At 37.9% G+C, this 72089-nt stretch overlaps 6 protein-coding genes and 1 pseudogene across 7 annotated transcripts; 6 read left to right on the top strand and 1 right to left on the bottom strand.

The window, feature by feature from the left end:
* Positions 1-1760: 1760 nt before the first annotated feature.
* LOC139197762 (uncharacterized) lies at positions 1761-4940 on the bottom strand. The gene is made up of 3 exons (XM_070825721.1): positions 4729-4940; positions 2395-2753; positions 1761-2297 (listed from the first exon to the last, which is right to left on the bottom strand). Exons 2-3 carry the CDS (start codon positions 2749-2751, stop codon positions 1761-1763), a joined length of 894 nt encoding a protein of 297 aa, XP_070681822.1. The 5' UTR covers positions 2752-2753; positions 4729-4940.
* An 8449-nt stretch (positions 4941-13389) lies between these two features.
* On the top strand, positions 13390-16342 carry LOC103439337 (abscisic acid receptor PYL3). The gene is made up of 3 exons (XM_008377890.4): positions 13390-13764; positions 14482-14697; positions 15615-16342. The coding sequence occupies exons 1-3, from the start codon at positions 13642-13644 to the stop codon at positions 15828-15830; spliced, it is 555 nt and encodes a 184-aa protein (XP_008376112.1). The 5' UTR covers positions 13390-13641; the 3' UTR covers positions 15831-16342.
* A 14873-nt stretch (positions 16343-31215) lies between these two features.
* On the top strand, positions 31216-32251 carry LOC139197761 (uncharacterized). Its single transcript, XM_070825720.1, has 3 exons — positions 31216-31418; positions 31597-31841; positions 32175-32251. The coding sequence occupies exons 1-3, from the start codon at positions 31216-31218 to the stop codon at positions 32249-32251; spliced, it is 525 nt and encodes a 174-aa protein (XP_070681821.1).
* An 11411-nt stretch (positions 32252-43662) lies between these two features.
* LOC114826070 (uncharacterized) lies at positions 43663-47738 on the top strand. The gene is made up of 8 exons (XM_029105741.2): positions 43663-44065; positions 44316-44389; positions 44844-44924; positions 45271-45355; positions 45628-45725; positions 45941-46028; positions 46518-46866; positions 47304-47738. Exons 1-8 carry the CDS (start codon positions 43814-43816, stop codon positions 47555-47557), a joined length of 1281 nt encoding a protein of 426 aa, XP_028961574.2. The 5' UTR covers positions 43663-43813; the 3' UTR covers positions 47558-47738.
* Positions 47739-48393: 655 nt separating this feature from the next.
* LOC114826069 (rhodanese-like domain-containing protein 4, chloroplastic) lies at positions 48394-52102 on the top strand. Its single transcript, XM_029105740.2, has 8 exons — positions 48394-49297; positions 49905-50007; positions 50097-50183; positions 50618-50692; positions 50793-50867; positions 51195-51275; positions 51389-51622; positions 51742-52102. The coding sequence occupies exons 1-8, from the start codon at positions 48678-48680 to the stop codon at positions 51787-51789; spliced, it is 1323 nt and encodes a 440-aa protein (XP_028961573.2). The 5' UTR covers positions 48394-48677; the 3' UTR covers positions 51790-52102.
* A 1073-nt stretch (positions 52103-53175) lies between these two features.
* LOC103439340 (histone H3-like centromeric protein CENH3) lies at positions 53176-56034 on the top strand. Of its 2 annotated transcripts, none has more exons than XM_008377891.4 (7): positions 53176-53549; positions 53658-53695; positions 54059-54101; positions 54192-54310; positions 54751-54825; positions 55426-55501; positions 55749-56034. In XM_008377891.4, the coding sequence occupies exons 1-7, from the start codon at positions 53516-53518 to the stop codon at positions 55802-55804; spliced, it is 441 nt and encodes a 146-aa protein (XP_008376113.1). In that variant the 5' UTR covers positions 53176-53515; the 3' UTR covers positions 55805-56034. The 2 variants fall into 2 exon arrangements, with proteins under 2 accessions (XP_008376113.1, XP_008376114.1); XM_008377892.4 differs by having other exon boundaries at positions 53248-53549; positions 53664-53695.
* Positions 56035-56713: 679 nt separating this feature from the next.
* LOC103439338 (polyubiquitin 4-like) lies at positions 56714-58027 on the top strand (annotated as a pseudogene).
* The last annotated feature ends 14062 nt before the right edge of the window (positions 58028-72089 follow it).

Genomic DNA, 72089 nt, shown 5'->3' with positions numbered 1-72089 from the left:
GGATTGGACTAATACTTTAATCATTATCCCTTATCTTTATTCCAACTAATTGATAATTATCCTTTGATGTTGGATGTCGGTGGAATCACTATTCAGTTTAGACGTTAATATTCAAACTTTCATTCGGACATTGATGTTGGATCGTACAATTTTCCTCTCGGCCAGTGAATTGACAATGTTTAGTGTTTGGGATTATCAATAACGACACAAGTTTTTGCCTTAGGTTTAGAGTTCGGATTTTAAATGTTGAATTTATATAAGGTTTTAAGTTTATTCTATATACCAAAAAAAAAAGGTAAAGCTAGAGCAAGAATTGGGGTCACACCATAATTTATCAAAAGCAAGTTGTGATCGACACTCTAGTATACAATTAGCCAGCTCACCAGTCTATAAAGTGTTGAAATGAAATTCATAAATTAAAGTCCTACAAAAAGATTTTTTTTTCCATTTGTTTATATATCGATGTATCAAAACTTATTGTGTTGTAAAAGAGAATAAAAAATGGAACTTTAACAAAAAGCACCTGGTACTGTTCACTTTAACGAAAAACCACATTTTTACACCAAAAAGTCAATCCTGGTACTATTCATTTTACCCTTTATTTTGTCCTTATCATTAAAACTCAAAGTTTTCAAATTGTTTATGAAATAACTGAAAGTATTTTAAGACAACTAAAAGATTATAATAGTGTTTGATAGAAAAATATAAAAATAAGACATAAAAGTACTTTTTGAATGCTGAGTAAAAGTACTTACTAGTTGTTTTCTAGACAATTTCTATTTTAAATTTTATTTTAAATTAAAATAGAAATAAAAAATATTTTATTATATACTAATAAAATGATCATGTGTCAGGTACCTACTTTTTTCCATTTTGTTCCAATATTCAAATAACGCAACAGATAAGCTTCTTTTTATCAAAATGATTTTATAGCATTTTAATTTTTTTTAATCAAATTTTTTGTATGCGTCTAATAAAAGTGTTTCATAAAAAGTAATTACTACGTAAGTAATCCCTACTAGGCTCTCTTGAGATTTAGAAATAGAGAATAAAAAGTTCATGGGTTAATGTTTATGGGCGATGAGACTTACTACTACAAAAAAACAAATTTGAGAATAGTCACTTACATTATGGGTGCGTTTGTTGCGCCGGACTGTCTTGGACTGGACTAGCTGCCGGGACTAAGCTGGACTGGCTTAGACTGGACTAAGCTGGACTAACTTAGTGAAGCGTTTGGTGCAGTCTCGGACTAAGAAGCAGGATAAGAAAAACAGTACTGTTCACCAGATTTGTGTTTGCTTAGACTAGGACTACAAATTTTTGCCATTGTGTAATAGAGTAATGCTACAAATCTCATGATATGGGTTAATTGGAGCATATTTTTACCATGTATATTATGAATCTTAAAAAAAAATTGACAATTGTTTTGTTTCTATTACCTGCTAATAGAATTGGGTTTAATTTACAAATGTAGCTTGATTTAAACTCTATCACCCAACAGAAGAAAAATAATAGTGGCCAATACATGCAACTTCAACAAATACAAGTACATAAGATCTCCATAATTTAGAAAATTCTAGTTAACATTAGTTAACAATAGCCAAAATAGATCTCCATAATTTACAAAATGGCTAGTTAACATAAGCCAAAATACTAGTGCAAAGCTAAGTTATAAGTCATAACATAAGATTGTATGATTAATAAAATACATCCATGTTAACGTTAATAAAATACATCCATGTTAACATTAGCAAAAATCCTCATCCCCTTGCGTTGTCGCTTAGAAGCATTTGGACGAACACTTTCTTGAGTTCCGGTTTGATTGCCCTGAACACTCCCACATTTTTTGGTTTATCCAAAATAAGAGACAATGCATCAATTTGATCCATAGGAGAGAGACCCATTGCTTCAAGTTCATTAGCTATGTCAGTATGATCTGCAATACCTTGAACTAAAGCTTCAGTTACCATTTGCATCCTCTTCCCACTTTCAACATAAAAATCTTTCAGTCCACTGATAATTGCCTCGGTTCCATCACTTGAACTTCCCACAGCTCTTTTCCTCTTTCTTTGGCTATTTTCAGATGGGGTGCTTTGTTGGCTTTGTTGGTTCATTGAAGAAACAAAATTATCACCTCCAATATCACTTTCACCAACATGATCATGACTTTGTTCCTCCACCATTTGAGCAGGGGTTTCGGCTACATTACCCGTAGCCCGATCTTTTCCAAATATATATGCAAATCTATCAAACAGTGGAAAAGGCTTGCTTCTCCATCCATCGGCTTCTTTATTTCTCTAAGATTATATCAACATAGCAAAACTAAAATTTAGCATTCGTAACAAATATAAGAGCAAGAATATAACTAATGCATAAATAAAATAGGATATGAACCTGCACATAAGTTTGCCATGCGTCATCACTGTCAACTTCAACGCACTTTTTGACATCATTCCATGCAAATCCACTTGTGTTTATCATGTCAACGACCATACTATATGTTTTTTTCCATTTCTTCAACTTGGACTCAATATGTGGATTTGCCTTTATATTTGAATGAGGACATAAAACATTGACAGCTTTTGCTATTTCAACCAAAGTACCTTGTTTGAAAGCACCTGTGTCACACCGTTGCTTTCGAGCAACAAAATCCTCAAGAACTCCTAGTAATACTTCTTCCTCAAATGCTTCCCATTTACGCCTTCTTCCTTTTGGCTCTTGAGTAGCATTCAAAATATTTTCGTTATCCATACCTAAACAAAAAATATTTTAATGAAGGAAAATACCATACAAATAATCAATTTGCATAATATCCAATCAACTTGCATAATATCCAATCAACTTGCATAATATCCAATTAATTTGCATATCATCCAATCATTGTGCTAATATCTAACAAATGCATGATAAAAAGGAATACTAAAATAAAATGTTATCATTAAAACATATAGCTAGTTCGGTTGCTGGTTCCTAATTGCTCTCCACTCATTATACATTTCCTGAGCCATATCATTCCTCATTGCAGTCCACTGGTCCGATGATTGAACACTACCAACATATTCACCTTCTTCTGTATTTTGTCCATCTTCTATTATTGGCAAATTCTCCATTGGATCTACTGACATCTCTTGCCTAATAAGTTTGTGTAGTAGGCAACAAGCGGTAATTATTCGACCTTGTGTCCTTATCGGATAGAAAGATGGACTCCTTAGTATCGACCACCTTCCTTTTAGCAAGCCAAAACAGCGTTCAATTACATTCCTTGCCTTAGAATGCTTCATGTTAAAATATTCTTCCTTATTAGAAGGTGTTCGTCCCTCCCATTCAGATAAATGATAAGGTATTCCTCTATAGGGTGCAAGGAATCCTTCACCATTTGTATAACCACCATCTACAAGGTAATAACAACCTAATGAAAAAAAAAACAGACCTTATTAGTGTTTTGTAGTTGACAAACAGAACCAAACCTAACTTAGAAAGTTGAGACTAAGTAATAGTCTTACCCGCTGGTACCTTAAAACCATTAGGCCTACTAATTGCATCATGTAGCACTCTAGAGTCTGATGCGGAACCCTCCCACCCCGGAAACACATATATGAACTGCATATCTCCTGAACACACACCTAACACATTAGTTGCGACTCGACCCTTTCTTGTTCGGTATCTTGGTTTGTCAATTTCAGGTACATGCACATCAATGTGTGTTCCATCCAATGCTCCCAAGCAATTCTTAAAAATAAAAAATAAAAAACTTTTTGTTAATTTATACAAAGGGAATGAAGAGTTAAAGCTTAGGGAAAATGAAAAATATTTCTCATCATACCTTAAAACATCGCCACCTAGCATCTGTAGAATCAATAGGCACAGGCTGGGGGACTTTTAGTAGGATACCTTGTAATCGCAAAATTCCTTGCAATACGCTATTGAAATACCTACTTATAGTCTCTCCCGACCTATAAAATTTACCGCCAACACTACGATTCTTAGTATGATGTGCTAATATTTGTAAAGTCATACACACCTGTTCCTCTACAGACACCAAACCATCAGTTTTTACCCTCCCATCTTGACGAAGTAAGTCGCATAATATGCCAAAAGTCCTTCTATCCATTCTCAATTCGTTAACACATTCAGTATCAGTATTCCCTATTATACCATTCAGATAACACAAACTAATCTCTCGTCTAATAAGTGAACGGTTAGTCAATGTGGGTCGTTCAACATGTCTCTGTTTGCCACGTAGCATCATCACCACAAGAATCGTACAAATACAAATTGTCTCCAAATAAGACATCTCTAACAATAAGATCAATAAAAGCTTCCTTCGATCCATATCTATCCAAACAAAAAAAAACAAAAAACAAATTAACTAAATCATTAACCCGAGGCAGCAAATATACATATGACGTTGAAAAAAAAAAGTTATCATTAACCCGAGGCAACAAATATATAGGTGGCGTTGAAAAAAAAAAAGTTTCATTAACCCGAGGCAACAAATATACAGGTGGCGTTGAAAAAAAAAAAATTTCGTTGAAAAAAAAAAAATTTCATTAACCCGAGGCAACAAATATACAGGTGGCGTTGAAAAAAAAAAAATTTCATTAACCCGAGGCATCATATTCAAAATGTTCTACTCTTATACATCTATAAACATGTGTCTAAGAACACTAGTATGAGGATTGCTATCATTGCTAGGCATTGCATGTGAAAAGGGAAATTAAAGGACACCTGTAATGCAGTAGCCTTAGCCTTAGCCTTCCGTTTATGCTCCTCTTCTCTGCAACCAACAACCACAACAAATTGCAATTCAGCATCAACCCCACACAATACAAAACATTCACATTGTATACACAGTACATACATACACACTGCAAACACAGTACATACATACACACACTACATACACTGCATACACTACACACACACTACATACACTACACACACACACTGCATACACTACACACACACCCTGCAAGTACACACACAGTGCATACATACATACACACACTGCATACACCCTGCATACATACACACTGCATACACAGTACACAAACACACACACTGCATACACCTTGCACACACAGTACACACACACTACACACACACACACTGCATACACACTCATTCACACACACACACTGCACACACACACACTGCACACACACTCACACTCACACTCACTCACACTCACACACAAACACAGTCACACACACACACACACGGGGACAGAGTGCAACACACTCTTACCCTCACACACACACACACACACACACACTGCACACACACACTACATACACACTCATTCACACACACACTGCACACACACACTGCTTACACACTCACACACACACTGCACACACTCACACTCACACACACTCACACTCACACTCACACACACTCACACTCACACTCACACACACACACACTGCACACTGCACACACTCATTCACACACACACTGCACACACACACTGCTTACACACTCACACACACACTGCACACACACACACTGCACACACACTCACACTCACACACATTCACACTCACACTCACTCACACTCACACACAAACACAGTCACACACACACACACGGGGACAGAGTGCAACACACTCTTACCCTCACACACACACACACACTGCACACACACACTGCACACACACACACTGCACACACACTCACACTCACACTGCACACACACACACCGCACACACACTCACACTCACACACACTCACATTCACACTCACTCACACTCACTCACACTCACACACAAACACAGTCACACACACACACACACGGGGACAGAGTGCAACACACTCTTACCCTCACACACACACACACACACTGCATACACACTCATTCACACACACACTGCACACACACACTGCTTACACACTCACACACACACTGCACACACACACTGCACACACACTCACACTCACACTCACACACACACGGGGACAGAGTGCAACACACTCTTACCCTCACACACACACACTGCACACACACACTGCATACACACACACACACTGCATACACAGTCATTCACACACACATTGCATACACACTCATTCACACACACACTGCACACACACACACACACTGCATACACACTCACACACACACACACACTGCACACACATACTGCACACACACACACACACACACACACACACTGCATACACACTCTTTCACACACACACTGCATACAGCTTGATTCACACACACACTGCATACACACACACACTGCACACACACTCACACTCACACTCACACTTACACTCACACTCACCCACAAACACAGTCACACACACACACACACGGGGACAGAATGCAACACACTAACACACACACACTGCATACACACACACACACTGCACACACACTCACACTCACACTCACTCACACTCACACTCACTCACACTCACACTTACACTCACACTCACTCACACTCACACTCACTCACACTCACACTTACACTCACACTCACACACACACACTGTCACACACACACACACACGGGGACAGAGTGCAACAAACACACACACTGCATACACCTTGCACTCACTCACACTCACTCACACTCACACTCACTCACACTCACACTTACACTCACACTCACACACACACACTGTCACACACACACACACACGGGGACAGAGTGCAACACACTCTTACCCTCACACACACACACACACACACTGCACACACACACTGCACACACACACTGCACACACACACTGCATACACACACACTGCATACACACTCATTCACACACACACTGCATACACACTCATTCACACACACACTGCACACACACACACACTACATACACACTCATTCACACACACACTGCACACACACCTAAATCAAATAACTCAACAATGTTTTGTAATAACTCACACTGCACAATCGAAATCAACAATTGACTGGTTAAGAAATTAAAATCTAAAAGCTACAGACCCTAGAAAACCAGAATCAAAAGATATACAAACTTATCCCACAGAATCAACCATTAATCGAAGGCCAGAGCAACAGCAAGCTATGTTTTGTAATAACACACACACACACTGCTTTATGAAAACCCCAAATTCCAAATTTCAAACCCCAAATTCCAAATTTCTAATGTCAATTTCAAACCCCAAAGTCCAAGCTTTATGAAAACCCCAATTTCTAATCTCAATTTCACCTAAATATCAAAACCCTAAAATTTGTTCAACTGCAGAATCAAATAAAGCTCAAACCCAAAACAAATACGCCCAAATCGACGAAAAAAATCCGCCCAAATCGACCCAAATCGACGAAAAAATTCGAACAATCGAAGCTTACCAAACAACTGGAGGCAGATGAGGGCGAGCAGATCTGTTACGTGAAGACGAGGGAGCGGACGACGAGAGGAACAGATGAGGAGCAGGATGCAGATGAGGGCGACCAGGATGCAGCTGACGGCGAGCAGGACGCAGAGATGAGGATGAGGAGGACGACGTGAGGGAGGAGGTCTTACGAATCCGGACGTTTTTGGGGTGGTTCGCTAAGAACTGCTAGCGAAGGGTTTAATCCGTGCGAGTCGGATCTAATCCCATTAAACCTAATCCTTGCCCCTACCAAACATCAGACTACAATACCAATTAGTGTAGTCTAGTCCAGTCCCCCCTAAGAAGGTCAAACAAACACGCCCTATATGTGTACATAATGAAGCGGGTAAACAGCTTAATGGTGACTAATGGGACCAATTAGTCACTAATATGTCTTTTACCCACCCAGTTAACCACTAATCGACATTTTATTCATCTCATTTTGTACAACTAATTTTAGTATTTCATCAATCATATCACTTGGTTTGAAGTTTATGTCAAATAAGAAACTCTTTAATAGGGATTCGAAAACCAATTGGTAGTCATTAAGGGCTTGTTTTGTAGGTTGGATGGGATTATGCATTAGAGATAGGATTGAATTGGTAGAGACATGTAAGACATGACTTGTAATCCATATATAACGATATATTAAATAACCCAATTTATTTTGTATTCAACACCAAACATATGAGTAAGACACCCTAAATTCCTACTGCATAAGGTCCAACTTGAAAACTTGAGAATATTCGTAAAAGCAATATTATCATATGGTGTTAACAATTCAATGTTTTATATCATAAATAAGTGAATGAGTTTATACTTTGTAATATATTATGAATAATTTTTCACATGTTATAATATGTGTGAATTAATAAATCTTGCCACAAAAAGGTTCAAAATGAGGAAATGGAAAACAATTTATCCAAATGTCCAAATCTCTCCCAATTTGCTATTGAGAGGTGACAAATCATAGACTGTATTCTAGAATATTTTAAAGAAAATTTTAACGAAAAGCTTTCGGTACTGTTCATTTTAACGAAAAACCACATTTTTACACTAAAAAGTTAATCCTGATACTATTCACTTTACCCTTTATTTTGTCCTTATTGTTAAAACTCAAAGTTTTCAAGCCCTTTTCATTAGTTTTCCTATAAATATGCTCAAATTTAATGAATTTTATACGTTAGAGTATACTAAAATTTTAACTATCTTATTTATAAGGTATTTTAATCAAAATAGTTCTTGAAATTGATATCTCCTCACTTTGATCCCTGAGATTTGAAATTGATAGAAATGATTCTTGAGTTTGTTCACCACCAATCATTTTGTGAAAAACTTCGGTTAAATAAGAACCAAAATAACAAAAATATCCTCAATTTAATAAACAATGAACCAAAATGATTTGATAAAATTTGAAAGTAATTTTGTCATTGGGTAGGGTAAAGAACAAAAAACTCCCTCAACTATTGGTGTCATGACACTTTCATACCTCATCTTTTAAAATTGCCAATGTCATAACTCATCTTTAGAATTTGGTCCAATGTTATACCTTCCGTTACTTGGCGTTTACTTTTCAGTTAAATGCTGACGTGGCTTGATTCAGGGCCCATTTTCTATTAAAAAATTATTAAAAACTAAAAAAAATTATTTAATATTTTTTAAAATAATAAAGAAAAGTAAAAAAAAAAAATTTAAAAATCCCTTTATTCGTCCCTTCCCCCCTCTCTCTCCCCATCTTCATCTTCTTCCCTGCTTAATCTTCAACAAAAAAAAAAACAAAAAAACAAAAAATTGAAAACCCATCAACCCCCCAACCCCCCCCCCGGGGAAGAAAAAAAAAAATTAAATGCAACCCAACCCAATTCGCGCCCCCCTCAACCCCCTGCAACCGAGAAAAAAGAAGAAGAAAAAAAAAACCCAACCCAACCCAGTTCGTCCCCCACCCACAACCTAGAAAGAAGAAGAAGGAGAAGAAAAAGAACCCCCCCGGTGAACCCAGAAAGAAGAAGAAGGAGAACTGGGTTGGGTTGCATTTAATTTTTATTTATTTTTTCTTCTTCTTCTTCTTCCCCGGGGGGGTTGGGGGGTTGATGGGTTTTCAAATTTATTTTTTTTTGTTTTTTTTTTTTGTTGAAGATTAAGCAAGGAAGAAGATGAAGATGGGGAGAGAGAGAGGGGGGGAAGGGACGAACATAGGGATTTTTTTTTTACTTTTCTTTATTATTTTAAAAAATATTAAATATTTTTTATAATAATATTTTATTAATATTTTTAATAGAAAATGGACCCCGAATCAAGCCACGTCAGCATTTAACTGAAAAGTAAATGACCAAGTAACGGAAGGTATAACATTGGATCAAATTCTAAACATGAGGTATGACACTATCAATTTTAAAAGATGAGGTATGAAAGTGTCGTGACACTCACCAATAGTTGAGGTAGTTTTTTGTACTTTACCCATTGTCAGTTTAGTCTTATTAAACGAAGATTTTTCACGAAATGACCAAAATGATTGATGATGGACAAATTCAAGAACCACTCTTATCTATTTTAAATCTCAGAGATCAAAGTGAAGAGTTATTTTGTGACGACCCGTCCCTAATTTTCGATGTAATTTTCTCCCCGAGTGTGTAAATTGATGTTTATGCCCTTTTGGCAAAGTGGAACCTGACGTACGTCATTCGACTTTTAAATTATTTTTCTCGATATTGTAATTAATTAGTATTCGTTGTTACGAATGCATGAATGTGAGTTAGACCTGAATCAGACTTGTAACGAAAAAGTTACGATTAGTTAAAATGCATTAACAATGGGTAGATTTGTACACGTGTGTGCTAATTATTCATTGTTGGAAACAGTGTTTCGGTGAGTTAGATTTTACAGATTTTATGTACATTTTATATTGTACAAAACCTTATCCCTTCCCTCTTTAAACATCTCTCCCGTCACTTGCTCTACCTCACCCACCAATCAACTTTATTCCCACATTTTCTCCCCCAATCAGACACACATACTCTCTCTCTTTTGTCCAATCAGAAAAGCATTCTCTCTCTCTCTCTTCTTCTTCTCTCCCTCACCCATCACTCTCTCTTCTCTGCAACAACCTTGCACCATAAAACAACTTCATATATCGAACCTTAAACCACCACCATTAAACTCCACTCATCCCCACGAGTCCATTCATATAAACCGATCTTAAAATGGACGAGTTTTGAGCTTCCAACTCGGAGCTCCTACTCGGGTGGAGCTTCCCCGTTGTTTTCTAGCTCGTGTTACAAGGTTTTGGGAGATTTGGAGGCCACTACACAACTCCTCGTGACCACTAACGAAACCCATATTTTCAAGGAGTTGAAAATAGGTCCGATACTTTCGAGCTAATTTCAGTCCATTTATGTCCACTTTTTTGCCTTTTAAAAGGTATAGACTTGTTCTACTCTTAATAAGCTTCATTTCCATATAAAGTACGTAAAAAATGGTTGAGAAATGAAAAAGATATGAAGTTTGAACATTTTTCAAGAATTCGATGAAAATTCCCCAGTTTCCGGCGAACCAGACGGCGGCGGAGGAGGACAACCGGAGAAGAAGGAGAATATTTCGTTAAAGTTAATAGAATATGCTAACGTCGTTAATATTTAATAGAATATTCTGTCAAATCTGACGGAATATTCCTTTGTCATCTGTCAGCGGGTCAGGCGCGTGGCATGTGTATGGGTGCACGTGTGGCCTCGACCTGGCGGCTCGTGAGGGCGCATCTGGCCTCTGGGCGGCTCGTGCTTGACATGTACAAGTCTGTGATGTCGAGTAGAATGTTTTCATATATTTAAACCCTTCGTTTGAGAAAACTATGGAGGATTTTCCTAGCCTTTTAGTGTATGTCCTAATTAATTTATTAGTAAAGTTATTTCACATATTGGTGAGACTTACCCCGAGGAGGTACGAGGACAAACAAGGCTAGGAGGCTACGATTCATCGACGTATTAGTGAGTGGGCATTTGTTTTTATATATTATATATGAAGTTTATAGTTTCCACATGTGCTTTTGGATTGATTTTACACCTATCATGCCATGTTCTATTTAATTTTAAAAATGCCATATTATTGTTGAGATTTTTATATATTGTCATGGCATGTTCACATACATTATACTTGCTTATCATGCATGCTTGCACCGGTGTTGTACTCGCCCGAGCTAGGGCCAGACTTTACGTGTATGTTCACATTGCACCGCACGCTCACCTTGGATTCATTGTAGGTGCCAGTCCGATCGTACATGTTGCAATAGGCAACTTCGACTCATATGTGATGCGCCTAGCGCCAGTCTTCACGTGATTGTAGTATTAGAGCGTATATTTTGTTTACACCCAGTCCTGTTCGTGTTAGATTCCCTCTGCATGAACTCGTGTGTTAGCATAGATTGATAAGCACCTGATTTTATTATGCTACTATTAAGATATTATGATTGGCGTATTCCTGAATTTATTGTTGATTTACATTTGATTTCATACTTATACGTAGTATGATTTTCTGGAAACTATACATGTTTTACGGCGAGGGGTTAGTATGTTCAGAAAATAAATGTGTTTTATAAACCTTTGTTTTGCCCACTCACCCTTTTGTTTTTCATCCCTCCAGGACCTAGTTAGCTGAATACCCTGTGGTGTACAAGGAATCCCCGGCTTATTTTGACATTTCCATAGATAAATGTAGGGGCTTTTTCCTGATTGTGTATTAAGTACCTTAATTAGTTTCGACTGCACTACTCATGTCGTACCGCCATCTATGTTCTGTACAGTTGTGTTTTATGAGTTTTTCCTACTACTGCGCACTCTTTACTTTAGATTAAATAAATGTTAATTTTGTTTTAAATTTATTCATATTTTCTTGTGCATCTTTTCCTTTTTGGTTACGTTATCCTTGAGTGTCGGCCAACATGCCTCGACTCCGATCGGGATGTGTGATATTCCAATCATAATATTCAACTACATTAAAATAATGTGAAAAATGATGAATGATATGTAACAGCCATGGTAGCAACTAAGCAAAGGACGCAAGTGGGCATCATCCCCAACCCCACTCCACCAAATCTCGACTTTAAAAATCATCCACTTACTCAGCGGCTAATAAAACAAAAGCCAGCAGAACCCATCCACTCAACCCAAAAAGCTAGCTACCCAATAAAAAGCATCCCCACTTGACCACCCACCAAACCAACCCAATTCCAAGCCAGAGAGTGGACTGTCACTACACAATCCTTCACCACCATGTAACCGTAGACAAAATTTTGGGGACAATTTCCAACATTTTCCTATTATTTTACTAATTAAAAAAACTGACAAAGGCTTAAAGCACTTTTTTAATAGAAGCCCAGGTTCAAGGAAAACTCGTTCTTCCTTAAGTTGGCTAGGGTTATATACTCCAGTTTAAACCTTATTTTTATAGTCCATAAGAGTAACTTATATGTTACCGTTAGGCCATCTTCAATCCAGGGTTATAAATCGTATTTAGTCCTAATATTGACAAAATCAGTGTAGAAACAAAGGATTGAAGGGAATTGAGCTAATAGAATTAGACTAACTTTGGCTTCAAAACAGACAACATTTAGCCCCAAGACAAGTTATGTTTGGTAAAAACTAAAAGTAAAAAAATATTTAGGAGAACAAAATATAGCCCAGGTTAGAGATGAAAAGTTTAACCATAAAGTAGTCTTTAAAATATTTTGAATGTCTAAAATATAATTAAGGATTACGTTTAGCCTCTATGATTGAAAATGATCTTACATTGTTATTGTAGTATCTAATATTAATGATATGACAGGACATTTATGTTTACATTCACGCAAAACGTTACTTGGACGTATACACGTGTTCTGTAAATCTACATGTAATTTAATTAAACTAATTGTAATTACCATATTATTTGTAATTTTTTATTTACATGTAAATGAGTATAAACAGACCCAAAGGGAAAAAAAAAAAAAAAAAGGCCTTGGGCTTAATTTTCGGGACTAAAAAATTGTCTTGTCGGTGGGACAGAGTGGACTCTCCTCCTAGTTTTTTTTGATAACCCGCCAAGCGAAGCTACTTTTTTTCACACCAAAAGCCTCTCTCTCTCTCAAGAAATAAAGAAAAGCATATTTTCTCTCTCTCTGGAAGCGTCTGTTCTTGTATTGCCTTCTTCTCCCGTTGTCCTCGTTTGTTTGTAGAGAAAAAAGAGAGAAAGAAACGGTTCGAGGGGTTCGAGGGATTGAGGGATTGAGAGATTGAAGGGAAACAATACTTTATTGAAAAATGAGCAGCGGCGGCGGTGATTCGATGGAGGCGGAGTACATACGGAGGCACCACAGGCACGAGCCCAGAGAGAACCAGTGTACATCGGCTCTGGTCAGGCACATCAAAGCCCCTGTGCATCTCGTAAGCCTCTCTCTCCTCATCTCTCTCTGGACTGTATATCGAGCTTCGAATTATGGTTCTTTCGATTTTGGGTGGTGTTGATTTGTATGACTTTTTGTTAAAGATAGGATTTTCTTGGTGGGTTTGACTTTTTTTGGTTTTGGAGATCTGGGAAATTGGGGACTATGGGAATTTTTGGGGGTTCTTTTTTTTGTTTTTTCTTCTGGGTTTTGTTATTTGGTTCAATTTGGTCGGATATGCTTTAAGATTCGAGTTTGATTGTTAGTTTCAATGAATTTGTGGTTGCTGAAATGTAATATTTGTGTAGAGGATGGTAATTTATGGCAAAATTAGGATGGTAATTTAAGTAATTTTGGTTTTGTTTGTGATGATTTAAGAAAATTGAATTCCAAATGGTTCGGTTTAATAATTCTCCCCTTTCAGTTTGTTGTAATTGTTTTTGTGGTTGCTGATAAGTGTAAGAAAATCCTAAGGAAGTATGAAAATTTGAATAAGGGGTGTTTCTTTTTCTTTTCCATTTCTTTCTTAAATTTTAGCTTGCACGCAAAGAAAATGTTTCCTTTTTTGCACTTTCTGTAGCCAAACAAATTGTTAGTTTTTTAATGGCAAAGATCTAGTGGAAGCTGGACGCTTGCCTTTTGGGTTCACTGTTGCTATGTTTACTATAAGACTAAGTTGTTGATTTAGTGGTGTGATCAAGTTGGTGTCTTTGATCAGGTGTGGTCGTTGGTGAGGAGATTTGATCAACCCCAGAAGTACAAGCCGTTTGTTAGTCGGTGCACCATGAAGGGGGACCTTGGCATTGGGAGCGTTAGAGAGGTGAATGTTAAATCTGGGCTGCCAGCAACGACCAGCACTGAGAGGCTGGAGCTTCTTGATGATGATGAGCACATTCTTGGAATCAGGATTGTTGGCGGTGATCATAGGCTAAGGGTAAGAAGTTTTCTTGTGCCTTTACCTACTGGTGTGTTCTTGCTTTTATCCATTTGATTGTCAAATAGGAAGTAAGCTTGTCTCTGTTGCTGTGTTTTATGCCACTCATACACATTTCACAACTCCACACTACACAAATAGTTTCAGATTAACCTAACTAAAATTTCTGGCACACATGGCATTAAAAGTAAAAAAATCAAGAAGGTTTCAAACAAAATAAGCTGCTGTATAGATTTGTAGTTTGGGACTGTTCCATCTGCGTGCCTGAGGGTTTCATATATGTTCTTTTGTGTCTGTTCTTTAATCAGCAGAATATATTTTAGGGTTCTCTGTGTGTGAATGGATAATGAGTGGCTGTTTAGCTTGGAAATGCTTTTGACAATGTTTCCTTTTGAATATATTGATTTTCATAATCAAGTTGTCAATAATTGATTTGTTTCACTTTCTATTTTTAGAAAGAGTGAAGATAGTTTGTTTTTAACTGGTAGCAACAGCTGCTTGTTCGTGACAGCCATAGTCACTCAGACGTTGATGGGGCAATATGTATGGATAGGTCCCATCCAATTACCTCACATGCTATGTATGCATGGTATGAGGAGTGCATGTAATATGTGCCTGCAAATAGGGTTTAGGGTTCCTTAGCGATTGCCCGTAGCATTCTCAACGTGTCTCAAGACTTAATCCTAAAACATGTAATATTGATAACAGCAACATTTGTCTGGTTTTCAGTATACAGACAACGCTGGCAGCATCTGGCCATCACGTGCATGAAATATGTATTTTGTCATTTTATTATGCCCAAATTAGTTTACAATTTTTTCATTGATATTTGGAAAATATTCTTTTTACACCTGTATTATTATGTGGTACACGAACGCCTTCCTAACCTCATTTCTATATGTTCTTTGAAATTGCAGAACTACTCTTCAATTATTACTGTACACCCTGAGGTTATTGAAGGAAGACCGGGGACACTTGTTATTGAATCCTTTGTAGTGGATGTGCCTGAGGGGAATACCAAGGATGAGACGTGCTACTTTGTTGAGGCCCTGATCCGGTGCAACCTCAAGTCTTTGGCTGATGTCTCAGAGAGGATGGCTGTCCAGGACCGAACTGAACCTATCAATCATTAGTGGAGTTGGGGAATGGCACAGGAGTACGATAGGCTATAGGTAAACCAACCATGTGGTTTTTTTTGTCTCAAATGCTGTGTAGAGATAGTCCGAGCTTTCCTTCCATTCACAGAAGTTTTGGACCTTTTGCATCTGACTGATGAACATCCTTCCTACCCTCTTTCCAATTGCTCTCGCATATATTCTTCTCACACTGGAAATGATGCTGGGGTTTCTCGTATTCATGTTTGATGGACGAGCTTTATAGGTTTTTATAAGCTCTCCATGGATGGAAAGGGAAAGCTACTGTGAGTTTTATTGTTCCTGTGTTTCGTGCATGGTGATACCGATGTTAGTATGCTCTGATCTGTAAATATTTATCTTGGAAACAGATGGTATCTATGGAATTGGGGTTTTCATGTAGTGCAGGGAGGATTCTGGGCTTCGAACCGCTGTTGCGTTGTTGTTTGTTTTTGTATATACCTTATGTATTTGCATTCTTAATAAATTATCGTAAACGCGTTACTTCTGTCTTTCTACTTGTTGGATTATATGCCGATGCCTCAATAATAATGACCTATTCTTTCGTATATAACTTCAGTGTTGTGGAATTCAATGAGAATACACCGCACAGATTGATGAGAACATGCAATGGAGCTTCCGTCGTGTAATCGCAACCGGCTGGCATCCCTACACGGGTGAGCTGTGTGTAGGATTCACTGTTATTACATGGAGCATTCACCTTAAACTTGACCAATTGGGGTGAAGTTCTCACCCCATCTGCCTTGATCTTAGCTCCGTCTGAGCCGGTTGAAGCATTTTGTAGCCCTCCCTCCTTACCAGCAGTCATTGCAGGTACACTCCTTCCCTGAAATGGTGAAACCGAACACCGTCCTCAGGGAAAATCTCGCGTTTACGCACTAACGACATGTATTTTGCTTCTGTATGGCAATCGGAACAAACTCGTGTGTTCTTAATCACCCTGATTGTTTCTTCACTTTTCGTATTCATCAGTCCGTAAGCAATGGCCAGCTTCTCCGTACGACTTAGCAGCAGCTTCTTCTTTTCAACCTCACACCCCACTTTCTTCATCTCATGAACCAAATGATACAATTCAAAATGTACTTATCCTGTATCGGTATGAGGTTTTCCCTTGTGCCGAAAACATATGAATTGTCTGATCAATTTGTATCCAGCTCCATACGGGCCCATTCTTCACGCTGGCGTTCTTCATCGAATCTTTGAGACGCTTCACATCCTTCCATCTGTTTGACATCGAATATAAGTTCGTCATCAAGACATAACTGGCTGGATTATGAGGTTCCAACTCAAAGTGGTTCTTTGCTGCAGTCTCTGCAAACCTCAGGTTTTTTTGGATTCGACGGGATGTGATAAAAGCACCCCATATAGTTGCATCCGCTATATACTATAGTTATAAAACCAATTAATTTGATTTGAGGGTGCAAACATGTTAATTGACACTTAAATTAATAATATAATCATCTACAATAACATTATTTAATATAAAAAACTTGATCTTTTTAGCATTACCCTACACTATCTGCCGCATCTCACCCCTAAGCTTCACTTGAAAGTTCAGACCAGCTTAAGTACTAATTTGGTAGTGAGATGCTTTTATAAAAAATGGGTATAAAAAAAAGTTGAGCTCAAAAAGGTATTTGGTAAACACTTAAAAACAGCTTATTTTCACAGTTTTAGATGAAAAAAAAGCTGAAAACATGAAGCAACAAAAATGAGCTTATTCTCACAGCACAGCAGAAGTAGTTTTTTTTTTTTCAAAGCACATCAATACCAAACCAGCCCTAACTATAATTAATTGGTTAACAAGAGCATGAACTATCAGTGGAGGTTTACATAAGAATAAAAGGGCCAATTGTATCTGTCCACCTCATTATCTCTTTGTTTCATTCGGATTGTATTATCTGCTTAGATTTTTATTATTTTTTGTTTCCCTACCTCCTTCAATCGATTACTTCACCAGATCCATCTATTCTCCTCAAACAAGGTGACGAGTACAACCATAATCTACTTAGTTAGATTAATTATCTTTTTTGTTTTATTCAGATCGTACTTTACGATGCTTGAAAGATAAATCATTAGGCCATCTCCAACCGAATGAGCTATGTTTAACCTTCGTTCAGATTGTAACCCTACAAGAAATAATTTTTTAATGAACAATGTCAGTCTATATTCATATACCATCTCCAACTAAATGAGGCTATTTTTTAGCCACCTCAATAATTTATTATTTTTAAGTTTGTTCTTTAACTTTATTGGTTAATTGAATTAAACTACCATATTTCTAAATGAGTAACTCTCCATATTTCTTATCTTTATGTAATTTTAATAATTTTTTGGAATGTTATGTCTATTTGGCTTCAAAAAAAAAAGTAGTTACTTTTTCGGATAATAGTTTAAAGAATGTGAAGATGTGAAATAAAATGAGGTAAAATAGTATGGAATGGTGAAAATGATGTGAGAAATGGAGTAGATATGATGACTTATATATTTATAAGAAAAAAACTAGATTTTTTTTTTAAATTCATCTTAAAAAAAAAAAAATATCAAATCCAATGACTAGTTGACATCAGCTAGCAAGTGGGTTGTTGACAGCTCGGCCCAACATTTCAGGCTGGTTGGCTGGCTAAGGATGCCCAGCTCGCTGGCCATTTGCTTGGATTTTGGCCCCATGGGTTCCAATTTTTTTTGGCTCAGCCCTCAATTGGAGATGGATTTTGTGTCAAAAAGAGTCATGTTTTGGCCTATGCCCTTTGACCGGCCAGGTTGGAGATGACCTTACTTATATTACTGCTCCATATGTGCATACCTAGTTTCAACTCGTAGTTGTACCATGCACAACCATTTACCCAATATGACGTAGGACTATAAGAGCAGTTCAGATTGACGAGTTCTAGATGTGAATAGTAATCTTCGCACGAATAGTGTATTTATGTGATGAATAGTATTTTTGGAGTTTTTAGAGTTCATCTGTCTCAAGATATATCGTTTCATTCAATCAAATTCCTATAGTATTGTGCCTTCTTCTCAGAGTTTGGATTCCTCATTTTGGTTACCTAGCAACAAGGTGTTTTCTCTTCGGCTTCTATGTGGAATTACATTCGCAGAGTTTGGATTCCTCATTTTGGTTTCCTAATAACAACGGTATTTTCTCTTCAGCTTCTATATGGAATTGCATTTGTTGTGTGGCTCCAAAAATTCCTTGGGATCACTTTTTGTGGCATAATGCTTGTATTCCGTGTGTGAATTTTGTTTTTTAGTTAGCCATCAAGAATAAGCTGACTACGCTTTTGGTCAATTTTCTTCTTGTGCCAATCTCAACGGTGTGCTTTGCGACTTTGACTTGGAATCTCATTCCCACCTCTTCATTGAATGCCCCTTTACTGAAGGCATATGGCAACATGTGTTGATGAGGTGTGGGGTTCCTTGGCTTCATCCTCCATGCCCTTTTTTTTGTGGACTATGTGGCAGCCCATTGGCGTGGGAAATCCATTCCCGTGGTGGTTAGAAAGCTCTCTCTTGCAATCACTATCTATTGCATACGGTGTGAATGTAATAAGGCCATCTTTAGCCGAGGGCAAGCCAGATGGCTCGTTTTAGCCCTCTAGCCCTCCAAGATATTAATATTTTAATAAACAGTACATGGCCATATTTTCCTTCGTCTCCAACCGAGGGCCAAAGGGCCATAGGGCTTGTTTTAACCATGTCACAACAAACCTTCTCCAACCGAGTGCCAAAGGGTAATGGAGCCAAACATAATTTATTATTTAAATTTAAAAACTACAACAACTCAAATTTAAAAATTACAACTTATATTTAAAAACTACAACGGTAATTGGCCCAAAAAACCAAAAAAATTAGCACTTCAATTTAATGAATGGTTTAGGTATTTATGGGAATTTTTTTTTGAATTTTTAAGAATTAAAAAAAATGGCCCAAAAAACCAAAAAAATAAAAATTGAATACAACAGCTAGTCAGCTAGCAGTTGGATTCAAATTTTTGTTTAAGCATTCTTGTTGGTTATAACCGACAGGAATACTCAGCCCTCTAGCCTAGCCTGGGTTGGTTGGCTGGCTGCTTGTGAGGCCCTTTGGCCCTTTCAGATTTCGTGAGGCCCACGAGCCCTCTGGCCTAGCCCTCAGTTGGAGACGATTTTCGGGCTATTTTCGGCCATCTGGCCCTCTGGATCATTCGGTTGGAGATGACTTAACCGCATGTTCAACAATTGTAGAAAATCCCCTTGCTGCTCTTCTTCAGTTGATCACTAATATGATCAAGTATCGGCTATGTACTTTGCATGTTAAGCTCTCCACCATTAACATGATGATCCTCCATAACAAAAAAATGTTGTTCCTTAGGCTCTTGGCTTTCTTGTCATTTTCCCTTACGTGGGTTAGGCTTTGTTTTGGGATTCTTTTCCCTTTCATTTGTGGGTGCTTTGAGAGTTTCTCTCTCCCTGCTTTATGTTTCATGTTCTCTTTAGATTTGCCCCGTTGATATTACTCTTTATTTAACGAAAAAAAAATGACATAATTAAGATGGATTTCAAGCGTTTAACAACGCCCAATCACACACATCACTACAAGAAAAGTTGGCAATAATCACTAACATTGGTTGACTTTTCTTGTGATACATGCATGAACATCTCCAAGGCATACGAGTTATACAATTCTCCAAAATTATAGTTTCTACAATAACCTAAATCATTTTTTTGGTCAAAACCTAAATTATTTAATGAAACCAATTAATTTGATTATTTTCCATTTGGTTTTGAGAAATGTTAAGGAGACTCTTAAAGTGTGACTCTTTATGGATTCTGTCACATCATAGTTTAACGTTAATTTCCATGTCAATATTATAAAATATTGTGCTAAAAACATGATGTGACAAAAAGTTTATTGAGAATTCCACTTTTAAGAGAATGACTCTAAAGGAGTTGTGACAAAAAAGAGTGTTAGTGTAATGTGGAAAATTTTCTCCATTGTGTTTTGAAGGTTTTAGTCGTTTCTCAATGCTTTCAGATGCGATGGGTGTCAAGGCAGACAAATAGAGCAGCTCATGCGGCTGCAGCGAGGGTGAGAAACCACAGATGGGCGTTGGTTCTTGTTCTTTCAAGAGATGGGCTTCCTTGGCCCCTTTTAATTAGGTTCTTTTTACTGGATGGCTTTAGGGCCATCCTTTTGTGCCTTTTGAGGCTTGGCTGTGCTTTCCTCTTTTTTTTCTTTTTATTTATTTATTTATTTTTGTATGGTAGTTTAAATGTATCAACTATTTGAACATGGGATAATTGACCAAAAAAAAAAAAAAGAACATGGGATATCATTGTTCATGTTTAGTTCTGTTTCTTGGAGCACTTGCTCTGTTTCTTGAACATGGGATATCATTGTCCATGTTTAGTCTGCAAATTAGCATTTCTCTTTGGTTTTAGTAGTTAATTACTGTTGTATCATCATATTATCGAAAATCAAGAGTCAACGACTGTGGAGCGTTCATTAATTGCTGATTGTATAACAATGAATCCTAACCTTCCCATTTACAATATTTAAGCATAAATAAAACAACGTCTAGTGAGATACAGATCCTTTGTGCTAAAATGGGCCTCCAACGATGACGACCTATAGCTCGGATAAGCTATGGCTAAAATCACGGCTCCGATAAGTTAAAAGAAAAGCCAAATTCCAGAAAGAAGCAAACTCGTCGATCTCTCGTATCTCACAAAGGCTATCCCACGAAATCACATGGCAGAACTTATAACAGAAAGATTGTAAGCAAGAAAGCAAGAGAAATGAAGAAATTGTGTTTCAACTATACACTCTTTTCGCAAGTTCCGACGAGCTTTTTATATTCTTCCACATATATATATGCAATTCCTTTACTTGTACTCGAAGGCTTTGTTGCCAGATGTCACATTGTACATATAAAAGGTGTTAACCCTATCAATGAAATCCATCTAATTATATCAAATCATACATATGGTATCAATGAAAACATTCTTGTGAGAGGCTCACCCTCTCATTTCTAAACCCTAGCTTCCTTTCGGCCTCCCTCTCTCCTTTTTCACGTCAAACACTTACTCTCGAAGTACTTAATTTCAAGCCCTAAAAGATAATCAACTACATCCGATTGGTGTGCTAGAGAAATGTAATGCGGAAATAAAGACGAAATAGCTAGGTTGGAGAATTACAGCAGCAAAAATCAAATTGTGCCTGTTCGCGTCAGGAATTTCCGTTGGGGATGTTTCCTGGCCGACGAGCACACAGCTCCCCGGGAGGTTGGCGCCGGTTGAGGGCTGCTGTCGGGCTTCTGCTTCACTGTCAGGCTTTGTCGGGCAAGTCTCGTCGGGCAAGACTCCTCGGGCAAGGCTTGTCGGGCAAGGGCTCGTCGGGCAAGGCTGAAAGAGAAGGACATAGTTAACTTTGAGAGGTGCCTTTGTGGGGCCTTAGGTGTAGGCCTTGAGGCTCACAATCAAGGTTAACTTTTAGGTGCTCAGGCGTGCCACTGCCATCTTCAGTATGGCAAATGTGAAATGGATGTCGAGTTTTGGTTGTATATATGTATACACCCGAGAAACCGTGTTAGTTATGACAGGTGCCTTTGTGGGGCCTTAGGTGTAGGCATTGAGGCTTCCTATCAATAACTAAACCAGTGCTCGAGCACATCATATTTGTTCTTGTGAATGCATGAGTCTTATAACTATTATACTTCTGATTACCCGAGTCCGAGAGGTAGAATGAACCCAAATAGGTGCCTTTGTAGGGCCTTAGATGTAGGCCTTGAGACTTCCCATTAGAGTTCGTTTTTATACTCAAACAATCTAGACCGCAGAACGGAATGAATCCAAATAGGTGCCTTCGTGGGGCCTTAGGTGTAGGCCTTGAGGCTTCCTATCAGAATCCTTTCCATGCTTAAGTGTTCTATGATAATCATAATGTAATAGAAATAAGACTAAGAGGTAGGTCGATTACTTGCGCCCCAAGTAACTTCGGACTTCTCATTTATCAAGGATTGTTGTGGATGGGTTAAGTCCACATAAGGTTCTTTTTTATGCCTTGAGGCCAAGGACTTTTAACTAATCAGATTTACATGCCCGAGGGCTTATGACTTGGATCTGGTTTGAACACTGAAGATATATTCAAATCGGATCCGAGTACTGAGAAAGCCTTTTAATAGTCATCTTGCTAGAAATAACTTGAATATAACTGGAAGTATACAACATATTGCTAGGCTAATGAATGAAAAGACAAAAACAAAGAAGGTCGGGCAAGGTTTAACCTTGTCGGGTAAGCCTGGTCGTCTTGCAGGTTCCTATCTTTGTAGTTTATCAAGGGTCTGAAAGCTTTAGAGAGAGAGAGAGAGAGATTACAAAAGATGAATCGATACTACAGCAAGGTTGAACAAGGTACTAGAGCTTATTACAAGGGTTTGAGTGAAGGTTTATCCCGCGAGGGATGAAAGCTTGTCCCGAGAGGGATGAAGGCTTGGGCTGACTACAGCTTCGTTTTGAAGGCAAATCTGGCTTTGAGCAGAGTTTGTGCTTGCATTTGTTTGTTTGATTGAGTGTCCTTATTCCTGGTTTCTCTTTCTTCTTATATAGACAACTCGGCTTGGTCTCCTGTAGCAGCAACCTTGCCCGAATGCTGTTTGAAGGGTGATGACTCATCAGCTATTTTACATGTACTGCCACCATAAAGTACTTTATAGGCTGTGTAGCTGGTCAGTCTATACCACTTGGCCTTTGGGTAGGTAAGCAAGTGGTCTTCATGAGCTGCACCAAGTCAGAAAAGGCCCTTTCCTGCTTTCTGGGCTTTGGCTGGGCTCTCCCCTAGGCATCCCTTTGGGCCAGCTCCTTTCTTGAGCCCAAAGTTCAAGTTTTGATCCAAACAGCGCCAAATTGTGCACCACCGTTTGAACAAATTGTCCTCTAACGCTCTAGTTTTTCTTTGTTGGAGAACTTGTGAGGAGTCAACCATGCTTAGGAAACAATATTTATTGTATTAACTGGAGCATTTTGTTTGATTAACAACTATCTTATAGAGCCACTTAGTACTACAATATAGTGTTATTCCTATTCACTTGTAAGTGAGAGGTTTTAGGTTCGATTCTTGCCAAAAACGAAGTTGAGCTACATTATGTTAGCAGACCCATTGTGAGGCGTAGTTCACTCTCCCATCACCTTAGTGTAAATACCATTGTTTGTTAAAAAAAAAAAAATGTCTTATGGTTTACAAAACTGAACATGATTTGGATACAACGATTATTTGAAAACTACACGTCACTCACCTATTTGGTTTGTGTCAATTAAAATAAATATTAATTAAAGGTATCTTTATTTCATTTGCTTTAACTGGTATAGGGTCAAATAAAATTTCAAAGTGGGGATAAGCTCTATTAGGGTCAGTAGGGTACCTTTTGGTACGCAAATGGGATGGAACGGGACAAAACGGGACGGAACAAAACATAAGTTCCATGCTACGTTTGGTAGCATAGGATGGAATGGGACAATTTTGCGTTTGGTACCTGCAGGATGGTACAGAACGAATGATTAAATGACAAATTTACCCATATTTCTTCGTTGACTCCATTGACTCAACCTAATGGATTTTTTTGCAAAACTTGGATCTTCTGCAGCCGTATATATGAAGGTGGAGTGTCACACCCCGCCCCCGAAATATATGTTTTCGGGAGTTAATTATAGTAGGTCCAACTTACAATCATAGTTAATTTATTTCCATTAATCACATTCTTCTAAGTCAATAATTCAAATTCTTACAGGCTATCCATATTTTCTTAAATGTCAAAACATATCTTTAAATTAACATTTGAATTCACTATCATTAGTCATCATTCTCCAAATAATTTCCTTCATCCCATGTAATCCATAACCATTAATCATTTACCAAAACATACAATTTCATTTCCAATTTAGAACCATTTCCTTCTCTTAGATCAAAATTCCATCTAAATATTAACTCTCAATTATTTAAGGCTGCATCTAACCTCTGTTACTGCCTACGTACCCTTGAGCGGGATCAAACATTTCGTAGTTCACATTTCCAAAATTCAAACAAATCCGGACATGTTCAATTAATCCAATACACACACACACACACACACACACACACACACCACAATTGTGTTAATATTCAAACCACAACATATAGACCTCAAAAACATAATTAGAATAACAAAATTCACATAAAAACACAATGTCAGCTCCCTGGCCGTTCGTCGCCGCAGGTGGCAGGTCGGCCGCCTCGACTCACCGGAAAATTCAACTATTTCTAAAAACTACCAAGTTTTACAGGGTTTTAGATCTCAATGGATGGAGCAAGTTTCATACCTGCGACTAAATCCAATTTGGCCGGGAAACACCTCAAATTGGCCATGAACAGTCGGAAACCCTTGTTTTTGGATGTCCTTGATTCGACTCCAAAACAACTCCGACACCCCAACCAATGTGTGAGCTTTGTTCCAGGCCTCAAGGGGAGTCTACTAGTAGTTGTAATTCGATGACATCATTTCACAATTTGGTGGATTTCGAACAATCATCGTTGCACCCACCGGTGTGTTTTTGTTTTCCCAATTTCTAAGGTCAAATCTCATGATTTTTGGGGTGTAATAGGAGGAGGGAAGTTTATGGAGAGTTTCCCAAGTGGTGGTTTGATGGGATTCGCCGAAAAAAGGGTTAAATTTGTCGAAAATGGCAAGAACACCGACCGGGTCAAGTCGCCCCTTTCGCGGGTCAGGGATCCCCTGCACCCCTCTTTCTCTCCTTTTCCCTTCTCCCTCTTCTCTCCCATTGGTCACCCCCCTTTCTATTCCTTTCTTTCAATCTTAGCCGTCCATCATTTATTTTCCTTTCATCATAGCCACACACGTGGCACAACTTATTGCTCCAAATTTCAATAGTCTTCTAAATGGAATTAAAATTACCAATATATCCCTGACTTTAAACATTAATAACTTCTTCGTTATAACTCCGTTTCACAAACGGTTTGTGCCTACACGTTCGTGATATCGAGCTCTATTAAAAAATATAAATTGTGACCTCAAAAGGTCTACGGATTTTAATTAATTAATTTCCAAGTGTCAAATTTTGTAACTAATTTAATTTAAAACTAAACTCAAGTAAATTAATATAATTCCTCGACAAAATAGCATAAAATCTCAATAATCTAAATACGTAAATTATAATAATTTCTGGAACAAAATTTTAAAATTTCCCAATTCTATTTCCATAACCCTAAATCGACTTATTTTCGATTTTCCTCTGCATATTTATATATTTAAAATTTCAGGGTATTACATGGTGAAGCCGAAAACTGAGCAACTTGTTTCCGGACTGCCACTGGTACAAACAAGAAGAATTATTCTTAGGTTTATTTTCATTTCATGAGGTGGGTTTCTCTGGGATTTCCAAAGCATTGGTCTTGAAGACCTCATAGTAGAAGCTTATTTAGGGGATTTTAACAACTTTTTGTTGTGTAAAGAGGGGTTTTGGAATTAGAGAAAGAAGAATGATGAGAGAGAGAACCTGAGGCAACCTCGCGGGGCTTTGACGGAGATGGAAGACAAAGCATCGCTGCCATTGTTGCTACTGTGAACGGTGATGGCATTGAGATCCCGTAGGGGATTTCGAGGGCTCTGCCCCTTTAGTTTCTTCTTGTTCATCGTCGCCAGTGGTGGTGCCGAAGAGGAAGCTGGGTTTGAAACCAAACCAGCACTCAGTAGATCTGAAACCAAACCAAATGATTTGAAAATCTAATGGCGGGAAGAAGTTGGGTTTGCTGGGATTGGGTTAGCCATAGTTGGGTTGCTAGGTTTGTGGTGGAGGAGAATGAGGCTACAAGAGAGAATGAGGGTAGAAGAGAGGGACTCGACGGGAGAGAGGGGAAGGTAGACAATGGAATTAATGAAGGGTATTGTTGTCCAAAAAAATTATAATTTTGTGTTTCACGAGATGGAAAGAGTCGTTCCAAGGGGGAGAGGTGGAACGAAAATTTAGCCGAAACTTGTTCCATGGAACATCGCGTTCCACCCGTTTTAGGCGCACCAAATGTGGGACGGAACGCCTTGTCCCACTATGTTCCGTCCCGTCCCACATACCAAACGGTACCTAGCTGCCATTGCTCCATATTGACTCCGCTATTGTTGTACCCGTATTTTTAATTTCACCAATTTAGTACTATTACCTTCCAAAATTCGCACAATTAGCCATTAGGTGCAATCGGACGTTACCTAATTGGTAACTTTTCTAATAGTATTAGTTACTTTAGCATGCATGTCATCAATGCTGAAAATGCAGTGCATATGTTCTAAAGACTTGATGCAGCAAAGTACATTTGGTATGAACCTGTTTGGTCGGCTGAACAGGATTGGGCCTTAGAAATAGGATTGAATTGGCATGGGCTTGTAAAACAAGACTCGTTAAACAACCCACTCTATTATAGATTCATAACCCCTCATGCCAGTCATGTTCCTCTCATATTTTGACATACCAAACAGCTGATGGGACTCAAGTCTATTTTAATTGATCACAACCTATCTCATCCAACCAACCAAAAGGGGGGCCTAAGGTCTTATATATCTCAAGTTCTCTATTATATATATATTTTTTACCATTTTCTATCTATCTTAAGGAAACATGCTTACAACTTAAGAAATCTTTGGTAAAAAATATGAAAGACTTTAAAGGGCAGTGACTGAAAAAGTATAATTATTGGATAGTGAGAACTGAGAAGCTCTTACACAAAAGAAGGAAATGTTGTTCACTCTCCGCAGAGAGTTTGATAAACTATTGTCAAGTGCATGGAAGATCTCGTAAGCTCCACACTCGGATCAAGCAACAACGAACCATATATGGAAGCAAGGCACGTCTTGTTCCATACCCCCGACAATGGCCTCCGACCATGTCTTACTTGGTCTCGTAGAGATGTTGAGATGGTAAAAGTCGGAAGCCCTTGAGGGGGAGAAAACAACAAGTGCCTTCAAGCTTAATGTCTTAAGAGACCTGCAAATACTTGTTATCCTTCTAAATTTTGAGCTACGAGCATGCATATTTATAGGTTGTAGATGTGTAATTATCGTAAGTGGCGATTATATATAATTGTTCTTTAACAACACACGCAGAGGACACATATCCTACATGTTACGCAAAACATGTTAAATATGATCAGCACATACAATAAATTTTTAGTGCGATGGAAAAGAGATGAGGTTGGACATAGACTATGGAGCAATTTTGAGGATGTGAAAGGTAAAAAAGTCACATCAGTTAAAGGAGAAACACTGCAAGAGCTTATAAATGTTGGGTTACTCTCCCCCATTGCTAATTGGTTTTATGGTGGAACCATGGTATTACCGTATTAGAGATTGGCTAATGTATGAAGCTCAATGGCCGCACATGCTCCATGTCGCCTAATTCGTGTTGTCCACGTATTTGGCTTGAAAATTCGCCACACGTACGTGAGGGGGCGTGTGAGGATTTGAAGGTAAAAGGGTCCCATATTGGTGAAATGAGAAATATTATAAGGGCTTATAAAAGGTTGAGTTATTCTTTGTATTGTCAACTGGTTTTATGGAGGAACCCTAACTTTCTTTAGCAATGTGGGTTGAGACATGTGCTCCACTTGATATGAGTGGCATAACAAGAGATCCTTAGTGATTGTCTCCCAAAACCAAATGGACGAAAGCAAGTGGCTCTTAGGAGCCTATGCAAATGATCAATCACCAGAAATTCAGACCTGAAGAATAATAACGCAATGGTTTTATGTATTAGGTGTCGATCTCCTACCATAGAAGGGAATAATATTATTCCTCATCATTTTCATAAAGATATATTCAACACTAATTCCACAAACGAATATAATGCGCAATTTGGAACTTAAATATTTTATAGCTATAAGTTTCTGTTGTGATTGGCTCATATTTTGAGCTATTAACAATTAAGTGACCAAATGTGTCCATATCTCATTTTGGCTAATAGTGGAAGACAATGATGATGTTTCATGGGATTCTTTTGTTTTGGCCTTTTTTATTGATTTCCCATTTGCATGCCACGAAAGTGGCTTTGGGTTTTGAGTAAAAGGCAAAGGCAGCATGATGCATCATCATTATGTCTGTGCAAAAAAGGAGAGGTTGATTCATTTTCTTTCCATTTAACTGCAAAGAGCCGAAGTGGAGAAAGAGATAGAGAGAGCATTCGGCTCTCTCCTAAGAAGGCATCAGAGAGCATCCAAAGGGCTCTCCCATGGGAAAGCATGGGCATAGGTGAGAGAAAAATCAAGAGAGCTAGAGTGAAAAGTATTCTAGTGAAAGAACTCTTGGGGTAGAGTGAGGCTCTTGGGAAAATTCTATGAGTGGGTGTGCAAGGGATTTGAGATTGGGTTATGTTGATTTAACTCATGTGTACTTGTACTGTTATTCTCATAGTGAAGAGCAATATCTCTCCGGGGACGTAGGCAGGATTTTTGCCGAACCTCGTAAATTTCTCGGTGTCTTTATTTCTTGTATTTTATTCTATTCAACTGAGTGTGATTTTGGTGAGGTTGTAATCTGAATCTCGTTTCCGCACTGATGAACGGACCAAGGCACAACAGTTTCTTCATCCAATCACAAAGGTTTGAAAACATGAGCCAGCTTCCAAAACATCTTGAATCCTTTGTTTTCACACCTCTTCGTCAATCCCAAATGACATGTTTAGAAACTGCACGTTGTGCCGCATGTCACCCCTAAGTGTCACTTGAAAGTTCAGACCAGCTTAGCTATAGTTAATTAATTGATTAACATTAGCAAGAACTATTAATTAGTGAAGGTTTACGTAAGAATATAAGGACCAAGTGTCTCTGTCCACCTATTATCTCTTTGTTTTATCCGGGTTGTATATATCTGCTCAGATTATTGTTAATTTTTCTGGTGTTTTCCTACTTGCTGGGATCGATTACTTCACTATCCATCTATTCGCCTCAAAACAAGTGACGAGTACAAGTATAATTAATCTACTTAGATTAATTATTTTTTATTTATGTTCTGCTTGTACTTCACCATACATGAAACCCTACCTTTTGTTTTGGTCGAAAACATATGAAACCCTAGCTGCTACTAGTTTGGAACGAAATTGAACACTGAACCTGCGTCGTGGTCCAAAATCTAAGAGAACCACTGGTTGCTTAATCTATTTCATATAAAGCGAATAGAGCAATGAATACTACCGATTTGTTGCTTAATCTATTACGTATAAAGCAAATAGAGCAATGAACGGCTTCGACAAAAATATTAGGATAAAATTGCCCTTTAACCAAAAAAATCCAAAAGCAGCCCAATGTTGTAAACAGTGGGTACGTTTGCCCACATGTATACAATAAAGATTCATATACTAAATAGTGAAATTTTTGTAAGTGGGTACGTTTGCCTAAATGTATAAAGTAAAGATTCATATACTAAATAATGAAATTTTTGTAAGTTTTCAAGGTAGTTGCTCTATAAATAGAGCAATACGAGTGTTCAAAGCACACAGATACAAAAGCAATAAGAGAAGAAAGATAAGTTAGAATATTTTCTGCATTCTCCTATTCCTCTTTTACCTGCAATCATTTTGTTATAGTTAATAAACAAAACAGTGTGATATATTACACCCACTTAGCTCTCGCTCTTAGCAAAGGTTATTTCTCTAACTTTTGCCTATTTATAACACGTTATCAGCATGACTCTAACCCTAAAACATTTCTCATTTCTCTTTGCCGAAAGAAAGAAAAAAAAATGTTTCCTTCAAGGATTTTACTGTTATTTCTTCTTCCTTTGCCTCACCTGCTGGATATACCCTCGTGAAGAATTGTTCGCACCATGCCTGCTTTTAGTTCTCAACATAACAGTTACTTATATCTTTGATTTCATGTTTGGTGCAGTTCCTAATTTCTAACCCAATGTTTATTTATCTTTGCTGCGATCAAAGATGGTACGGTGTCATCGCCCATCTTGGACTGCAGATTTAATTTTACTGCAAATTTTAGGTGGAGCGATATAATCGCCCACCCTATCCTGCATATTTAAATTTGCCTGCTATTTAATTTTATTGCAATTTTAGGTGGTGTGGTATAATCACCCATCATGCTCTGCATATTTAAATTTCTACTGCTTGAGTGGTGCGGAATAATCGCCCATTATATGCTATTCAATGAGAATGGTGCGGTACAATCGCCCTTCTCATTCATCATATAAGTCTCGAGCCTGAAGTTTCGAGTGCTTATCATTTTGGCCTAAAGATTAAAATGAATGATTTGTAAGAACCAAAAGTTCTAATAATATATTCATCCAGAATACACAATATTGCAAGTTCTTACACACCTCATTTTTCTTTCAGAAAAGAAAATGGCGAACTTGGCAAAACTTGATTTTGTTGCCCTGGATATTACTAGGAAGAATTACCTTACCTGGATAATGGATGCCAAGATTCATCTGGAGGCAGCGAATCTTGGAGAAACTATTAAGGAGGATAACAGTGCATCATCTCAAGATCGGGCAAAGGCCATGATCTGTATCCGTCGCCACCTTGATAAGGGACTGAAGAGCGAGTACCTCACGGTTGAAGATCCACTAACCCTTTGAAAGACAATGAAAAATAGATACAATCACCAGAAAATGATGATTCTTCCAATGGCTCGTTATGAGTGAACTCACCTAAGGATCCAGGATTTTAAGACGGTGGTTGAGTACAATTATGCTATGTTCAGAATTACCTCCCATTTGAAGCTTTGTGGAGAAACCATTACTGAGGAAGACAAGCTGGAAAAGACTTTCAACACTTTTCATGCCTCTAACGTGCTCCTGCAGCAGCAGTGTAGAGAGCGAGACTTTACAGTTGATATATGTGCTCCTTGTAGCTGAGCAAAACAATGAGTTTCTGATGAAGAATCATCAGTCCCTGCCTACTGGATTAGCACCATTCCCAGAAGTGAATGCTGCTTCCCTTGAAGGGAATACCACATCTTCTCATGGTAATAATTACAAACGAGGACGTGGCCACAAACGAGGCCGAAAAGGCAAGAACCATGGTGTCTAGTTTCACAACTAGGTTCCAAGGCTTAATACAGGCATGAGCTTTAAAAATGCAAATCACCATAAAGGCAAAACTCATATGAACACTCCTAGAAATCCTAAAGGAGTTTGCCATAGGTGTGGTGGCAATGGGCACTGGGCACGTACTTGTCGTACCCTAAAACATCTGGTGGATCTGTATCAAGCCTCTCTCAAGGAGAAGGATGTCGAGACCAATTTCCTTGACCAGGCTAAACAGATGGATATACCTGATCTAATGTTCGATTTATCAGGACAATTGAACACAACCCACCTGGATGTTTCAGACTTCATTATTGAAAGAGGGAATGAAGTGTTTAAGTCTGATTAAATCATTTATGTTTGATGCACTCTTGTTATTTGTACTTGTGATTTAATGCTTGCATTTTCAAAGTAGTATTCCAGTATGAATAAATTGCTTTTAACTGTAATTTCCATTACTCAGAGAGCATGGATAAAAATTATGGTTACTCTCAAAACAAGAGCAATGGTGGAGATTTTTGTCTTGCAGACAGCGCAACTACGCATACAATACTTCGAGATCGAAAGTATTTCTCAAGCTTGATACTTGCAATAGTAAAGGTAACAATAATATCAAGGCAATCCGATGTAATTGAAGGCTCAGGAAAAGCCCAGATCATGTTACCAAATTGAACAATATTGTTCATACAAAATGCGTTGTACGTTACTCGATCCATTCGAAATTTGTTGAGTTTTAAAGACATACGTCTAAATGGATACCACATTGAAACAAAAAGTGCATAATATGTGGAATATCTATGCATTACCACCAATGATACCCAGAAGCGTATATTGGAGAAGTTTTTGGTTTATCAAGTGGATTGGATTATACATACATAAAGACAATTGAGGCATATACTGTCATGAACCAGAAGTTCATTGATTCAAAAGTTTATATGTTTTGGCATGACCGTTTGGGTCATCCAGGATCTACTATGATACGTAGAATTATTACCAACTCTAATGGACATCCATTATTGAGCAGACACATTGATGTCTCAAATGATAACTCTTGCAAGGCTTGTTCCCAAGGGAAGTTGGTAATTAGACCATCACAACTAAAGGTTGATGCTGAATCCTCATCATTTTTTGCAAAGAATTCAAAGGGATATCTATGGGCCTATTCAACTACCTTGTTGGTCACATCTATGGACCATTTCGATATTTTATGGTTTTGGTTGATGCATCTACCTGATGGTCACATGTTTGCATATTGTCTACTCGAAATGTAGCGTTTGCAAGATTTTTTGCTTAGATAATTAAGTTGCGAGCACAATTCCCAGATTATCCCATTAAGTCAATCCGACTTGATAACGCTGGTGAATTTACTTCTCAAACCTTTGATGATTACTACATGACACTGGGCATTGATGTTGAACACTCTGTTCCTCATGTCCATACTCAAAATGGCTTAGTAGAGGCATTTATGAAGCGACTTCACTTAATATCTCGCACTCTGCTCATGAAAACAAAATTGCCAGTCTCTACATGGGGACATGCCATCTTTCATGCTGCATCATTGGTTTGGTTAAGACCCAAAGCCAACCACCAATACTCATCAATACAACTTGTGTTTGGGCATCAACCAAACATTTCACATTTACGAGTTTTTGGTTGTGCTATTTATGTGCCTATTGCATTGCCACAACGCACTAAAATGGGACCTCAGCGCAGACTGGGAATTTATATGGGTTTTTTATTCACCATCTATCATTAGATATTTGGAACCCTTAACAGGTGATATGTTTACAGCTCGTTTTGCTGATTGTCACTTTGATGAGACAATCTTCCTGTTGTTAAAGGGAGAAAAGATTGTTCCATAAGAATGGCAAGAGCTAACATGGGCTGTTCCTACTTTATCTCATTTTGATCCACGAAGCACTCAATGTGAAGATGAAGTGAAAAGGATTGTTCATCTTCAAAGTATTGCTAATCAAATGCCAGATGCATTTAATTATGCTTCGAAAGTCACAAAGTCACATATACCAGCTGCAAATGCACATGCAAGAATTGATGTCCTTGTTGTACAAAATAAAGTGGTAATGAATGATTCATCTGGTGCACGCCTGAAGCGTGGTATACCACTAGGTTCAAAAGATTCAGTCCCTCGAAAGAGAAAGATGAGGGCACAACTGAATCCAAATGAAATCATTCATGAAAAGAAAGTGAATGATAAATCCACAATTCATGATTCTAAATTTTCTGAAAAAGAAAATATCCTTGATGAGACACATGTCCCTGAAGAGACAGAAGTACATGAAAACAAAGAAATCTCCATAAATTATGCATGTACTAATGAATTGTGGGATCGAAATGAAGTAATCATCAAAGATATGTTCGCTTTTGCAATAGCCACTGAAATCATATTAAGCGATTACATTGAGCCCCGCTCTGTTGATGAATGCAAACAGAGACATGATTGGCCTAAGTGGAAAGATGCAATCCAGGCAGAATTAAATTTCTTGGAATGGCAAAGTGTTTTTGGACCAATAGTTCAAACCATGCCTGGTGTGAACCCCGTAGGTTACAAATGGGTATTCACAAGGAAACATAACAAGAAAAACGAGATTGCAAGATATAAAGCAAGACTCGTTGCACAAGGTTTTTCACAAAGACCTAGAATTGATTATGAAAAGACATACTTTCCTGTAATGGATGCAATTACGTTCCGTTACTTAATAAGTTTAGTGGTTTCAGAGAAACTTTATATGCGACTTATGGATGTCATCACTGCGTATCTATATGGAGAATTAGATATTGATGTATATATGAAAGTCCCAGAAGGACTTAAGTTGCATGAAATGACTAACCAACCACGAGGTATGTTCTCAATCAAATTAAGGCGATCAATATATGGGCTGAAACAATCTGGGCGAATGTGGTATAATCATGTCAGTGAGTATTTGATCAAAAAATGATATGCCAACAATGTCATCTGCCCTTGTGTGTTCATTAAGAAATCAAATATTGGTTTCGCTATAGTGGCAGTATATGTTGATGATATAAATCTAGTTGGAACTCTTGAAGAGCTCAATAAAATTGCTGAGTATCCAAAAAGCGAATTTGAAACGAAAGACCTTGGGAAAACAAAATATTGTCTCGGCCTGCAGATCGAACATTGTGCTAATAGAGTTTTGGTCCATTAATCAGTTTACATTGAAAAAATACTGAAGCGATTTGGCATGGACAATGCTTATCCATTTAGCACCCCAATGGTCGTTTGTTCTTTGGACATTAAGAAAGATCCATTCCGTCCAAAAGAAGATGATGAACTGGTCCTTGGTCCAGAAGTACCATATTTGAGTGCAATAGGTGCTTTATTGTATTTAACACAATGTACTAGACCATATATAGCTTTTTCAGTAAACTTGTTAGCCAGGTATAGCTCTGCTCTAACAATTCATCATTGGAAGGGAGTCAAAGATGTTCTATGATACCTTCGTGTGACAACAGACATGGGTCTCTTGTACTCAGACAAGTCCACAAATGACCAGATCCTTGTTGGATACGAAAATGCTTGTTTTCTCTCCGATCCACATAAAGCTCGCTCACAACCTGGATATGTTAGTTCATTAATAGAGATACAACAATTTCATGGCCCTCAACGAAGCAAACATTAGTTGCTACATCTTCCAATCACTTGGAAATAATTGCTTTACATAAGGCAAGTCGTGAATATTCTTGGTTAAGATCAATGATCCATTACCTCAGGAATTCATGTGGTCTACCTTCAAAGACAGACACTCTAATTATCATCCATGAAGATAATGCAGCCTGTGTTGCCTAGATAAAGAAAGGATTCATCAAGGGTGATAAAACTAAACTCATATCTCCAAGGTTTTCCAGTGCACATGAGCCTCAGAAGGCTAAAGTTATTGAAGTCAGACAAATCTGTTTCAATGAAAATTTGGCAGACTTGTTCACCAAATCTCTACCAAAGTGCACATTTCAGAAGTTAGTGCAGGGAATTGGATTACGTCGGCTTACAAATTTGAAGAATGCGGAATTAGGGGGAGATACAATTTAGGGGGAGCATCCATGATACATGCATGTTGTACTCTTTTTATTTCGATTAGGATTTTTCCCACTGGGTTTTTCCTATCAAGGTTTTAACGAAGCAATATAAGCATGCTTAACACCATATCAACAATCCAGGTAAAGTTGTACTCTTTTTCCTTCGCTACGCTTTTTTCCCACTGGGTTTTTCCAAGCAAGGTTTTAACGAGGCAACTGATGTTGATATGTGGGCATCCAAGGGGGAGTGTTGTAAACAGTGGGTATGTTTGCCCACGTGTATACAGTAAAGATTCATATGCTAAATAGTGAAGTTTTTGTAAGTTTTCAAGGTAATTGCTCTATAAATAGAGCACTACTAGTGTTCAAAACACACAGATACAAAAGCAATAAGAGAAGAAAGATAAGTTAGAATATTTTCTACATTCTCCTATTTCTCTTTTACTTGCAATCATTCTGTTATAGTTAATAAACAAAACAGTGTGATATATTATACCCACTTCTCTCTCGCTTTTAGCAAATGTTATTTTTCTAACTTTTGCCTATTTATAACACCCAATATAATATATCAAATAGTGCAGGGGTAATTTGGTAATTTGGTCATCATAAAATATAATATAAATATAAGTAGGAAGAGAGAATAAAAAAAAATAGAAGATGAGTGAAAGTTGATGGTAAGAAAAATATAATAAAAAAAGGAAAATCATGAATATTGTGTTCAAAACAACAATGAGCTAGCAATAATATGATTAAATAAGTTATTTATTAAATATTATTTTCTCTATTTTTAAACATGTTGAATGCAGCTAGCAACAATGAGCTAACTTAAGAGGTGTGTAATGCAGGTTATAAAAAAAGTTATTTCACACACAGATAATAATGTGATTAAATTACATTAAATTAGTTATCAAATGACTGTTTTATTTTTATTTTTTACAAACGATATTATCTACGCTAAAGGGGAAGGGTGAGCTTAGCCTCACAATAAGCTAGCAATAATGTGATTCAATTAGTTGTTTATTAAATATTATTTTCTCTATTTTTAAACACGTTCAAAACATCTTAAGTTATAAAAAAAATGTCATTCGCACGTGGATAATAATGTAATTAAATTAGTTGTCAAACTTTTTTTTAACAAGCGATATTATCTACACTAAGGGAGGGAGGGTGGGCTTAGCCTCACAATGGGCTAGCAATAATGTGATTCAATCAATTGTTTATTAAATTTTATTTTCTCTATTCTTAATGTAAATTCTATAGAGACCGATTTTATTATGTGAATTCAGCTGCTTTAATTGGTTTATGAGGGGTTTCTTTTAGCATGATCTAAGATTATTCATTTTCTTCAAATATTTGACTTTCCTTTTGTCAATTTATGCATATAAATACATTTAAAACGTGTGAGTAGCGTGTAGCACGCCGTGATTCAAAAAATGCTTTTGTCATTTTAATTAGTTTTTTGTGTTTTTTTTAATTAAACCTCACTATAGGCTAGTAATAATGTGATTCAATTTCTCTATTTTAAAACACGTTCAAAACATCTTAAGAGGCTTGTAATGCCGGTTATAAAAAAGGTCTTTCGCACGCAGATAATAACATGATTAAATTAGTTGTCAAATGATTTTTTTTTTAACAAACGATATTATCTACACTAAAGGGGAGGGGGTGGGCTTAGCCTCACAATAGGCTAGCAATAATGTGATTCAATAAGTTGTTTATTAAATATTATTTTCTTTATTTTTTAAACACTTCCAAAATATCTTAAGAGGTGTGTAATGCCGGTTATAAAAAAGGTGTTTCACACGCGGATAATAATATGATTAAATTAGTTCTCAAATGATTATTATTTTTTATTTTAACAAACGATGTTATCTACACTAAGAGGAAGGAGGTGGGCTTAGCCTCATAATGGGCTAGCAATATTGTGATTCAATCAATTGTTTAATAAATATTATTTTCTCCATTCTTAATGTAAATTCTATAAAGACCAATTTTATTATGTGAATTCAATTACTTTAATTGGTTTATGAGGGGTTTTTTCTAGCATGATCTAAGATTATTCATTTACTTCAAATATTTGACTTACCTTTTGTCAATTTATGCATATAAATACATTTAAAATGTGTAAGTCGCGCATATCACGCCATGATTCAAAAGGAGCTGTGATTCACATGGAAGTTGTGGGCAACAAAAACTCGTAAATTCAAAGTAAGAGGGAATTTTGTAGGAAAGGTACTTTTTGATGACAAAAACTCGTAAATTCAAAGTGATCAAAGAAGGCTGTTAAAGTGGGAGCTCGCCTCTCGCCAATAATCACATCAGCTACTTGGCAAATAAGGGATGTACTAGAACTAGAAAAGCTTAACTCTCCACGAAGAAAGCTCTATAAAAGCTGCGGAAGAACAAGAAAAGACACTCGTTCAACTCTCAGAAACACCCATAAAGGCTTTGTCACTTTCCTTACATTCCTTTTGTAGTCCGGGCACAACCTTTATAGTTTTTAGGTCTGCTACATTCCATTTGTGGTATCGATTCTATTGTTATTATTTCCTTTGTTTTCTCTTCACCAAGCTTGTAATTTACAACTAGGAGAAGTGTGTCTGACAGGCAACCAACCTTGGCCAAAGAGGTTGAAACTTTGTTTAAACCCTTATATTTGTTGCCTATCGTATCAATTATCACTTTTACATACATTGTATTGTCATTTCCCTTCATTTCTTATGGATTATTACAAGCTTTTCATTCTAAATAATGACTTAGTATTTGCTTGTCTTTACTTTTGTTTTATTTCTTTTCAACTAACCATGATGAATTAGTTCACATTGTTGTTGTTAATTCATATCAACCTAGCATTTAGCACAAACTAAAAGTCCTTGGCTTCAAGGCAAAGAAAAGAACTTATTATAGTCTTAACCCTTCTGTAAACAATCTTTTGGTTAAAGAGGTTCAAGTATCTTATGGTGCAAGTAATTGATCCACCTACACACAAAACAACTTACAATCTGTTGGTCTTAACCAACGATGGCACACCCGACACTCTATTAACTTTGTAAGAGAGCCTAAGATCCTAAAAAAGGCTTCACTAAGGCACCTTTCAAATTTAACACCAGAGTCCACCATTCATGCAGGGGGAGTTGTGCAAGGCACATATCCAGGCAAACATAATTTTGGCATGCCTGCTGGGACTAATCGTGTTGCATGTCAAGAAGCAAAAGTAATAGAGATTATAGAAGAAGATACAAAGCATTACCTTACCTTCATAAGGGGGTTCAGATGACAGACTAACAAGAAGAGCCAACCTCCTCATAGAGTCCTAAGATGGCAAGGAGCCCGTTTCAATCAAAAGGATAGGGCAATAGAGTGACAAATGAAGATTTGCAGTCTACTATGATCCAGGTGCTGAGGAGCATGGAGAAGATTTATGTGGAAACTTGGGGAGAAGTTAGTAGGTTGTGTTCAATTACTAGGGCTTTACAAAGGAAGTTAGAAGTGGAGTTTTCCACACCAACTTGTGCAGTAAAAAAACAACTTAGCTGAGGAAGGTATGGGATTGAGTCTGGAGAAATAAGATATTGCAACAGCTTTTCCACCTTTGACCGATGAGAGATGGAGAAGAGGAAAAGGCAAAGAAGAATTAGTGATCATCTATGGTCCGATCTCAGAAAAGCCAGTGATCACCCATGGACTATGTTGAACCATATATTTCACAAAGAAAATAAATAATGGACCTTAACAAACAAAAAAAAAAAAGTGTACAAGTGCTTTACAGGTCAAAAAAAAAAATGGTGGGATCAAACCACGTTCTAAGACTTAAGAGGTGGTTGGCTTCTAGAAAATCCCAAAGTCCCACTCCTTCAACTAGAGCCAATATGTTGGCTCTTCCAAACAACTCCGCTTTGGAAAAAATGAACAAGGGTGAATATGTGTCGAGTAAATTATTTGTTCTCGTAACAATTTTTGCTTAACATAATTTTTGACACATTCGGTGGGACCCATTCATCTTTTCATCTCTAATTATGAATAAATGAAATTGTGTGTGCTGGATATTTTCTTATAAGAAACGAGACAGCACCACAAATCCTTATTTACTTCCATGAGCTTCTCACAACTCATTTCAAGGCTGGACGTGCAAGGCTAGCTGGATATCGAATGTCATTTATCCTTGATTAAGCACCAGTCTCACTCAATGTCCAAAAGCCAACTCCTGGAGTTGAAGCCAACAAGGCAGCTATCACATTCATGAAGCCCATGTAGAAGAAGATTCCATCAAAGAACGCAAAAAAATGTGAAGAAACGAGTTCCTAAAAGCTCTTAGGAAGAAAATATGTGAAGATGCTCTCGTGGAAGCTACTGAAGGCATTTCAACTGTAGCTGCTAAGGCTCCACTTGCATCAACAAAAGCCATGAAGGCCAAAAATTGTTGAGTCCCTAATCCTCTAAGCTACAGGCCCCACCCCGTCTCCACTGGATCTGTTCCCGGGAGTAACTTAAAAAAAATCAAGACCAACGCACTTGTAGATGATAAAGCTTGCACCACAACTAAAATTGTGATTGGCTCAACCCCAATCACGTTAATCACTACAAAGCTTGTGAGGGTGGCTTCTTTTAAAGAAAATACCACAAGGTGCAAACAACTTGCCAGGAAAGATTATACCATCTCAAATACCAAATCACAAGCACGCTATATTGAGGGTAAAGTCAAGGTTGCTAACACACATCACCCATGAGGGCAATCCAAAGTGATAAATCATGTCAAGTTCAAGAAGAAGGATCTGAAAAAATATGTCAACAATGAAACAATGAGAGTTCAAGCCCACATATTGCATGGCTAGCTACGAAGGCTAACAATAATGGTGAAAAATCAATTGAATTTATCCACAACACACGACCATGGGCACTTGCAATAAAAGATTGGGGCAGGCTACTATTGATGAACTCCAACGCTAAATGGGAAAGACCATACATTGTCACTAAAGTCTTCACAAAATGTGCCTATGAGTTCTCTAACACCAGTAGGAAATGCATATACCCATGCGTCAATGGAAAGCTTATGAAGAAGCTTTATGCCTAAACAGTGCCTAACGAACTCTAAGAGGAAGCCATACATAAAGGACGCAAGCAAAGGAAAAAATGATTTCCTTTGAACTATGTATGGCTTGATCCTTCAAAAAGGTATGTAGGTAGCCTGGCATTAAAGCTAGGTGCAGCAGTTTAAACCAAATTCCCGAAAATCAAGGGATGAACTGCATTTGACTTGATTCCTTAACGGGGTAGTAGGCAATCTAACCCAAAAATTAGATGCAGTCATAAATCACCAAAAACATATTCCTTCCACCAAAAGTATTGCAAATAAATTGCTGCGTAGTCGGAAGAATATGTAAATATATCTCATTCATAGTGAAATCAAATTGCAAAAGGAGTTTGATACGCAAGTCTTCATAGATAAAAAGCTCGAAGGGGACAAGGCTTTTTGTGTCTCTTTTCAGTATCACCATGCTCATTATGGTTAACATCCATCAAAGACCAGGCATCAAACTTTTTGCCTAAACCCTACAAGCTTTGATAACTCCATCATCTGAGAAAAAAAAAATTTGGAATTCACTTGGCATACGTCCGCCACCTAACTCTGCTTTCCATAGGGACAACGAGCTTGATAAAGTCCAACAGAAGATATCAGTCTTACGTTTGGCCCGTAGAAAATGCTCTTTGTCTCTTATCAAAAGCTTGCTTAACAAACGAATGTCCGTGCATATTCATATCTGCAAAAGAAAGGCATAATACATCAGTTCAAGCCCACAAAAATTATCAAGGCTCATGCATACAAAAATTCTTATACATGATGCTTGAGGGGGCAACTGTTGAACCATCTATTTTCACAAAGAAAATAAATAATCGACCTTACAAAAAAAAGTGTACAAGTGCTTTACAGGTCCAAAAAAATTAAAAAATAGGGGATGGTGGGATCAAACCACGTTCTAAGACTTAAAAGATGGTTGGCTTCCAAAAAATCCCAAAGTCTCACGTCTTCAACTAGAGCTAATGTGGTGGCTCTTCTAAACGACTCCACTTTAGAAAAAGGAATGTGGGTGAACTTTTGTTGAGTGAATTATTTGTTCTCGTACATTTTTTGCTCAATAGTCAGATCTCAAAGGAGAAGGGGCCTACATGGGTGAATTTGCCGGAGATAGTCCTAGTCACAAGCATGTCAAGAAACACAATCGAGCAAAATGGAACTAATGCTTTAACATCTAGTTCAAATGGAGGAGCCAGTGGAAATGGTATGCCCACAATAGTCACTAAACCACTTCCTTATAGGCCTCCACCTATGGTCAATAAAATGAGAGGTGGGACAGCCCGAGGCAGTGCTTGAGATGCCCGCTTACTTTGAAAATAGCCCGAAGTAAGGAATATCTCCACCTTTGCCAAGTAATGTGGCAAACCAGCAACTAATGAATGAGATAGTTGACTTAAGGAGACTAATAATGCATAATGCTAGGCTATATGCCCGCCTAATGTTCAGGGTGACCTACCAAAACCCTTACCCTCCATACATTGATGAACAAAAGCTAGCAGCTACAAGCTGAGGTTGTTTAGGGATTCTTTAATTGAGCTGACTTCTCAGTGGTATTCTCTCCTACCTCCTAACTCCATTGCCAACTAAGGGTAAATGAATATGGCTTTCCATGAGCAATTTTACAGTGTGGAACCTAAAGTAATTATCAATGACTTGGTGGAAGTCAAAACGGTATGAACATAAGTCCACAAAAGACTTCATGATGAGATTCAGGAAGACTAGAATGAGGTGCCAATTTCCTATAAACCATGGGTAGCTCATAGCCATTGCTCAAAAAGCTTTGAGGTTACCTCTAAGGAAGAAGTTCTATGATGTACAGTTCACTGAGCTACAAGAATTGGCGATTGTCGCCACTAAATATGATAAATTTTTGGGTGAAGAGTAGCAAATAAAGCATTCTTCAAAACCTGTCCCCTTCTACCAAAATAAAGTTCCAATACACCAATTGGAATTTGAAGGCATGAAGCAAGGGAAAGACATGGAAATATATATCGTGAGTTTTTAATTCCTGTCGATGAGAAATATCATGCAAATTCTCTAAATTCGTTGGGAGACTATTTATGTATTTGCCACGGTGAAGTCTTTCCATATGATGTTTGGATTATGAAGGAATATGGATGGAGTGACAAAAGCTTGGACCTTGCTTTTTTCTATTGAGAAGTCCGTGCACGACACATCGATTACTATGACCGTTTCACACCTTTAGTGTTATCCAAGGACGATGACATACTTCTTTTCGAGATAGATAGTGAGAACCTTTTTTGGTTTGACTTGGGAAAAAAAAAGCGTTAAAAGAGTTGAAACTCTTGGTTACTTTGAAGTAGTTTGTATTTTGTAAGGGTTGTGGAGCCTCTCCCTTCTTCTTGAATCTTGACGGTGAATCCTGTAGAAGATGGTTGTCATTGATTTATATATAACAACATTACTTTGTTCATTTGTTAGTTAATAGGAAAACTAATGAAAATGGTTTGAAAACTTTGAGTTTTAATGATAAGGACAAAATAAAGGGTAAAGTGAATGGTATCATGATTGGCTTTTTAGTGTAAAAATATAATTTTTCGTTAAAGTGAACAGTACCGGATGTTTTTCGTTAAAGTTCCCGTTCTTAATTTGTAATTCTACGAATCATCAATGAGGAGGGATTGGACTCCAACGACAGGGCGTTTTATTGTACCTACACACAACCGCATGAACAACGACATGTCATTCATCGTCAACAAACCATCTTTCTTTCTCGTGCTTCTGTAAACGTCCGTTGAACTTTCCGGGCCTTCCGACTCAAAAATGGCCAAGAAAAGAGAGCGCCGAGTCGCACCGAGTTCGAACCGCGGCGAAGACCGAGTAGAACCTTCGGGACAACTCCGCGACGCAAACGGGCAGCACATAGTCACCTTCGTCCTCTTCTTCTGCGTAGCTGTAGCAACCGCCGTGCTCGCCTACCGCATCAAATATGCTCCGACGGCGAAACCGACGAATTACGCTGTCTACGAGCGAGGAATCGTGAAACCTGATGTGAATTACCAGGAGATCCTCACTGCAAGTACCCTCCCTATTGATTTCTGCAATTTGTCTGTTTGATTGCCTAGAAAATGCGGGAAAAATTAAGACGAATTGAAGTTATCGTTTGCTGTATTTTAGCTGTTATTAGTCAAGAAATGCACGAAATGATACGAAACCTTAGTGTTTATACTTATTTTTGGCTTCGATTCAAACTTTTTGTCAGCTGCCAAACAGAAAATTTAGATCTTACAGTGTTTTTATTGATAATGTGGTTTGAAAAATTCAGGAAAATGGAAAGGTTTCCGAAAATACGAGTGGCAGGCACTTTGTATATCCTGTATTGGCCTACATTACTCCATGGTATGCCATGTCTTTCAATCTGTTTGGCTATATAATAATTTATGAGATTGTATTATTTTCTAACAAGCTGTTTGGATTGGAATGAAATACAACGAGAATTTCTTCAAATATGAGAAGCAAAAAAAAATTACTTGGAATTGAAGAATATGTAAAATTTGAGGAATTCATTTGGTAACGAAATACACTCGGAATCATAGTAAAGAAAGTAGTAGAGTTTGAACTGATCCATTAGTCTCTCTTTGATACAAACTACAAAGTGCCGGTCTTTTTGGTTTAATATAGCTTGGTGGATCTAACGTGATTAGGTAAAGTTTTCCATTTTAAAGGTTGTTGTTCTATAATACCTAGGTTAGTAATTTGTATTGGTTGGTTGCTCATACAATCATATTAGACGTATTTGCATTAATTAGCTTGAAATTTTTGCGAACTCCTTCTCACATGTCAAATTATACAGGAATTCTAAGGGCTATGATATGGCCAAATGGTTCAACTCCAAGTTTACTCATTTATCTCCAATTTGGTATGACCTAAAGAGGTATGCTCCCAGTTTTCGTGGTTGGACAAAGTGATATGAGTAGTTGATGTACTGCTCAGTTATTTGATTATATACGTGACCATTGACGTGTCTATTCTCAAAACTCTAGATTAGAACTGTCTGCTAAATAAAGTTGGCTCGGAATCAAACTTAATGTAGGATTACTTTTTGGCTGTGGGGGTTGGGGATAATCCTCTCATTTATGACCTTCAACCTCTAGAGATAGTAGGAATATCTGTTAAGATTCAGTAAGTTGTAGATTTGTGAAAATTAAGCGATAATTAAGATTTGTGTAGCTATTTTATTTCTGGATAAGTTTTCAGTATTTCACCCCTTTTGTCAACAGCCAAGGCAACAGCTTAATTCTGGAAGGTAGGCATAATGCTGATATGGGATGGATCTCAGATCTAAGGATGGCAGGAGATGCTTGGGTATGAAGAAGAATTCTTTAACACCCTTCTCACTACTTTTTCGTATTTGACTAATATTGAACAGCTGTGACATCAATTGTTCACAATTGAATGTGGGAAGTCATGTAATAAAATTTGAGAGGTCTTTTCAACAGTTTGTCAACTTAGAAACAATTTAAATTCTTTGTTATAAGTCGTCGATATATGTTCTGCACTTTTATATGTAGTTGTGGCACACTTTTTATCTCAATCAGTTAGTAATCTCATCTGTAGCATACCTCCATAATGTATAGGTATTGCCTAGAGTTGTTCTGGAAGCATTTCCAGCAGAGCTGCTTACAAAGAAGAAGCAGAGGAGTAAAGCTATTAATCTTATAGTAAACGAGTGCAAGTAGGCCTCCAACCTAGAGTACTTTTTATATGTTTGTTTTATTGAGATATTATGTCCTAATTCTACCCCATTGGCTTCTGATCTTTTTGAACTCGTTTACTATTTAATGATTTCTGTAGTCTGTATGTACCAAAAGGTCCAAAACTTTGGTCATTTTTCTTTATATCTAACGCAGATAAGGTACTAATTTTGTGGGGGGCTTTTTCGTTGATCAGGGAGATGAGATATGACGGTATTGTACTGGAATCTTGGTCAAGGTGGGCAGCTTACAGAATTTTGCATGATCCAAGCTTGCGGAATTTGGTAAAGTACTAATTTTGCATGACCCAACTAGGCAAATGATGGCAATGTTTCATAAAAGTCATTTTTGTTGTCTGTTGAAAATATTTTTATACCTTTCACAAGTATATAGTATTCATATATGTTGACGTGTCAGGACTTTGATCAACTGTAACTGCAATATTCCAAATTAGAATTCCATTTGCTATTTTGAGATGCAACTGTTTAATATACATTCCTTAATACAAAGATCAAGGATATATGAAATTGTATTAGCGGGCTAATGAAATCTTTTGATCGGAGTCACTTTGTTACCAAATATAACAAGAACTTGTCTTCTTCGTACCTACATCCAAGTTTGCTGAAAGTCAATATTGTTTGGAGGTGTAGATGTTGCCTAATGAACTTATTTGTTGTGGCTATTCATTGGTGCTGTTTTTTAGAAAGTGATACCATGTATCTTCTCCTCAAATTATATAACATCTGAGAATCTTTGTTATTCTGCCCGTGCAGGCATTGCAGTTTATAAAAGAGCTTGGTGATGCATTACATGGTGTGAGCTTAGAGAGGAATGATAAGCAACGGTTGCAATTAGTCTATGTTATTGGTCCGCCACATTCAGAGAAGCTCCAACCGCATGATTTTGGACCTAAAGATCTTCAGAGCTTGGATGATGCTGTGGATGGATTCTCGCTTATGACGTATGATTTCTCGGGACCCAATAATCCTGGTCCCAATGCACCTCTGAAGTGGATTCATTCTACCCTGCAGCTGCTCCTTGGTACCAATAAAAACAGTGCTCTAGCCTGCAAGATATTTCTTGGCATCAATTTCTACGGCAATGATTTCGTCCTCACAGGAGGTATTATTCTGTTTCTTTTCTACTTGTACAATTTGTGTTGTTCATTGGCGTTGGAGAATCCATATTTGATTTATGGTTTCGTGTTATTGCCCATGGGGAGTGAAATATGATGGGTCAACTCCTTATGAGTTCCCATGTTGTTTGTCCTATGAATCTATTGGTGGTTGTCCTAGAATTGGAAAGGAATTGAACCTAGGTGAGTAAATAAACTTAACAAGTCTTGTATGACGACTATATGGGGTTTGGATTGATCATCTTAACATTGTGCATTTGATAATTTTATCTAAGCATCTGCTATTGTCTCCAGCTTCCAAATCGTTGGTAATTCATTTACTAGGACATCTCTTGAAGTTTTTTTTTTTTTTGCTTGAATGTGTTTGAATTCTCTAGTAGTTCCACATTTTAGGGAGAGTCTTTTTATGTTATTGAAAATGCAGGTCCTGGTGGTGGTGCTATCACTGGAAGGGATTACCTGTCCTTGTTGGAGAAGCACAAGCCCGAGTTGGAATGGGAAAAGAACAGCGCAGAACATTTATTCTTTTACTCCGATGATGAAAGTAATTACCACGCTGTGTTCTATCCATCACCAATGTCAATTTCTGTGCGGCTAGAGGAAGCTCGCAAATGGGGATGCGGCATCTCAATTTGGGAAATTGGGCAAGGTTTGGATTACTTTTTCGATCTTCTGTAAAGCAGTCTTTTGATCATCCACATGTAACATAATTTATACATTTTGGGCATGTGCTCGGTCTAACAAAGTTTTAGTTAGGGGTGACAAGAATTTGAAGAATTCGATCTATCTTCTATAACTGGTCCGACATTTCAAGCACACTAGGATTACAGCTTACTGCAAACGAGTATAGATTGCCAAACTTGTCATGTGTCTTAATCTTTTTGTATGCTGGTGTGTGGTTAACTTGGAATACCGTAATAACAAGTCTAAGGGGTGGTTTGGGAGTGAAGTGCTTAAAAAAAACCATCTATGAAAAAAAGTTGTGAGGATTTTAGGTGTTTGGTAAACTGAAAAAAAGGCTTATTTTGGAAGCTGCTGTGAGAATAAGCTGAAATCAAAGGAAAAAGCTGAAGCTGCTATTTGTAGCTTTGGAAAATTGGTTTTTTTTTTCAAAGCACACGGAGCTACCATGCTCTTTTAATGAAAAGACCTACTATCAGACTGTTTTTTATTCTAAAAACACTTGTACAAAAAAGCTTACCAAACACTGCTGATTTATTTCACAGCTGTTTATTCTCACAACACAGTCGCTTATTCTCACAACAGTTTTTTTTTAAAGCACAACAATACTAAACTAACCCTAAGTTGTATGAACGTTCTTCGGGAATTCTCCACCAGGCAGCCACCATCAACTGTACTGCGGTCCGTACTGCACCCGCGGAGTGTACTCTAAACGTATTTTTCGTTGCAGAGTTTCTCAAGACTTCTAGTGACATTTTTCTCAGCCACACAAAACATTTACAACCCAAAGTCATCATCCCAGCCATCAGACAATATCAAGTGATCAACAACCTCGCAATCCTTACTCGCCATGTGCCAATTGCTCAATGGGCAACCTCTCATCTTGCATGACACGTCAGCACCACCCTCCACCCAAAAGGCAGCAGCCAAATTGTACCCACCGAAGCTAAGGCTCGTAAAGCCTTCCATCATCCTTAGAAAGAAACAAAAAAAAAAAAAAAAAAAAAAATATCCTGCACAAAGAGACTTCAATCTCAATTTTTCATCAATTTTCTGAGACTAAAAAGAGTATTTTTCTTCTGTTTCTCACACTAGATTCTCTCACTAGAATTATGCCATGGAGGCCTTCAATGCAGCAAGCTTGACCCCCATAAGATCAGTTCTTGGTGACAGAAGAAAAATCCCATCACTGCCTTCCATTTCCCTTCCCAAATTCTCCCATCCCACAGGTTTGAAAGCTTCACAAGAGTCTTCATCTCGGAGTTTCCATGGCGGCTTGCTGCTCTTATCTTCGGTTTTCAATGCCGGGTTTGCCAAGGCTTTGTCAAATGAGGAAGCACTGGGGCAGACTGTGAGTGGTGGAGGTGGAGACTTGGAAGTAGGTGGGGTTCTTGACAGTGTTATCAGTTTTGTGACCGATAATCCTGCAGTTGTCGCTGGCGGTTTCGCAGTTTTGGCGGTTCCATTGATTCTGTCTCAGGTTCTGAAGCCTCCTAAGCCGTTTGGTGTTGACTCTGCCAGAAGTGCTTATGCAAAATTGGGTGAGGAGGCCAATGCTCAGTTGCTTGATATAAGATCGCCAGCGGATTTTAGGCAGTTTGGTACTCCGGATGTCAAGGGTTTGGGGAAGAAGGCGGTGTCGATTGTTTACAAAGGTGAAGATAAGCCGGGTTTCTTGAAGAAACTCTCTTTGAAGTTCAAGGAGCCAGAAAATACCACATTGTTCATCCTCGATAAGTAAGATTGTTAACCCGATTCTTTAGTTTTCGTTTCCCCATTCTTTTACGAATCATGAATTGTCAATTTCTGAGCTTATTTCGAAGCAGTTGTTCACAATCAAGAGCTACTATCAAGTGCCTAGAATTGACATCACCTTAGAATGTGTACATTATGCAATTGGTTTATGTAGAGATCACTATTTGGACGGCGAAAGAAAAATTCAGTTCACATTACCATTTAGTTTCGAAGAGGACGGTGGAGTAGAGAATTCTCACATTAAAACTCAGTTGCTAGTATTACATAAAAGACCTTGGGTTTCCTAGAATTTCATACAAATTGTCATATGTTAGTGCAAAAATATCAACTCCGGTTTGTGCACATTCCAAATCCCTTTCTTGAAAACAATGCTTCTAATCAGTGGCGTGAAAGGGGACGGAAGAAAGCTTAATTGAATAACTTCATGTAGAAACTGCTTGTTGACATTTCCATTTCTAGTTTACCATAAAATCGATTCTGATTATAATGTTGTTTCCTTGACGTTCATTTTTCACATGCTTGTGACGTTTGTGTTATTCCCAAAGCTAATATGTGAAGCTAATCCTGCAAATGTTCTGATGGAAGCCAGATTTGATGAGAACTCCGAGCTGGTTGCAGAATTAGTCACTGTAAATGGGTTCAAAGCTGCTTATGCTATTAAAGATGGTGCTGAAGGACCACGAGGATGGGTGGTCAGTTCCATTGCCCTTCCACGGCTAATCTTTGTTTCCATACGAGTCTTATTGAGCTTTAGTACTTGACATGAAATATCATTTTGCAGAACAGCGGTCTTCCTTGGACACCACCAACAAAAGCACTGAGTTTTGATTTTGGCAATTTAACAGATGCTCTTAATGATGCAGTTGGAGTAATTTTCTTGACTTTCATTTGTTGATTGATATTTCACATGTGAAAATCTATTCTCTTATTGAACAGTAAGGTGCAACTTGGTCTCCTACTTTCGAGCAAGGATGTTATATTGAAGTTTATATATTGAACACAAATAACAACATGTTAGTTAGTCTAAAAAGTTTAGTAGAAAATCATAAACGAAAAGCCAGATTGGTCGTGATAGAAGTATATAAAGATTTGAAACATCCCCCCGCCCCTAGCTTACATATTTCATCAAGATGGGACAAGAAAGCTGTTGATGTGTGCCATTCTGAAAATGGGTTGGGACGAGCAAATTTATTGGTTTTCAGTGATGGATTCCCTCGTTGATGATTATGTTCTAAAGAATTTTGATGTACTTATATGATTTTAACAGGATTCTTATATGTTTATGTGGTCAATTATGTGCAGGAGGGCTCAGATACCTTGTCTCTTTCCCTTGGGGTTGCCGCAGCAACCGGATTGGGTTTATTGGCTTTTACTGAAGTAAAGTCCATCCATGCTGATCTATTTGTTTTCCTTTTGGTGTAACATGTATCCTTCTCGAAGATCTTTCGAACTGACTGTTGCACTTTCATCTTTTTAGTTAGAAACAATCCTCCAAGTTTTAGGCTCAGCTGCACTAGTTCAGTTTGCGAGCAAGAAACTCCTTTTTGCTGAGGTGAGTCTCCTATTCTCTTTTATACTTCCAAGAAGTTATTGTGATGGAATGTTTATCAGGGTCGATAAGACAATTTTATGTCTCTGAAATAACGCGTAGTGGCCAAAAGTTATATTATTCCATATTTCCTCTTAGTTATTTTGTTCTAACAGTCTGCAGCCTTTGCATTTTAGTAATTTTTGTGAAACACGTCTAGCTCGTCATAAATATGAAGGTCTATTAATCATAAACATCTTTAACCAGCGCGGCCTTGAAAGCATATTACATTCTGGTCCCAAGGATTAGCATTCAACTTCATTGTCATAACCTAAGTTGCTTTTATTACAGGATCGAAAAGAAACTCTACAACAAGTTGATAAGTTCTTGACCACGAAGGTTGCCCCTAAGGAGCTCGTCGATGACATAAAGGTATAAGACTAAAAATGACGGATTCCCTCATCACTGACTCACAGATTAGTTATTTTGACAATTACAATATACTAAACTCTGCTGTTTTTATCCTCAACCGCCTTGAATTTCAGCAAATTGGGACAGCTCTTCTGCCAGTAACTGTTAGCAAGGCTCTTCCTGCACCTGCAAAACCAACTCCAGAGCCTACTGCTGCTAGTGATACTGTACAGAAAGCAGAAGCTGTGGTCGAACCAAAAGTAGAAGCAGCTACAGAAGCCACCCCGGAACCAAATTCAGTACCAAAACCAGAAGTTAAAGCAGAATCACTTCCTGGGATTTCAAAACCACTTTCCCCATTCCCTTATGTAATTACTCACTTTATTTTCTATTTGAATTTATTTTCATTTATATCAACCCTCATGATCAATTATTTTGTGCAAGAACTAACCAATCTTGCTTTCTTTCATGTTTTTTATGGTTGCAGTATCCGGATTTCAAGCCTCCGGCATCTCCCAGACCATCGCAGCCCTAGAGGCGTTGTTTAAAGCTTGCTTCTTCGACAGCAAGCTGTTTACGAACGATTTTGGAGGCTACACTCTTAGCTATGTATGCTCCTGATAGTGTGATACATGAAATTTTGGAGGTTACATTTGTCTGAAGATAATTCACTGTCATGAGTTGGATAAAATAGTTTTCACCAAGTATCCCTCTTGTTTTTGACTTTTTACTGCTTAAATTCTAATGTACTGTTTGTAATCAGGTGGATCTTTGGGTAGATGTGATTCATGGGTAAGCTCTGTTTGGATTGACTATAAATATGATATCTTTAGGACTTTTGGAATGTATATGTGTGTTTAATTGCTAGCCTAAGAGCTAGTTTGTCTGTTATTCTGGTCCAATACTAAAAATAATAAGAACTACAGCAATATTTTATTGGATCAAGACAAAAAATAAGCTCCAACTTTTGGAGAAAGTTTTAGTTGTGACAGGAACACAAATGGTATATCACGTGTTTTTATGTAAGTGGTGGAAAATTTTAATTTTTAAGTTATTAACTTTTTAACACATATATCCCATCATTTATATAGAGATACGTGGTGTTTCACCCCGTGTGACGGTCATACTAAAAAATTTCTCCAACTTTTGAGAAATGAGATTCAGCCTAAAGTTGAATGAAGAAATGAACGCCAACTTTTTGATGTTATCTAACTTGAAAAGCAGAAGATGGAAAAGTCGGGAACTAAGCTTATTTTTTCCGATCTCCATCATGAGGGATGTGGTTACTTGTTGACTAATCTACTTTTACCTTCAACTTATACAATATTTAGAAGTTGACGTCTATTTTTTTTTTTTTTTTCAGTCAGCATATAATGAATCCAGTGAATTATCTATTTTAATCAAATCATCGCCACAAGCAAGGTATTGGTATTTTGAAAAAGGAATTTTTGCTAATGTCAATTGCATGTTAGCAATTCAAACTGTTAATTCAACCAAGTCTCATGTGAGACTAAGAAAGTTTTGAATTATCTTCGCAGGATTTTACTAATTTAAATGTTATAATATGAATGAATGAACTACACACTCAATGTTTCATGAGGCTTATTATATAGATTTAATTAATAAATGTAAGTATTACAGCATTAATAACTTAAAAATATCACGTGACAGTAAATCAAAATTTTCTACCGCAATAAGCTTACCACGTTGTGAATGCAAACGTTGAAAAAAACTGGAATTTGATCCGCTCCAGACCTTAGTGTCTGCAATCTAAGGATTAATACATTTGGGCCACTGATTGGTGTGTAAAAGAAATCATAGTTGTTGATTTGTGTGTGGTGGGCCAACAAAATGAGTTAATAGAGACCGTCAAATTCAAATTTTGCAGCCCATATGTGTTGATCCTTAGGCTCCGGACATTAAGATCCAGAGCGGATCCAATTCCTACCGTTGTCACTGTTGAAAAGAAATGCCGTTTGACTCATGTCGTTTCGTACAACGTCCAAATGCTACCGTTGGAGACGATTTTGCTGCGGTGGCTCCCAAATAATTCGTCCGGCGTCGTTTTATGCCTCACCGGCTGGAGCGGGAAGTTTTTTAAGGTTTTTTCACTTCAAATACAAAAATTCAGTAACTGAAATTTAAAGTCGGAGCCGACGACGCCTCTCTGGATCTGCAACAGTTAGAAACAATCAGCGAGACGACGTCGCTTCTTACACCAGCAAAGAAGCTCCTTCCTCCTCCTTCTCACCAAAACTTCAATGGCGAGAGTCAAACACACCGCCGGAAGAAAAGGCAAGAAAGCTACTCGCGCACAAACTGCTCTCTCTCTCTCCAATGTATGGATGTATGTGTATTTTGTTGACGATTGTGGTTTTTGAAACTAATTTTCTCTGCCTTCAGCTGCAGGCCGAAGCTCGGTGGCCTCACCTGCTCAACCGGTACTCTTTCTCTCTCTCTCCCTCTCTATCTTTCTCACTCTTCAATTTCTCGTTAGTTTCGGATTTTTCTTGTCCTAGGTTTGGTTACTGAGAAAATGTGGGAATGAGAATTGGGAGGAGGGGAATTGGGAGAAATTTGATTTGGAAAATTAAAAAATTATTAATTTTTTTTGCCTAAATTTCTTATTAGCCAAACGGTGCTTGACCCCTATCGTTATTTTCTCTGTTGTTTAATTTCTTGAAAATAGTAGGAAACTATTAAACTTGTCACTCATCTGTAATCTGGTGAAGACAATTCATATCTTTAAATCTGGCATTCCTGATGCGTTTTATTTTAACCCTTTTTGTTTCAATAAACTGAAGGAATCTTCTAGAAGCACGAGGAGGCCCGAGGCAAATCCGACAAGTATATATGTTTTCTTCATTGGTGCTGGTGGTGATGATGCTACAGTGGAAGTAAGTTGTTTCTGAATGATTATTGTTGTTATGTCTATAGGTCCAGGAACGCAGCAGAAGAAGCGGCGTTACAGGCCAGGAACAGTGGCTCTTCGGGAAATTCGTCACCTTCAGAAGACAGTTGAGATGATTATCCCAGCTGCTCCATTCATCAGAACTGTGAGTTCTTATCTCCCTGTTTGTTATACATACAGAATTGCACCCACACATGCATGTGCGCATAGATATACATGAGGGCGTGCACCGAAGGATAACCTGAAAAGAAATGTTGGGTAGTGTTATTGCTAGTTCTGGCAATTTTCTCTTCACACAATCAAGAGAATGTATTTTTTTTGTTGGCATGGAAACCCAGAATCACAGATCCAATTTATTGATGTCGATTTGATTAGCTCATTTCGTATTGTATAAACAAGTTGACCTTGACATCTTTGCAATCTCAGAGTTAAGCTTTTTTTAGTGAGACTAGAATTGGATTGTGAAATGGAATGTGCTTCGTTTTTGTGTGGTTCACGTCTGGTGATATTATCTATTAGATTTTAAGCACTAGTTATGCGCAAGGTTTGATCACACAAGGTTGACAATCTTTTATTTCCTTGTAGGTAAGAGAAATCACCAACTTTGTGTCTAGAGAGCCTAAGCGTTGGACGCCTGATGCTTTACTAGCAATTCAAGAGGTGAATATATGTTGTTATTTATTTTATGGCAAGTGAATTTAGTTGTATGTAAGAGATTAACCTTGCAAATGCTACTTTTCTTACCCCCACCTCCTCCTTTTCTGTCTGTTTGATAAACTGGTACGTTTCTGCATTGTAATTTCAGCGAGTTGTAGCATAATCTTTGTTTATCCATCCGTTAAAATATGCTGGCTGGATGAGTGATGATAATGCCATAAGTATCATTAACATCTATGGAAGTGCATTGGATACTTCCTCAGCTGCCCATCTGCTTCTTGCCATGCTTTGATCACACAATGCCATTGCTGTGCCAACCCATGATCTTTGAGGACTTACTCGTTCTATTGCAATAAAAACTGTTCCTGATAACAATCAGCAGTTTCTCGTTACCACCATTATTGTTCTACTTCGTCAAATCAACTCAACAAATGAAGCCTATAGAACGAATTGCTTGGACTTGGTTGCAGGAATTTTGTCTCGTTATCCCAATCCAAGCATACCATCTAACCATAACCCTCTAAATTGCAGTCCATCGGAGGAGTTACTATGAGTTATTTGAGACAAATCAGTCATGCCTATTGGAATTTTGTTCTTTTGCAGGCAGCAGAGGATTATGTCATTCAGTTGTTTGAAGATTCCAACCTCTGTGCAATTCATGCAAAGCGGGTCACTCTTAGTAAGCAAACTTGAGATCTATATCTACCTAAACAATGAAAAAAATTGCACTCTTTTGGGTAGTGGATTTTGACAAAACTCAATGGGGCTGTCCTCAGATGCACTATTACTTATTGTATGTCTTGGATTAACCGTCTGTTCACTGTTTCATCTTCCACTTCAAGTTTCAGTTAGTCTTTGACAGTTTTTACCGTTATTGTACAATATAATTGTTAACAAACCTGTTTCTTTTACTTTCGTATCCTCAGTGAAGAAGGATTTTGAGTTGGCTCGTCGGATTGGAGGGAAGGGGAGGATCTGGTGAGAGCATGACAACAGTAACTGACTCCATAATCACTGATCGTAACAATTTTAGAAACAGTCAGCATTTGCTCTCTCACAGTAGCTGTAATTTGTTTTTCTCGTTGTAGTTAGAAATTCTCAGAACTAGGAAGTAGGCAGATTTCATTCGCAGTAGTTCGAATCATCTGTATACCAACTGCCTGTGATTCTGGATTTCCATGTCAGATTTCAATGATAGGATGGTTATTGCAATTGGTGGACCGATCATTCATCGTTTTGGGATTAAAGTGTTATTCGAGTTGCGAATACATTATCAAGTATTATTTAATTCGACATATATGGTAATTTTTGAAAGGATATTGTAACTTGGGTGCAAAGGTAACTTCTGTATAAACATATTTGCTGTATAAATGTAATTAAGCATACAAACGTGTTTAGAATATTTGGCAGAAAGTCCTGAGTTCCCCGCCAGCGCTATCCAACTCAAACCCTAATTAGCTGTACCAAACCTCTACGCCTCTACCCCCAATATTCTTCAAAACCTCACAACCGCAAGCGAGAAACAAACTCTTCTACAGATGCAAGCATTCGGGTTAACGCTTACAGGATAGAGCATTCCTCCCGGAGTTGAGAGGCACCATACCATAGCCAATGTCAAAGCCCAGATTAAGGATAAGGAGGGATACCGTAAGACCAGTAGTGTTATTTTGTTGGGAAGAAACTCGAAGATGGTAGACGCTGGCAGATTATGACGTCCAGAAAGAGTCCATTCTGCATTTGATTCTGCCCTTCAGGGGCGGCATGCAGATATTTGTGAAGAGCCGTACTGGCAAGACCATCACCCTTGAGGTTTGGAGGGAGCTCAGATACTATCGATAATGCATGACTAAGATACATGACAAGGAAGAGAGTCAGCCTGACCAACAAAGGCTCATATTCGTTTGAAAACAGCTGGAGGACGGAAGGACCTTGGCCGATTATAACATCCAGAAGGAGTCGACTTTGCATGTAGTTCTACGTCTGCTTGGGGGAATGCAGATTTTTGTTAAAACACTGAAAGGAATGACTATTACTCTCGAAGTGCAGAGCTCTATTGCTCTAATACCATAGACAATGTTAACACAAAGATCCAAGACAAAAAGGGGATTCCACCGGACCAGCAGAGGCTCATATTTGCTGGAGAACAGTTGGAAGATGGTAGGACACCGATTATAACATCCAGAAAGAGTCTACTTTGCATCTTGTACTACGCCTATGTGGTGGAATGCAGATCTTTGTTAAAACGATGACAGAAAAGACAATCACTCTTGAAGTGGAGATCTCTGATACTATAGACAATGTTAAGGCAAAGATCCAAGACAAAGATGGGACTCCGCCAGACCAGCATAGGCTTATATTTTCCGGAAATCAGTTGGAAGATGGTAGGACATTTGCAGACTACAATATCCAGAAGGAATCCACCTTGCATCTTGTTGTCGATTGCGGGGTGGGATGCAAATCTTTTGTGAAGACATCGACTGGAAAGACTGTCACTCTTGAGGTGGACAGCTCTGATACTATAGACAATGTTAAGGCGAAGATCCAAGACAAGGAAGGAATCCCTCCTGATCAGTAGAGGTAATTTTTGCTGGAAAGCAGTTGGAAGATGGTAGGACTTTGGCTTTGCATCTTGTTCTTCAATTGTGGGGTGGGATGCAAATCTCTGTCAAGACTTTGACTGGAAAGACTATCATTCTTGAGGCTCTTATACTATAGACAATGTCAAGGCGAAGATTCAAGATAAAGAAGGAATCCCACCGACAAAGGCTAATTTTTGCTGGAAGCAGTTGGAGGACGGAAAGACTTTGGCAGATTGTAACATCCAGAAGGAATCCACCTTGCATTTGGTTCTTCGTCTGCGAGGTGGTATGCAGATCTTTGTTAAACTCTGACTGGGAAGGCAATCATTCTTGAGGTCAATGGACAATGTGAAAACTAAAATCCAAGATAAAGAGGGTACCCCGCCCGATCAGCAGAGACTCATTTTTGCTGGGAAGCAATTTGAGGATGGGCATACGCTGGGTGATTATAACATCCACAAAGTGTCTACCCTGCATCTCGTGCTTCGTCTTCGTGGAGGCAGTGTTTAAATTGGATGATGTCTTATTGGAAGTAGGGTTCAATGTTGGAAGAATAATGCAAGTAGGGTTCGTAGGGTTCAATGTTGGAAGAATAATGCAACCCTTTGTTTAAGTTTTTTGATGGATAACAGCTAGTGTTAGCTGGTTGTTATTCCTCCAGCTTTGTAAAGCTAATTAATAGTTTAAGTTAGAGAGAGTGGGAGGACATAATGATGCTTGCTTAGCTGCCAGGAGGTTCCCACAATGATGCTGCCATTATCACAATGATGCTGCCAGAAGGCTCCTCTCCTTCCCGCAATGATGCTGCCAGAAGGCTCCTCTCCTTCCCGTTTTCTTATATATGTTGGACCTTGTAGCTGATTATTTTCCATGAAATATACATTAAAATTCAATATGGTATCAGAGCAGGAAAAATAAACTGCTGCTGCATTCCTACCATCTCCGATATGGCAGAAGAAAATTCTTCTTCGTTTGAAGCTGAAAATTCCCAGATATTTTCCTCCTCAACCTTGTCTGAGGTGGATGTCAACCCAAATCAAAGATTAAGCTCGGTCTTGTTAAATGAGTTTAATTACTTGCCTTGGTCGAGAGCAGTGAGTCTTGCCCTAGGTGGAAGATCCAAGCTAGGGTTCATAAATGGAAGCATCGAAGCTCCTGTTGCGTCCTCACCAACATACGAATCCTGGCTTTGCAAAGATCAGCTAGTTATGTCATGGCTCCTAAATTCCATGGAACGTAAAATAGCTGAAATATTCAGTTCTTCTGAATCATCATTCAAGCTATGGGAAACAGTCAAGGAAATGTATGGCAGTCAGAATAATGATGCACGTGTGTTTCAATTGAAGAAGGACATTTTCAACCTACAACAAGAAGGAAAGCCATTTGTTCAACTTCTAGGCAGCATGAAGAGCATGTGGAATGAGTTGGAAATGTATCGGCCTCATACAACTGAAGCGTCCGTACTTCTGAAAAGGGCAGAAGAAGACAAGATATTCCAACTCTTGTCAAGCCTCGATTCTGGATACGAAGACCTGCGAAGCCACATACTCATGAACCCCGAACTACCTTCCTTCACCAGTGTATGTGCAACTATCCAACGTGAAGAAGTAAGAAGGAAAGTCATGAACATTGGCACAAAGACCAGTGTAACTGAAGCAAGGGCTTACCTAACCAACGAAAGAAAATACAAAGTGAAGAATCCACACTTGAAGTGCCAACACTGCAACTATACTGGTCACGTTAAGGAGACATGCTGGATCTTACATCCAGAATTAAAGCCGGAGTTCATGAAGGATAACAAGGGCTCACAAAGACAAAATCGTGCACCACACAAAGCCTACAAAGCATATGCATCAACCTCACATGGGTCTGATACACTCAAGAGCTTCACAGCAAATCCGGCTGCACTCATAAATGATTTTGCAGCATATCTTCAAAGCAAAAAAGAAGGGATTAAGAGTGATCACACGATTGGTTTTGAAGATGGAAACTCAACAGCTTTGCTAGGCAAGTTCAATGGTTTCTTAACAGACACACAACACATGCCCCGAGATGACATGCTAGGTATCATGACTGCTTTCAAAACTGCTCTTAATATAAATATGATGCATGATTTTTGGATTGTTGATTCGGGTGCCACAGATCATATAACCAATCATGTTTCCAAGTTTCACAAGTTTGAAAAATTTTCACAACCTTCTCAAGTCTCAACTGCAAATGGTGAGAGTTTTAAGGTTTTAGGCAAGGGAAATATCAACTTAATGTCGGACACAATTGAGTCAGTAGCCTTATATGTTCCTTCTTTTCCATTTCAACTTCTATCTGTGGGAAAAATCACCAACACCTTAAATTGTTTAGCCATCTTCTCTTCTCACAATGTCATTTTTCAGGATTGTCTCACCAAGAGGACGATTGGTGAAGGGTTTTACCTAGATGGTCTCTATTACATATCAAAGAGCAGTCACAGAGGATTTCAAACCAAGTCCAATCCATCCCAGGATAGTCAATTGTGGCATCAACGTTTAGCTCATCCTTCCCAACCTGTTTTGTCATCTTTGTTTCCAAACTTAGGAAATGATTTAATTCAGTGTGAAACATGTCATCTGTCTAAGGCCACTAGATTGCCTTTTCACTCATCCTCATCTAGGACTAGTAAAGTTTTCGAACTAGTTCACTCAGATGTATGGGGACCAACGTTTGAATCTTTTGATGGTTATAAGTATTATGTAATCTTTGTTGATGATTTCTCTAGAGCCACATGGTTGTACCTTTTAAAGTCTAAGAGTGAAGTGATAGAAGTTTTTAAAGATTTTCACAACCTTGTTAAGAACCATTTTTCCTCTAAAATTCAAACCTTAAGATCTGACAATGGCACCGAATATATGTCCCATATCATGTCACAATATTTGAGCAAGCATGGTATCATGCATCAAACAAGTTGTGTTGGCACACCTCAACAAAATGGTGTAGCCGAAAGGAAAAATCGTGACATACTGGAAAAAACGAGAGCATTAATGTTACAAATGAATGTACCAAAGAGATTTTGGTCCCAATAAGTCATGGCGGCTGTGTACATCATCAATAGACTTCCTAGCCGAGTCTTGGAGTTTAAATCTCCCCTTGAAGTTATGAAAGGAAGAAAAATCGACTTTTCACATCTTAGAGTCTTTGGTTGTGTCTGTTTTGTTCATGTTCAGTCACACCATCGAGCATCTAAGTTGGATCCTAGAGCTCTCAAATGTGTTTTTCTTGGTTATTCATCAACTCAAAAAGGATATAAGTGCTATGATCCTCAACTGAGAAAAATAATTGTATCCAAAGATGTTCGATTCCATGAAGCTAACCATTTTTTCAGCAAATCACATGAAGCCACAAGTCAGGGGGAGTGTATCTTAGACCTGCTTCCTCTACCAAGAATCAGCATTCCAGATGTTTTAAACAACAGAGTGTATAACCATGACAACACCGATGCATCTCCTACACCTCTCACTGAAGTCAACAATGAAGGCACTCATCCTGATGGTTCTGTGCATAATGATGACAACGGCAATCAAGGAAATCTTCAAAGTGTGGCTGATAACTTGAATGAGGATGAGACAACTCCCCCAGTACCTCGACGCAATCCTCGGCGTGATAGACAACCTCCCACAAGGTTTCAAGATTTTGTCACATATAAACCGAGGCATCCAATCTCCAATTGCGTGTCGTATCAAAAGGTAACTCCATCTCATGCTGCCTTTCTTAACACCATTTCAAGTCACAGTGAGCCTCAAACTTTCATGAGGCTAATAACCAAGCTGTGTGGAAAGAAGCAATGCGAGATGAACTCAAAGCACTAGACCAACACAAAACCTGGAGCATCATCAAACTTCCAAAAGGAAAAAGGGCAGTGGGCTGCAAATGGATCTATAAGATCAAGTTTAATTCTGATGGTTCAATTGAGAGGCATAAAGCCAGGCTGGTGGCTCGAGGATTCACTCAAACATTTGAGGTGGATTACAAAGAAACATTTGCTCCTGTTGCAAAAATGAACTCAGTTAGGGTTCTATTGTCTGTTGCTGTCAATAAGGGTTGGTCCATGTACCAAATGGACGTAAAGAACGCCTTTCTACATGGTGATCTTGAAGAAGAGGTCTATATGAGATTGCCACCAGGACACCCTCAAAGCCAGGAACATGATTTGGTGTGTAAATTGCATAAGTCGATTTATGGATTGAAGCAATCGCCTCGTGCTTGGTATGCAAAACTAAGTTCCGTTCTTCATAGTGTTGGTTTCAAAAGGAGTAATGCAGATTCATCATTATTTGTTCGCACGGGAGCTGTGAGCAAATTAGTTGTGTTGATATACGTGGATGACTTAATAATCACAGGTGATAATGATGCAGAAATCTCCACACTCAAACAATCACTTCAACAAAGATTTGCAGTTAAAGATCTCGGGGTGTTGAAGTATTTTCTTGGAATCGAAATGGCATCTTCACACAAGGGACTATTTCTTAATCAACGGAAATACGTCATGGATCTACTCAAGGAAGCTAATATGAGTGAGGCTAAGCCTGCACTTACCCCTCTCGATAGCAAGCTCAAACTTGACTTGGGAGGCACGCCACTCTCGGATATCAGCTTCTATCAGAGGCTTGTCGGCAAGCTGATCTACCTAACAATCACCAGACCTGACATCTCATATTCAGTAAGTATCGCCAGTCAGTTCATGCACTCCCCCACCATCGAGCATCTAAACCTTGTAAAAAGGATCTTACGTTACTTAAAAGGGTCCGTTGGTCGTGGCATCCTCATGGCAAAGAATGACAACACTCAAATAATGGGGTACTGCGATGCAAATTGGGCAGGAAACGCCATCGATTGCAAGTCCACCACTGGTTACTGTACCTTTGTTGGTGGAAATTTGATCACGTGGAAGAGCAAAAAACAAACTGTCATCGCAAGATCAAGTGCCGAAGCTGAATATCGTGCAATGGCCTCAACCGCGTGTGAGCTAATATGGCTAAAAGAACTTTTATGTGACTTAGGTGTGTTCACGGCTCAACCAATGACCTTATTGTGTGACAACCAGGCTGCCATGCACATAGCATCAAACCCCGTCTTTCACGAGAGGACTAAACATATTGAAGTCGATTGCCACTATGTCCGTGAACAAGTACAGTCGCAGGTGATCCAGACGCATTATGTAAAAAGCTCCGATCAACTGGCTGATATATTCACCACACCTATGGCTTCTCATCAGTTTCAAAGGCTCATCTCCAAGCTTGGATCCATCAATCTTCTGGATCCAGCTTGAGGGGGAGTATTGGAAGTATGGTTCAATGTTGGAAGAATAATGCAACCCTTTGTTTAAGTTTTTTTATGGATAACAGCTAGTGTTAGCTGGTTGTTATTCCTCCAGCTTTGTAAAGCTAATTAATAGTTTAAGTTAGAGAGAGTGGGAGGACATAATGATGCTTGCTTAGCTGCCAAGAGGTTCCCACAATGATGCTGCCATTACCACAATGATGTTGCCAGAAGGCTCATCTCCTTCCCGCAATGATGCTGCTAGAAGGCTCCTCTCCTTCCCGTTTTCTTATATATGTTGGACCTTGTAGCTGATTATTTTCCATGAAATATACATTAAAATTCAATATGTCTGATACTATTTCTTATTTGTTTTTTATTTCTTTTTTATTCCCCTTTCAGCAGAAGGTGATTTAGAACATTAAGACACCTTTTTGCTTTGGTAGTGAATCAGTGATTTAGGATTCATGGTCTCATTGTTTCTAAGTTAAGTTTGTTTTGTGATGATCCTGCATTTTTTGACGTCGAATTGATTGATCGCATGTAGATACGAGGATTGTTGGATAATTTTGTTTTCTTTGGTGTGTCGGGCACAAGAGTCATGTATGTTAAATTGAGTGGTTTGAGGGGTAGGCTTAAGTCGGTTTGAAGTTATTAAGTTAGGATGAAAACTTTGATAATGTGTGAGATTGGTTCTGCAGACGGCGAACTGATTTAAGTAGGGCTTAACGGGATAAGCTTGAATGTTGATGGCTTAGCAAATTCGTTCATGTTTTATCGTACAATCTCGATGGATGAATAGAGTTGATGCCGTTTAAGAATGTTGATGGCTTACCTTATATCCCACCATCCCATTATGGGCCTGTGGCAATGAGTTCACCAATCTCATCTCATATTTGTTTAAATTCCGGAAGGATAGTTCATGTGCCAGGTTTTAGTTCAAGCAGCCGTGTTCTTACATTGTGTTGCTAATCGTCACATTTTTGCACTATGACATCTTTGGCATGTGATTGTTCTGTAGTCTTTTTTTTCCTTGTAATTTCCCTCCAATAGTGGACCTCGAAATGTGAACGAGGGATGAATTTATTCGTTATCAACTTATTAGTTATAAAAATTAATCCTGATCTTGTTAGTTTTTTTGTCAATTACAGATGTGTATTTGTTGCTTGCTCTGTAAGTAATCACCTAGATTCATGGATTGGCTCAAAAGAAACTCATTTTCCAGAACGTTTTCCCGGTTTATTTCTTTATACATCTTTTTATAGCCTTGTTTGGCCGTGGGTTTTCATGTTTTGATACTGCATATCGGAAACTGGTATCCTATTCATGTAATTCTAGCTATAAGATTTTGATTCATTTAGTAAAAAACTTTGAAATGGGAAGGTCAGAATGGACATTCGACAATTGGTACTTGTTGAATCCCACATTGGCCGTAGTAAAAGATAGGTATCGAGACCTTTTTTAATAAACTCCACATCTGACAGATTGTGTAGGCAGTAATTACAAAGTTGGGGACATTATTGTTGTTGTAGGAATTCGGCCTTCGGCCCTTCTCTCTAATAATTCTACAAGCTATCAAAGCTAGGGAGCGGGCATGTATTGTGCTGCCATGTGATGGGTGAGCCCTCTAGGCCCCGCCAGTGATGGTAGGTCCCTTGGCTCCAAGTGGTTGCCGATGTGTGGATCTCGTGATGGGTGGGTCCCATAGACCCCGCTCGATGATGGTCGGTCCCTTGGCCTCCTTGGCTCCACATGGTTGTCGACGTGTGGATCTCCCACGTGTGACCCACTAATTGGGTACCACGTGAGGGGGCATGTTGAGTCCCACATCGGCCGTAGTAAAAGATAAGTAATAGTTTAAATATCCTAACCCCACTCTAACTAACATCGAGGCCTTTTATGATAAAACTCAAGTGAGGGGGCGTGTTGGATCCCACATCAGCCATAGTAAAAGATAACGAATAGTTTATATATCCTATCCCCACTCTAACTAACACCAAGACCTTTTATGATAAAACTCCACACCTGACGGATTATGCAGGTGGTAATTACCAAGTTGGGGACAGTATCGGTGTTGTTGGAATTGGGCCTTTGGCCTGTCTATTTGATAATTCTACATGGTATGAAAGCTAGGGAGCCATCATGCATTGTACTGGCACATGATGGGTGGGTCTCTAGGCCCTGCCAGTGATGGTGGGTCCTTTGGATCCACATGCTTGCTGATGTGTGGAACTCGTGATAGGTAGGTCCCTTAGGCCCTGTTGATGATAGTGGGTCCCTTGGCTCCACATGGTTGCTAATGCATGGATCTCGTGATGGGTGCACTACAAGAAAACACGGCTTAGGTGGCGACAGACATTCGTCACATAAACAAGAAAATTTGTCACATTTGACTATATATGAAGAAATTCTAGCATCACCACTTGCGTCACCTATACAGCATCACCTATAGTCCATGTGACGAATTTTATTTTCGCCACATTTTTTCAGTATACGTGACACAACGTTCGTCACTTAATAACAATATGTGTAACAAATTATACATCACAAATTAACCATACGTGTGACGAATTATACATCACAAAATACAAAATTCTGTGACCTATTTTTTCATCTTGTATCAGGTTTATAAGTGATGATTTTGTAGTCACCCTATATGATACCAGATGATATAGTTTACACTAAGTGACGCTGAAAAGTCACATATTCCTTTGATATGTGGCGCAACTTACATCACATATGTTTAAATCAAATACCTTTTTAGAAATAATAACGACGAACTAATTGTTTTTCTTGTTTTGTAATTTAGAATTGTAATTTAGACTTCACATTTTCATTAATCAACAATTAAAACACATAAGTCAAATACATTAACCAAATGTACATTCCAAAAATTAAAGTCATGGTGACCTATCTCAAAAGAGAAGTTTAAAACAGCTTGAGGTGCCTAACAAAAGACAGCTTGAGGTGCCTAACAAATGACAACTTGAGGTACCAACAAAGGAGAAGTCTAAGACAAAATAATCAAGAGTAGTAACACATATATATAGACATCTTGGGTACTAACAAATGACAAGTCCAAGGTACATTTAGGTGCTAACAAAAGAGGTGTACCATGTGCATACTTGAAACTAATTGCAAAAGACACAATATGGACATCATTCATCTTCCAAATCATGTTCTTCCAGCTCAGGATACGCACTTTCACCCTTTGAAATATAACCATTAGATTTTGTAGAGTTGTTAGTCTTTTCCTGACTTGCAACAAAAAATGCCTTAATTTTTGTGAACATATTTTCATCATCATTACGTAAATCCAATCAAGCTCTCAATTGTTCATTCTCTTGTTGCAATTTGAGGAAACCATCTGACAAAAGCTTGATCTGAGATCTCATATCAATAAACTCGGAACTTGATACCATAGAAGAAATGCAACCAGAGGCATCTATGCGAGGAAAAACACCTACACCATTAATTGATTTTCCCTTCCTCCAATGTTTTCAGCCATGATTCCAAACTCATCATCCAATGGCACATGTACGGAATCTGATGCTGTACCTCCAAGTGCTTCTTAGATCAGCTTCTCCCTCATTTCATCCTTCCTTTTCTTCATGTTATCCTTTCATAATTAAATAGAAACAATTCAGTTTCTTTCATTCCAAACATTTCAGCTATAATATGCTTAAGAAAACACAACACAACTTGACCACTTGTATGTTATCCTTATCTAATGTAGAAGGAAATCACCATGCAAAACCTGTATGTAAACATGATTTGTAGTTTTTATTTGACTATGGATTAAATTGGACTAGGCATATACAATGTTTTTTCTCAACAAGTAACAAAAGCAAAGTTAACATAAGATATATTGGTTGGACAAACAAGTAGTATCATGTCAATTTTGCATGTTCACTTCCAACTGTGTTTCTTAAGTTGTATCTTGTCAATTGTAAAATTTTAATCTCCACTGCATTTGAAATGACAAAAATGAGTGGCCCATGAATGACTTACATATTTGTCTCGAGCAACATCATTGATCCACTGGCCATTCTTATTTTTGTGAAGAGCACCCCAATTGTCAATCACTAATAATGAATCTCCTTTCTGCTTAATAATGAAGATACAAACGTGAGAGTGCATAATGAGTATTATTAGTACCTTAATTTCATTACCTTGTGAGCTTTCCTAGCATGTTGGATGAATAGCCTTGCTCCTCCCTTGTGGTGATACTTCTGTTTCTTCCTATTATTAGCATTTTGCTTTGAAAGCTCCTACATTACACAAGTGGTACATGACTAGCAAAAGAAGAGTTAGTATTGTAAAGGTGTACAATTTAGGAAGTTCCTACCTCCCAGACTTATACATGTTCATATATTTGAGTTGTACATATTTGTTCAAATGCAATAGAATACCACTATCTAACTCTTTTCCAATCAATTAGAATCTAATTTTCATAAACACTATATCTAATGATTTTTGCTCTCATTCTCCTGTAGTCGTTCTCAAAATTTACCAAACTGAAATGTAGAACTAAAAGCAATGAATAGCCTAATAAATGCAAACAAGCTCTGCATTCAATTATGCCTAATACCAATAAAATACATGTAAATGCTTGTGAAGAAGCAGAGCTTATTTATCAATAAAATACATGTACAAGCTCTTCATTTTATACACACATACATATATACACATACGTATATATATACATACATACATGAAAAAACCATTCTCTTTTTTAACCTTGTTAATTCTTGGACCAAAAACACCTGGAAATGGGATTGATGTGTATTTGTGCCCATTAGTTGACGAGCTTAAGGAATTGTGGGAAAATGGCTTTCAGACTCATGATAAGATGACTGGGAGTACATTTAATTTGCGTGGAGCTGTTATGTGGACCATTAATTTAGTTTATTCATAATAATTTCAAGCACTCACTTTTATATATTTATGTTTGATAATAGGTATTATTTGTGGTGGACTTATCTCATCCAAAGATAATTGAATATGTTGATAAGAAGAAGGCAAAGTTGTACTTTGTGTTTAAGCACCGGTTGTATAAGTACTACTTGTCATGTGAAACACCTACAAGAGGACGAGCTAATATGTCAAATGATCGAATATGGAATGGGAGACTAAAGAGTCACTGGGACTGGCTATGCGATAATGTTTACACTACTACCCAATTTTTGGTATGCATGCTATACATCCTTTCCTAATATATGTCCAAGTTAGATGCCAACTTTTTCTTATATAGTTGAACAACAATTTTTCTTATCACAAGTTGATTTTGTAATAAATGGAATGAGCATAGAACAGTGCATTTTTTATTCATTAAAAGCTAATATATAAGCATATATTAACTTTTACATGTATTTGTTGGTATTAATATATATAAGTTTGTGATAAATAATCGAATGTAGAGCTTGTGATAAATAAGCTTTGCTTCTTCACTGATGAGCTTATCTCTATATATATATATATGTGTGTGTGTGTGTGTGTGTGTGTGTGTATGCATTTCCAAGGGGGCAGATTATATGGAAATATAACAACTGGCCACATATTGTACGGCTTACTTATATCTAAAAATGGAGTAAACCCGTCACTTGCAAGGCCCAATTTGACATTTTGTGGGTCTTAAGCAAAATCACGGTACATTTGGTCAAATTTTTTCTATGTGATAGAGTCTGCTGATGTTTCATTGTGTTCGGATCATTAACTCTTTTATCCTTGTGCCCCCTCATGTCTTCACTCGTATGTCTCGACATGAACAACCTTTGTAGCCTGGGTTTAAGTAGAAAATATTGTGACACTTTTCTTGGACCCTTTTTCTTTGCTCATAATAACTATTTTTATACCTTGGCTCATTACAAACTAGACATCTATCTTTCTTTTCATATTCTTTATAGAACAATACACAATCATAATAGCAAGCATGTATGTTCTCACACCCCAATCCAAGACTTTTCAATATCTTCTTGCACTCACGAAACGATTCGGGATCACTGTTTGGTTTGGGACACATCTTCTTCATCATTGCTAGCATCTTATCAATGGCCTTGTTTGTCATGTGATTATCAACTTTGTTGTGAATTAACTCCACAACATAAGACAAAACTGTATATTGATTGCATCCAAGGTATAGTTCCTTATAAGCTTCACGAAGCAGCATATCATATAAGTATCAACATCTACCATAAAAGCATTGGTCATATCTCTGCCCCACATGGTATCTTGGACCCCCATTGTATCTTGATCATCATCATCATCATCATCATCCATTCTTCCAAATGCATCATCCATCATATTAAACATGTTGACATTAGAATTATTGATCGGCTTGTTGTTCGTAGACATCGAAGACTCTCCTTGCAATTGATTAATATGCTCACCATGATTTATCCATATATCATAATTCACATCCATACCAAAATTCAATAAATGGAGATGAACATCTTCAACTGAGTGAAAAAATATCTGTTATGACAAACTCTAAAAGGACATAGTATATGATTATTCTGGTTCACATGGTGACAAGCACCGTCAATGAATGATTGGACCCCTTCTCTATATTTAGAACTAAGGTGATTTCGACAACGAATCAATTGTCTATCCATGACGTCAGATCACTTCAATACTAGTATTGGGCACAAACTTTGATACATTCTAATAGGTTGCCATAATAAATTTTTAAAAATTTGTTAAGATAGGTATATAATATAGCAAAGATGAATGCCAATAAAACAAAGAAAGCAAAGATAGGCATACAATATAGTAAAGATGAATTTCATATAACTGGAAATTCAAGATTAGCAAGATGCTAAAACAAAGAAAGCAGACCATTAAGCATTCGCACCCATCTAACTACAATTTATTTTTTATTTTTTTAAAACATGCCATCTAAGTATTCATACCCACATTGTAAAACCTAATTTATAAATATATATCAACATCATCCTAAAATTTAATTAAACAACAAAAATAGAAAAATCTTCTACCCCAATAACACGAGTGAGATTTCTACTGCTGGGTTTCTCTGTATCTTGAAAACTTAATACAAAAAATAAGAAAAAAATTCAAATTTTCACAGTTAAGACAAATTTACAAGAGAGAAATAAAGAAAAGTGCAGTAATTTCAAGAGACAGAGATATTTGAGTACCTTTTGAGAATAAATTGGGAGAAAGGATAGCTGAGAAACTAGGTCTTCTTAAATCAAAGAGAGTAGAGTATGAGAGCAAGCAGCTGAGGTTTGAGGAAGAAGAAAGAGCGATGCAGTTGTGGCCACCAACAATCCGTCGTCGGCAAAGTTGAGAGACTAAGAGACGAAATGGGGTGGGAGTAGAATAGATGAGTTCTAATTGGGGCTTTTGATTTTAATTGTTTTTATGTTTTTTTTTTTAATTTTTTCCCTCTGCCTTTAGTAAAACAAATGGTGATGAATTGACTTTTCCCACATACCTAGATGGCCTAATCTTAGGTTTTGTGAAGAGCCCAATCGTTTTGTCATCGAGTGAAAACAATTGGGCGGCAAAATTTGGCGCCAAAAACTTGCGGGGAATTTAGGATTGCTATGTGACGAACAACATTCCAAAAATGTTTCGTATCCCACACTAGTATGTATGTGACGCTTTTTTAAAATTCCTCACTTATTATACTAAAATGTGATGAATTTATGGGCGTCACAGAAAATGTTGTCGCCCATTCCATGTTTTCTTGTAGTGGTGGGTCCTCTAGACCTTGCACGATGATGGTGGGTCCTTTGGCCCTTTTGACTCCACATGGTTGTCGATGTGTGGATCTCCCACGAGTGATCCACTAATTGAAGCCCACGACAGAAGGCATGTTGAGTCATACATCGGCCATAGTAAAAGATAAGTAATAGTTTAAATATCCTAACCACACTCTAACTAACATTGAGGCCTTTTGTGATAAAACTCACACCTGACAGATTGTGCATATGGTAATTACCAAGTTGGGGACAATATTGGTGTTGTTGGAAGTGGGCCTTCAACCCATCTCTCTAATAATTTTACATGGTATCAAAGCCAGGAAATGGGCCCGCACTGTACTACTACATGATAGGTGGGTCCCCTTGCCCTCATGCCACAATGGTGGGTCCCATGGCCCCGCGTGTAAGGTGAGTCCCCTTGGTTCCACATGATTATCGATGTGTGGATCTCCCGCGTGTGACCCACTAATTGGGTCCCACGTGAAAGGGTGTGTTGAATCCCACATCAACTGTAGTAAAAGATAACTAATAGTTTAAATATCATAACCCCACTCTAACTAACACCGAGCCTTTTGTGAAAAAAACTCACACTTGACGAATTGTGCAGGTGGCAATCACCAAGTTGAGACAATATCGGTGTTGTTGGAAGTGGGTCTTCAACCCGTTTCTCTGATAATTCTACAGTACCTGGGTAGATGGTGTACGATTGGACATCTTATTTGAAATTTCTAATATTCTTCACGTATCTCATATTCCGGAGTTTTTAGTTGTTAGATTTTTGGTCAAAAAGAGTACCTTGTGTGTTTTGAACATCTTATCCCAATAATTCCATTATACTTCACAGTATTTTATAATTTGAAAGTTTTAGCAGTTATATCTTAACCATTGTTATTTGCCCAAAAATCTAACATCCACTAATTATCTTTTTGGATGACTCTTGCTCCTTCGGTATGTCCAAGACTCAAGTTTATTAGATAGTGATAAGCCCCAAAAAGAAAAAGGTTTTTGTTGCTTGATCATGGAAGGGAGAGATTTTTCAATGTAATTGGTACACGAAGTGGTACACCACGTGGGCAAGCAAGCCTACATTGGGGCAATCAACACATTCAACATTTAGGGACAAGCTAGCATTTAGAGACACAAGACAAAACTATTGTGTTCATGGAAAAGAGGATTTTGCTATGATGTGTATCACAATTGCATATGTCTTGTTGAGATTAGAATCCTCTGCTTGTATTTTCTTGACTTTTAACCTTAGTCACCTGTTATAAACATAAGGGTGTGCGAGAAAGTAAAAAAGAAGATAAGTTCGTAATACATTTTAAGCGTGTCAGTTCATATTAATGGACTTGTAACCTTAAATTTATGACATACACGAATAAGACTCAAATAAGCACAATAGACATCAATACAAATTCCTAAGATTTCCTAAGAGCTAGTGATGCAATGCATGAAAGAGAAATTCATTGAGCTCTCATATTTAAATGGCTAATTTATATTTTGGTAATTTATGTTTAATTATGTATTTGGGTTGGGACTTGATTATCATTTATGAAGTTTTAGTAGACTAGGAAGTTGTGTTAGCGTTTAATTAAGCAGTTGGCTAGGCCTTTTAAAATACTAGAATTCTGGAGGTTGAGGGGGAAGGTATTTGAATGAAGGGTAAATTACA

The sequence above is a fragment of the Malus domestica genome, chromosome 07, assembly GCF_042453785.1.
Source record: "Malus domestica chromosome 07, GDT2T_hap1".
In the NCBI taxonomy this organism is placed as follows: Eukaryota; Viridiplantae; Streptophyta; class Magnoliopsida; order Rosales; family Rosaceae; genus Malus; species Malus domestica.
This window is presented reverse-complemented; position numbering and strand designations above follow the sequence as displayed.

Coding starts and splice junctions, on each gene's coding strand:
- LOC139197762 (XM_070825721.1), bottom strand. CDS start 2,751: ATGGATAACGAAAATATTTTGAATGCTACTCAAGAGCCAAAAGGAAGA. Junction 2,298..2,394: donor CATGGCAAACTTATGTGCAG/GTTCATATCCTA, acceptor ATATAATCTTAG/AGAAATAAAGAAGCCGATGG.
- LOC103439337 (XM_008377890.4), top strand. CDS start 13,642: ATGAGCAGCGGCGGCGGTGATTCGATGGAGGCGGAGTACATACGGAGG. Junction 13,765..14,481: donor TCAAAGCCCCTGTGCATCTC/GTAAGCCTCTCT, acceptor GTCTTTGATCAG/GTGTGGTCGTTGGTGAGGAG. Junction 14,698..15,614: donor GCGGTGATCATAGGCTAAGG/GTAAGAAGTTTT, acceptor TTGAAATTGCAG/AACTACTCTTCAATTATTAC.
- LOC139197761 (XM_070825720.1), top strand. CDS start 31,216: ATGGCGAACTTGGCAAAACTTGATTTTGTTGCCCTGGATATTACTAGG. Junction 31,419..31,596: donor GATAAGGGACTGAAGAGCGA/GTACCTCACGGT, acceptor TCCCATTTGAAG/CTTTGTGGAGAAACCATTAC. Junction 31,842..32,174: donor GAATACCACATCTTCTCATG/GTAATAATTACA, acceptor TCGATTTATCAG/GACAATTGAACACAACCCAC.
- LOC114826070 (XM_029105741.2), top strand. CDS start 43,814: ATGGCCAAGAAAAGAGAGCGCCGAGTCGCACCGAGTTCGAACCGCGGC. Junction 44,066..44,315: donor ATTACCAGGAGATCCTCACT/GCAAGTACCCTC, acceptor TGAAAAATTCAG/GAAAATGGAAAGGTTTCCGA. Junction 44,390..44,843: donor TTGGCCTACATTACTCCATG/GTATGCCATGTC, acceptor CAAATTATACAG/GAATTCTAAGGGCTATGATA.
- LOC114826069 (XM_029105740.2), top strand. CDS start 48,678: ATGGAGGCCTTCAATGCAGCAAGCTTGACCCCCATAAGATCAGTTCTT. Junction 50,868..51,194: donor AGAAACTCCTTTTTGCTGAG/GTGAGTCTCCTA, acceptor CTTTTATTACAG/GATCGAAAAGAAACTCTACA. Junction 51,623..51,741: donor CACTTTCCCCATTCCCTTAT/GTAATTACTCAC, acceptor TTATGGTTGCAG/TATCCGGATTTCAAGCCTCC.
- LOC103439340 (XM_008377891.4), top strand. CDS start 53,516: ATGGCGAGAGTCAAACACACCGCCGGAAGAAAAG. Junction 53,696..54,058: donor TGGCCTCACCTGCTCAACCG/GTACTCTTTCTC, acceptor AATAAACTGAAG/GAATCTTCTAGAAGCACGAG. Junction 54,826..55,425: donor CTTTACTAGCAATTCAAGAG/GTGAATATATGT, acceptor GTTCTTTTGCAG/GCAGCAGAGGATTATGTCAT.